General features: G+C 38.5%; 1 protein-coding gene across 1 annotated transcript; it reads left to right on the top strand.

The window, feature by feature from the left end:
• The first annotated feature begins 13,743 nt into the window (after window positions 1–13,743).
• On the top strand, window positions 13,744–66,033 carry EFEMP1 (EGF-like fibulin extracellular matrix protein 1). Its single transcript, XM_026676722.2, has 11 exons — window positions 13,744–13,952; window positions 25,112–25,199; window positions 26,332–26,380; window positions 28,563–28,811; window positions 48,094–48,216; window positions 51,295–51,414; window positions 58,673–58,792; window positions 59,679–59,798; window positions 60,773–60,896; window positions 61,850–62,045; window positions 62,958–66,033. The coding sequence occupies exons 2-11, from the start codon at window positions 25,119–25,121 to the stop codon at window positions 63,114–63,116; spliced, it is 1,341 nt and encodes a 446-aa protein (XP_026532507.1). The 5' UTR covers window positions 13,744–13,952; window positions 25,112–25,118; the 3' UTR covers window positions 63,117–66,033.
• The last annotated feature ends 6,056 nt before the right edge of the window (window positions 66,034–72,089 follow it).

The following is a 72,089-nucleotide window of genomic DNA, read 5'->3' as shown; positions in this document are numbered from 1 at the left end:
TTGATTCTGTCATTTGCACCTTTATAAACTGTCTGGTTTGGCATTGCAACCAAACAAGATAGACACACTTCAACAGATAGCTAGAACTGCAGAAAAAACAGTTGCTACCAGCCTGCCTTCCATTGAGGACCTGTATACTGCACGAGCCAGGAAGAGGGTTGTGAAAATATCTACAGACCCCTCACATCCTGGACATAAACTGTTTCAACTTCTATCCTTACAGAGCATTGCACGCCAGAACAAATTAGACACAAGGGCAGTGTTTTCCCCCTCCATGCCATCACTCTGCTAAACAACTAATTGTTTTATTTAGTATCCTACTATGATTTATGTTGATTGTGTTGGAAGAATTATCCTTCTGGGTTCAGTTCCAAGTGGGCAAAAAGACACTGGAAACATGGAGGCTATTTGGAAAAATGGTTTAATGGTCCACATGGCTCGAAGTTCCAAAGAAGGATGATCACATGCTCCAAGGTGAAGAAAAAGTAAAAAAAGGGGCCGGCCAAGATGCTGAGAGACTCTGTTGGGCCCTACCTTAGTGTTTCCTGTTCCTGTGCAAGAAATGTATCCCATTGGCTGTCAGACTCCCGGGGGGGAGGGTCTTAGCTAACTTTGTAGGGTTTCCTGAGTTCCAGGCTTGGTTGAGCCTTGCTGGATGATGATGCACTGAAAGGGCTCTTGGGCAATTGCTATACATTTACCTGGAGATTTTAGTTATGTAAAGTATTCTGGCCCAGGCCTTAATGGCTTACCCATTAACAAAGTTGGGGCGGCTGAGTTTCTGCCTCTCTGAGTTTCTACTTCACTCTTTTACTGCCTTTTTAATATTTCCCAGGATATTTCAATTTTCTAGGAGAGGGATGGGTGCTACCTTCCTACAATTGTTTATTTAGTGTCCTATGACTATCATTAAGTGATATGATTTATGATGAATGTATTTTATGATGATTACGAACATGATTTATCCCTTGTTACTTGCATGTACACTGAGAGCTTATGTGCACTTAGCCATTAAAGAATTCTATTTTATTCCATTCCATCCCATCCCATCATATCCTATCCTATCTTATTAATTTTAAAGGCTGTGGTTCACTCAGCTTTTATGACCAAGTGCACAGAGACACATTTGTACCCACTAAGGAGATATGACAAGAGAAAAGGAAAAGTTATCAATACCCCTTCACACTGCAGAAAAAAATAGATTGAATTAAGACTACAAATTTTAATCCATTTTCCTATAATTCAATCTGATAGAGTTGAATGGCCCTTATGTATGAACATAAGATTGTTCCATTAACCTTTAAATTGTAAAATAACCTTTGGAATTGATTTCAGTGAAACCTAATTTCAGGTAAATATTTGAAATACATTTGACTTCAGACAAGTCAGGTATTCTAAAACTGATGGTTCCTATCTCCTATTTCAATTTGATTCAATCTTCCATTTTTTAATTTATTTCTTTGTTTCGTTGCTTATTTAAGTGTGCTTTTTTTTTCTCCTAAGGATTCTCTTTGTTGATTTTGAGCCGTTTCAACCAGCCCCACCCCCTCAACTTGTCATCATAAAGCCCCACCAACAATTCTGCTCCTCCCAAACAAAATTCCCTTTTGCTTTGCTCTGAGGGATCCTGAAATATTTGTTATTCCCAGAACCTGAAACTTAAGACAAATTGCTGAACTCAACAACTCTTTGCCTTGCCAGTTTGGGAAGGATCCAGATTCATCTTTCCCCGAATCACTTAGCATACCAAACCTCCTGCTTAAATAAACTCAGCAGGAAAAAAAGCATTTAACTCAATACACACATGCCCCGGCATAGCTTCAGGCAACATAAATATAAAAGATATTTCAAGGTATGAATTACTGAGTTAAAACGTTTAGGGCTTTCACGAACCCCTAAAGACATGTCGTTGTGCTTGGGGACCTGAATATGTGACATAGCCTATGAAATGGTTATGATGATTTCTCAGTTGTTTGTCGAGGAGTTTTTTAAACCTTGGTTACCAATTATATGTGTTTTTATTGTTATATGTTATTTTATGCTGTTTTTACTTTTACCTTTTTATGTGCTGAAGCTGAAGTGGGTGGCCATATAAATTAAAAATAAAGAAAGAAAGGAGTAGAGTTTCCTGCTGCCTACTTTAAAAGAACTAACTTCAGGTAGTTTGCAAGAATTGCAACTTCTACAGGTAGCCTGGTTCAAAACTACAGGCATGCTTAATCAATCAATAATAAAAATAATGTTATAACCTCACCTGTACCTACCAAAATGAAATCCTGATTTTATTTACAAATCTAGACACTGTGATGGATTTCTTATATAAATGGTACAACATCTGCAGTCATATCCAGGCCACCAAAAGGACTGGAAACCGTGGAGCAACAATTACTTCTGTATCAAGTTTGGGTTTAAATGATCTTTGATGTTAACTTAAATGATCCTTGGTGATAACTTGCTGTAGTCTCCCACCATGTCAACTGCAACTTCTTATATCTGTAGAGCAGCTGATCAATGTATTAGCTCTAAATGTTCTGAGAATCAATCCCTCCAATTTAATAAAGAATTTAATTCTTTTTTTTAATCTTGTCCTCTTACACTCCCCTCTAGTCTCTTGTTAGAATAGACTGCTTGACTAAAAAATGTTATACGAATTTTAATGTGAGAAGATTGCTCACATTAAAATACGGGTCCACCTGTTGGTCCTGAGCATCTTGTCCACCTGTTGGTCCACCTGTTGGTTCTGAACATCTCTTCACAAATTACTGTAGATCTGAAAAGGGCCAATCATGAACCTAAAGTACAAGTTAAGAACAACATTGTTGACATTTGATCTGGAGACAGTACTGGGTCTTTCTCAGCTTCTCTGACAATTATCTCAACCATGTAGAGCAAAGGAGAGATGACCTTCACAGAAATGAGGAAGACTCATTACATAAGCAAATAGGACTGAAATATTACTTAAATCCTAAGATGCAAAACAATATTCACACGCAAAACTTAGGCAGGCCCTTCCTGATTCACTAGAGCATAAAAAAGAAGAGAGGTGAAGCACAATCATGCTTGCAAGATTCTGTTATTATAGCCAAACTATTTCAATAAAAATATATTCCTAGTCTTCCTATGGATTTTTTTTTTTGCCTAGTCTGCGCAGTAGGGCTGACAGCTGTGGTGGAAAGTTTCTCCATCTCTGTGAGAAAAAAAACCATTAAAATCCAACCAAATGACATGGTTGGAGACTACAGCAATTCCTAGGTTATCCCACCAAGTAGCATTTAAATCCAAAGTTGATATAGATGTTTCCAATGGTTTTATCCTGTATTCAAAATATTCTGTTCACATTTATGTTGTTGTGTACTTTTGAATTCTATTTAGTAACTGTGCCCTTCAAAAAACAAGGCTTAATGAGGAGTTGTTCTAAGTCGGGGGGTGTCAAACTCGATTTCATTGAGGGCCGCTTCAGGGTTGTGTGTGACCTCGAGGGGGGGTTGGGGGGGCATGGGCAGGGTGGGTGTGGGCAGCTTGACATCACTTGTGTTGGGGGTGCCTGTGGAGGCCCGAGTGCTCTGCCAGCAAAAATGGGCTCCCAAGCTCCGTTTTCGGCTGGGACAGCCTCCTGCAACCCTCTGCCAGTGAAAACAGAGCTCAGGAGGATCTCGCGCTGCCCTCACGAGCTCCATTTTTTCTGGCAGAGGTACTGAGGGACGGTCTTTTGCTGTTTCCAGGGTAGCCCTGCAGGCCAGATCTAACCACCCAGCTTGCAGGCCTTGAGTTTGACACCCCTGTTCTAAGTAGAATCTCCTTTTGTTTACTAAAGATTGACAGTATATGGTTAACAATTAGAGATATACTGATAGAAGAGAGTATTTGTAGCTCAAGGTTGAACTGTGGTGTCTTTGATGCTCTCTGAATCTGTTAACATGATGTCACCTCGTTTGATAATGAAACATCTGCAACATAACCTCCAAGCTCAGAGAGCACCCAGGACCGCAAAGTCAGAGATGTGGTTAACAATTAGAGATGAAGGTTAAAAGTTTTATGCCCAAAAGCAAGCATGGTGATTCCCTATCTGTTTAAGTGTGATTCTTCTCTGCAGTTGTGAAATAACACAATGAAAAATTTATAATAGATTCACTGCCACTTTTCATGGTGATTGAGATAACTATGGAATACCTTGTTACGAGGCATCATAGCCCCACTTAGTTCATAATCCCACAAATATAGCCATCCTATGTGTTATCCTCTATTGCCATAAAAACTATAGTAAATGGAAGAAAAAGAAGAGATGACATATTTATTTTTAAAAACAAAAGCTGAGGGTTTTTTAATATAAACATTGACCATGCAAAATAGTATTTCCATTACTTTGATAAAAGAATAGCTCATAAGCAGAGAGTGATTACTTTTTATCCATTCAAGGCAGTAAATCTTGGTGAGGTGCTAGTGCTTTCGTTGTAAAGAGAAATCTTTTTTCTTTTACCTCAGTGCTCAATTAATTCTTCATATACAGAATAATAGAGTTGGAAGGGACTTTGGAGATCTTCTAGTCCAACTCCCTGCTCAAACAGAAAACCCTATACTATTCCAGACAAATGATTGTCCAATCTGTTCTTTAAAATCTCCAGTATTGAAACACCTACAACTTCTGGAGGCAAGTTGTTCCACTGATTATTCGTTCTGTCAAGAAATTTCTCCTTAATTCTAGGTTGGTTCTCTCCTTGATTAATTTCCATCTATTGCTTCTTGTCCTGTCTTCAGATGCTTTGGAGAATAGCTTTCCCCTCTCTTCTAAAAATAGAAAAATCCTGTTGCCTATTCTTTGTTTTGATCATTTTAATAGTAGAAATACTACTGTTATTACTTGCTTGTTGTTTCAGTCAGGAGGCCAATAAATGAATGGATTTTAGCAGGCCCAAAGTAGATAATGAATACAATATAATTATTCAAACAGTGAATCACCATTTTAACAGATCGTGTCTTTCTTTTACCACTACAAATTTTGAAGACATATTAATCAGTTACTATACCTTGAGGTGTGTGTGTGAATGCCCACACCTGTGTACACCTTGGAGGGAGGAAAAGAAACACTGAAGAATTGTGCCTCCTGTTCCCAACCCCTTCAGCTGGCCCTTCATACTGTTTATGAATCCTCGGGACTAATACAGCCAGTGTAGTATAGTTATATTTCACAACTGAGAAGAGGCAGAAGTATAAAAGCATTCCTATCAACAATTCCTCTACATAACACATAAGTCCAGGGGTGGGATTCAAATTTCTTAACAACCGGTTCTGTGGATGTGGCCTAATTTGTGGGTATGGTTTGATGTGACTGGGTGAGCATAGCTTGCTGACTGGGCATGGCTTGGTGGTCATGTGACTGGGTGGGCATGGCTTGTATGTAAATATTATAAATATTTATGTAAATATTGATATATTTTTTATAAAAAAAAGAACAACTTTTATTCAAAAACAGGCAGAGCAGGCAGGCAGATTGAATTGCTCACAGAATCACAGATTAACTTAGAGATCTATCTATCTGCAATTATCTACCTGAGTCTGCACTGAAAAGCTTCCGTCCTAAGCAAGGTTCGGCTCTGCTTTTAGATTAGCTAGAAAGCAAGAAATCCAAGGATTTCCTGCTTTCTAGCTAATCTAAATCTCCTGGCAGAGCAGAACAGCTAATGGTCGAGGGAAATAAAAGGAAAAATAGCAACTTACCAAACCAGGCAAGTTGGATGGCTCGCATGCCAGGTAAGGAGTGAGGGGAGGGACCAGCCAGTGGAGTGATTTGCCAGTTCTCCGAACTGGTGACAATTATGTGTGAAAAGTTTGCAAGAAATCATCAGCTGTGCTGCCTGGACAGCTGACAAGCGCTGCGCTCGGGTGCGCAGGGTTTGAAAATCCTCTTGTTTCCTGCTTTTTCAACCTCAGCTATGCCATGCAAAACAGCTGAGGAGGGAAAAACAGGGAATAAAGGACAGCCTAGAGCCCGGGCAGGTGGGTGGGCTAAACACCGAACCGGATCGGTGTCAGCTGCTCTTTGCAGCCATAGGTTCTATAGAACCAGGCCAAACTGGTACCATCCCATCCCTGTATAAGTCTGTCAGGAAGAAACCCAGCCCAGCCTGGGGCTTCCTACTTTACCTGTTCACAATAATCTATATTGTAACTGACTAAAAAAATCCGCAATAATTTTGGTTCATTGCAAAGGAATAGGCACTACAAAGCGACTGCCTTGTTCTTCTGAGCTTAAATATATACGTTACAGATCCTTGATGGGTCACCATTACACCAACTCACTGTGTGTGTCTGTGTTTGTCTGTCTGTCACCTGAAACAGTCACCTCACCTAGGTCTTACATAGGTCTTACATAGCAGCTTAATATGCACCCATTAAGATGACTTCAGGGTATAAATCAGACCCTTAATAGGCAGAGGAACAGAGCAGACCTATTTCTAATCATTGGCATCCCTAAACAAGTTTTGAAGTCGAGATTATAATTTATATTTGCTTCCTTTCTTTCAGGGTGATTGAGAATGACACTAGAATGTTTGCATACTAGCTAGATATAAAACAATTTGTGCATAATATTTTAACACTGAAGAAAATTTAGAGTTCAGGATAAGTTTTGCCCTTGATCTTTTATGCAAGTTATAAGTAGTGATTAATAATATTACATCTTTTCATTTGAAAAGACTTACATCCTAATACATGGTATTTTTAATAGGCTGAATGTTTTGGCAAATTTCATGTTGCACTCTTCTTGATATCTTCATAATTCCAAAGCTTGCTATGCTGCCAGTGCAGCTTGTTCAATAAAAGATAATGCACCATGGTGTTTTTCACAGCTTTTGATTCAATCAATTTCAATATGACAAATTTCACTCTGGATATGAGAAATTATCCCTTTGTATCTGTATAGAATTAACTCCCATGCAGAACATGACTAATGTTCTTGAAGAGATCTGTACATTAAATTCCTTTCACAAAACATCAGAATTTTATCTCAGATCATTAATAAACAGAAATGCAACTTGCTAGCAGCATTCCGAATTAAATTTTAAACCTTAAGCCAATCTCAGATATATGAGTTATGTTCTGACATTCGCTCACAGAAGTAGATTTATAGGGTGAGGCCTCCCCACATGCTCATATATCTCACTCTTACATATGTGAGCAAAGTTTGATAAATATGTACTTGAATAGTTGAGGCCCAGATTTTGAGAAGCTGGGAGAATCGCTTCTAACACTGAATATTCTTGCCAGATCACTCACTGGTTCATAGCCCTGCCAAGCACTATAGATAACAGATGCTGACGAAGCCTACATTTGCACAAAACTTACACAACTTTGGTTTCTTTAGCTGGTTCAGGCTTCCGTGTTTTGCAACATTTTCAAAAATGTGGATGCTACATGTATGCAGGCTGCATGTAACCACATGCTCCTTATTTATACATTTGACCATAAATTTTGTTGCACAGTAATATCACCAGTATCAGCAAAAGTCCAATTTTGGGGGGGACTTTTAGTTGGGATCATATTCAAGCTGATTATCCAGCTTCCTGCTTCCACCCAGAGCATCACTAATCATTAAGACAGAAAATAATGTTGAATTATTGTACTTTCTTCCAAGGATATTTGTTGCATTGCCTTCCATCAACCATAGAATTAGAATAGTAGTCAGACTCTACAGCTGAATTCCAGTTTGAATCAGAAGATTCACAGCAGCCATGGAGTGGAGTTATATATCAGGAGTATGTTGTTCTAGAACAGGGGTGTCAAACTCGATTTCATTGAAGGCCGCATCAGGATTGTATTTTACCTCGGAAGGCCAGAGTGGGCGTGGCCAGAGTGGGTGTGGTCGGCTCGACATCACTCGTGTCAGGGGTACCTGTGGTGGCCCAAGCCCTCTGCCAGAGAAAACAGGCTCCTGAGCTCTGTTTTCGGCTGCAACGGCCTCCTGTAAGTAACCCTCTGCCAATGAAAACAGAGCTCAAGAGGGCTGTGTGCAGCCCACCCGAGTTCTGTTTTTGCTGGCAGAGGCACCTCAGGTCAGTCTTTCGACGTTTCCAGGGTGGCCCTGTGGGCCAGATCTAATCACCCCGCGGGCCAGATCTGGCCCCCGGCCCTTGAGTTTGACACCCTTGTTCTAGAATATGTTGGAAATAAGCCATGTAGCAAGAGTGATTTTTGTTGCAAACTAAGCTTATGCATACTCTATCTATTGTGTGGCCTTTTATGCTGTACAAGAACAAAGGTATCTGCTCCAATAAGTTTATAATCCAAAATAGGGTTCATTAACCTGATTTGAACTTTGAGTAGCCAAAGAATCTGTGTTTGTATTATTTGCTACAGAATTAGAGTAAAATTTGTTTAAGTTTTGAAAGCAGACATACCAAAACACAACCAAATTGATAGGGTAGTTACTAGCTGCTATGGCCAGTTGACTAAAATGTTAAGCAAGTATTACCTAAAAATATGCATATTAATATGCAAACTTGTCTTCTTTTTTGAATATGAGATCCAGGAGCCCTGTACAGTTCAAGTCCTCTACGGTCCTCCAGTGAAAAACTGTCCAGTCCAAATGTGATTGGAAGATAAAGAATCATAAAATGGTAAGCAAGGAGCTGAAGTATTCCATTAGCAGGCAGTACTTGGAACAGCAGATAAAGCAATCATATAAGGCTCATCCCATATCCCTCTAACTTCAGCACAAAGATGCCTATGTCACCTCATTGTGGATGGTTGATGATGCAGTCAAGCTGGCATCTGCCTAGCTGTCATTGGCCACTTCAAACTATATGGGTATATCCACCCCCTCCACTTGCTCAGCAATACCTTCCATGGTCATTTTGATTTGGGCATAAAGACAGGATACCAGTTGTGAGGAGAGTAGTGTGTGGATGAGAAGTTTTGAAATAATTCCTTTAGGAAACGGCAAGTTCACTGGAAGCTCCTCCCCATCTTCTTTCATTGCAACTCAACCGATCTTTTCTTGAATCCAGGTTCCAACCTCTGGCCACAGTGTCTTTCCTTTTCTAGCAAAGAACTTTCTTCCATGGACACTGTCTCCTTCAGCACCTATTACCATCAGGACCTGCTGATGAACTTCAATAATTCCTGCCAAAATTAATATTTTTTTCTTTATTTCTGTTGCTTGTCTTCCCAGAGATTTATTTTAAACATTGGTTTATAGCTATTTCAGAATAGAATGAATGGCTAAATCAGCCATTCCAGCCTCCATCAAAACCAACCTAGGAGTGGTTGGTTAGTCGATGTTTTCCTTGCTTGTTGATGATAACTAATGAAAGAGCAAATGACCCCAGGAGTGCCAATCAATAGCTTTCTTTAACTTGTTCAGGTCATTAAAAGACACACCCCGCTCTCTAGATTCATTCAGTAATGTGGGCAATACAAAGTATGCTGGCTTAATGTTCTGCTGAACAAGGCATAGAAAAAAGCATTTTAACATAGGTATGGGGAAAATGGAGTTCAGCAGATCACAAACACCTACTATGTTCTAATGTGTTTCTATTTAAATGACATAATGCAATATATCTATTTGTCAATCAATAATTTGGCACATGGAAATATAAATCATGTCTTGCTGGTGCATTTTTTAAATCCTTTAGCAATTGTTAGGTTGTAGGATTCTCTGGGGAATTGCTGCAAGATTAAAATCAGATCTCCAATATATATTCACATTCATTCATATTTTTGTACATTGAACAGAATTTATCAATGTATGCTGGCTAAGATGTGGAGTCCAATTCCCATCAAAGTTTTTGCCCATTGCTTATCTCCACACCAGGAAAAGCTTACGCTGGTACATTTAAGCTACTTAATATATGACATAAAGAAACATATCCTACCAAATATGGTAATAATAAGACATCTTGTGAAAGTGTCTTGAACCTTTTATGTTGCAGAGAAGATGAAATTCCAGCCTGAGGACTTTCTTATATTATAAGAAGGCCATGAAGACTGATATACAATATATATAATTGGAAAATGAAGTTTTAAGAACATCTTATATTCAGTGCCAAGTACATGCTAAATAAGTAGGTACTATTAGAATAAATCTGTGCCACAGTAAATACAGTGTGTAAAAATATTTCATTTTTTCTTACTTAAATGATTCAGTCAAATGCACGTTTATTCAATAATACATTAATGGAATTTATTTCCAAGCATGTGTGCTCCATTGAACTCTCTGCTCTGCTGCATCTTAAAAAAAAAACCTGTACATCCTGACACTAGAAGACATGAGATCCATTCTGCCACAGTTAAAGTCTACTATTTTCAAAGCTAGAAATGTAGCCTTATGTTTAAAGCTCTTATTAAGGACCACTCAAGACAGAAGCACTAAAATTGTCTCCTTTTACCCATCCCATTTTCTGTAGTTACTTGCTATAGCCTTTGTTTCATGTTACTTCTATTGCATTTTACATTATATTTTAAAGTATACTCAATGATTTTCCAACAGTAAGGTTGATGACACAGCAGAGCAAAGGTGGAAATATTTTTTTGTACATTGACTCAGTGTAATCATAAACGAAGCAATTCTTGTACAAAAGTTTAAGACAGGCACAAACAACATTTGGACTCAAAAGCTGCACTTTCCTTTTTTTTAATGGTCTCTGAAAACTACGTTGCTGATGATACAATGATGTCATTAGGCTGAACTGACATTTTGAAGACTGGGGATTCTGAAGAGGTTTCATTACAGGTATTTTTAACCATATACAGGAGGCAAAAGGACACTATGGAAAACTGGTATTTTACTCCAGGATTTTGGCAGAACACAAGACAGGATGCAGATTTCTCAGAAGGAGGTTGAGGCTGGAGGCAGCTTACAGATCATGGGTTGGCCTTCCTGCTTTAAAAATGACATATCAATTTGTGAATGTCTCATGTTTTGAGTTTTAATTCTGTTTTTCTAAAAGTCTTAGAAAAGAAATAAACTTAAAAATGAATGCTCCTCAGACTATCAGATTTAAAAGCAGAATTAACAACCCTGTTGGGTTTAACAAAATTAATTTAGGCCTTTCTACGTGTTCTCCATTCTCATCATTGAAGAGGAATATCTGCAGAAAAGAGGCAAAGAATGAAAAATCAAAACGACAGCCTTGATGGTGGCTGCCATCTAGTCTTTTTTTAAATCCCTCTTGCAGACATTCCTGCTCCCAAGCCCTCAGGACTGCCCATGTGACACACCATCCTCATCATTATTGCCCACAAGAAAGCAAAGCTACTCCCTGTCCCAATGTTTCTCAACCTTGACAACTTTAAGTTGTGTGGACTTTCATTCCCAGAATTCTCCAGCCAGCATGCTGTGAATTGAAGTGCACACAACTCAGCCACAATTCTTGCTTCACCCCACTTGTTTGGCAGGGAGGAAAAGCAATCATGATCCAGGACAGCAGCAAAACTACTTCTACTAAGCGATCATGGAGACAGAACAGCAAAATCCCACCACCCTTTGACTTCAGGGGGGAACCCAAAAAGAAGGAAAGTGGGAAATAGGGAATTCTTGCCTTCCAAAGTCAACAGGTTGGCCAGATGTTCATGCTGGCTCCCAAATGCCAACCAGTAGGAAGGCAAAGGAACTCCGGATTTCTCAATCCATCATCCAGTATCTGAATTTGCAAGACTGAGTCCTGATTAATGGCTCTTAACAAGGGGGACAGGCCTTGATGTGCTGTTCCAGGTGCCGATCAGCCTTTCTTATTCAGTTTTGTTCTTACAGCACTTTTTCTGATCCCATTTGCAATTTATTTTTACTGTTTTTTCATTCTTTCAAAGCCCACCCACTGTTTTGCTTTGCTTTGCAGATATTTGAGCAAAAGAGTACCTGAGTTTTTCTCCAAACTCTGGAATTTTAGAGGAAAATAAACTCATATTCTATTAATTGCTGGTGGATTGCATCAACAGTAATTAAGATGGTGGTGCGGATAGAATTCCTCTGCAAATAAGTAAAATATAGATAGTTCTCAACTTACAACAGTTCGCTTAGTGACCGCTCAAAGTTACGGCACTGAAAAAAATGACTCCTAACCATTTTTCACACTTATGACTGTTGCAGCATCCCCATGGTCATGTGATTTATATATGGATGCTTGACAACTGATTCATGTTTATAACTTACAGTGTCCTGGGGGGGGGGTCATGTGATCATCTTTTGCAACAAGCAAAGTCAATGGGGAAACTAGATTCACTTGCAATGAATGAATGAGCTGGAAGGGACCTTGGAGGTCTCTAGTCAAGCAAGAGAACCTATACCATTTCAGACAAGTGACTAGACTCTCCTTAAAAACCTCCAGTGATGGAGTGCCCATGATATCTGGAGGCAACGCCCCATCTCTCTATAGCATGCTCAACCAGATAACAGATAATCAGAGTTGGAAGGGACCTTGTAGGTCATCTAGTCCAACCCCCCGCCCAAGCGGGAGACCCTACACCATTTCTGACAAATGGCAGTCCAATTTCTTCTTGAAAGTCTCAAGTGATGACGCTCCCACAACTTCCAAGGACAAGCTGTTCCATTGGTTGATTGTTCTCACTGTCAGAAAGTTTCTCCTTATTTCCAGGTTAAATCTCTCCTTGTTCAGTTTCCATCCATTATTCCTTGTCTGGCCTTTGGGTGCTTTAGAAAATAGCTTGACCCCTTCCTCTCTGTGGCAGCCTCTCAAATATTGGAAGACTGCTATCATGTCTCTCCTGGTCCTTCTCTTTACTAGACTAGCCATGCCCAATTCCTGTAACCGTTCTTCATATGCTTTAGTCTCCAGTCCTCTAATCATCCTGGTTGCTCTTCTCTGTACTTTTTCTAGAGTCTCAACATCTTTTTTATAATGTGGTGACCAAAACTGGATGCGGTACTCCAGGTGTGGTCTTACTAAGACTTTATAGAGTGGTATTAGTATCTCCCTTGATCTCGATTGTATCCCTCTGTTAATGCAACTTAGGATTGCATTAGCTTTTTTGGCAGCTGCTGCACACTGCTGGCTCATGTTTAGCTGGTTGTCCACTAAGACTCCAAGATCCCTCTCACAATTATTGCTATTGAGCCTGGTTTCATTTAACAACCATTTTATTAATTTAACAACTGCAGCGTTTCACTTAACAAATGTGGTCACGAAAGTCATAAAATGGGGCAAAACTCATTTAAGAGCTGTGGTGGTACAGTCGTTAAGAGTGCAGTATTGCAGGCTGACTTCCAGCAGTTTGGCAGTTTGATTCTCACTGGTTCAAGGTTGAACTCAGCTTTCCATCCTTCTGAGGTCGGTAAAATGAGGACACAGATTGTTGGGGAAAATTTGCTCACTCTGTAAACCACTTAGAGAGGGCTGCAGAGCACTGTGAAGCGGTATATAAGTCTCAGTGCTACTGCTATTGCTATTAACTAATTTCTCCCTTGGCAATATAAAATTTTGGGCACAATGGTGAGGACTAGCTGTACTTTCCTTATGTGAACGTCTGATTGAGAGAGATTAAAGATCAGGAATGCCATTTCCTCTCTTTGTTTTAAAACAAAAGTCAAAAAAAAAAAAACCTTGCAGGTAGCAAGCATGCAAATATTAAAATATGATTTCGTTCCTTTGCAAAGCCCAGGATATCATTCCACCTCTAACCCGTTACCAAATTCTCGACAGAAAGGGTTAACTCCGAATAAGATCGGTAGGGGGCGTTAAACGGATGCTGACGGTAGCTGAAACTTTTAAAGTCGGTCCAAAACATCGAGAAGGGAGGGAAAGCGGGGGCGGCGGGGGGGGGGAGAGCCCGCCGTGACTCGAGGAGCCGGGCGAAGGCGTGGGGTTAACCTGCAACTGCGCCTCTTCGGGAGGGAGTTGCTGCCGCTCGCTCTCCCCAGCCGCCTCCCTTGGCAGCTCTGTCTGCACGGGAAGGGAATCCCTTCGCCACCTTGCCGCACGCCCGTTGTTGGAGCGACGCAGGTAAGACGCTCCAGATTCTCCTTTTCTCACCAGCCCTTGCGGTAACGCGGTGGGAGAAGAAAGCAAAGCAACGCGGCGCGGTGCAACGCAATGCAACGCAATGCAACGCAGTGCAATGTTTTACAGGTTGCACGGGCTGCTTCCCGCTCGTGCGAACGCATGGGATGATCTTTCAGGAGGTCGCGTCACGGGAGTGGTTTGCACGCGTGCGGTTTTCATTTTTTTATTTTTATTTTCGGGTGTGCGTGGAATGGCTTGGAGGAATTGTATTGATGGCTTGCCGATCTTCGTGCAGGGAGAATAAAAGAAATGTAGGACCATCCAAGGAAGAGTAAATGCAGAGGATGCAGATTTAGAGGGGGAAATGTGCATTTTTAATAGCGTTGGGCAACTCTGCCGATGCGCCCTTCAACCGGGAACTTAACCAAGTTACCGGTTGCAAAACTAACCAAGTCCATTGAAGTGAATCCCTTTGAAATTAGCAAATCTTCCTTTCTGACCCAGTGTGGGCAGCCTAGGAACAGGTTTCTGGGATACAGAAGATGGGACAGGAAGGATGCAGAAAATTGGTTGTTTATATGCCAATTCGGTGGGGTTTCTTGCCCCTACATACAAAATAGGTAAAATCATTACTCGCGTTTTGGGAGTTGAAGGCAACTCTGCCACCTTTATTCTGAGCTCATCCATTTCTGCTGCCAGAGAGAAGTGGTCCAGTTGAGCCAAGTATTGGCTATTTTGAGCCTGGCAGCAGTTCTCCAGTTCTTGGGAGAATTCTTGCCCAATTTTGTTATTTGAGATCCTCTTAAAGGGAGATTTAGTCAAGGAGGTTGCCTTAGATCAAGCTGCTTGGAGTATCTCCTCTGATGGCATACAGGAGATTTGCACATTACTTAGTGCTTTTAACTGAAGAGGTCACAACTTGAACATACATGGCCAGCCTGCAGATATTTCTAGGACAGTCCTGCTTACACAGTCTAGTCTGCTCTGGCCAATGGTCAGATAAGAAGACTATTAAGGAACACAATTTCTGCTATCCTGAATTTCTTCACAAGAAAAAAAGTGGGAAGCAAACAAAAATAAAAAATAAACACAAACAGGATTAAAATCTCAAGACACCAGTAGTAATTGGGACCTCCCAGTCATCCAATAGGCAAGCAAGAAGGAACTGGGAAGAGGCAGTTGGATATTTTTAAATATAAAACTGGTTGGTTGGTTGGTTGGTTGGTTGGTTGGTTGGTTGACTTCAAGACAGCCATGATTCCTGGTGACTGCTTGAGCAAGTCCCTGCAGTTTTCTTGGCAAGATTTCAGAAGTAGTTTGCCATTGCCTCCTTCCTCGAGCTGAAAGCGGGAGAGACTGGCCCAAGGTGACTGGCTCCTTGCCTGGGATATAACTAGAACTTAGACTGCCAATTTCTATCCTGGTTCTTTAACTACTTAGCTACTTCATATAGCCAAAACTCATCAGAAGGAAACTCAGCCCTGTGACACAAGCCCAAAATTTATTTGCAATTCATTGGTGAAATTTCTGATAGAAGGGAAAAACACTCCTATAGCAGCTGTTAGGAAATATTACTTCCAAAAATCCGTGAAGGGTCCAACTGATCAAAATGGGAGATACCATGATTCCTCACATTAGTTTTCATTCCCCCCTCCCCAAATGATTTTTCTTTTATTCTTGTAATTTAAAATTAGACAAGAGTCCCAGTAATCTTTTTCAAGTGCCAATATGCAAAAAAAAAAAAAAAAACCTGGTCAGTTTCTGTGGCCTATATAGATTTCTGTTCAGATAATAGTCTATATAGATACTTTAAGAGTTTACCTGCAAGGCTGTCTTTGGGCTATTTCACTCTTAGATTCTTGGGAGTGAATAAAAGTTTGGCTTCTCCATGCAGATAAGAACAGAAGCTACACAGGCTTTCCCCATATAGGACGCAAAGAGGCCTAAGTAAGACATTATGTTAGAAATGGGAAATGCCTGAGCTGACACATGTGATACAGTAAATTGTTCTGAGAGATTCTAGAATTGAATTGAGTTTGAAATAAAAAGCATAGCCAGTAAGCTGTACTTTATATGCAACTTGATTTTGCTGGACTTTTGTAGGTCCTTCTGATCCATCAAAACTGTTTTCATTTGCTAATATTTTGTAAATCACACAAATAATATAATAACAGAGTTGGAAAGGACCTTGAAGATCTTCTAGTCTTTTTGCTCAGCAAGGAAATCTTATACCATTTAAAACAAATGGTTGTCCAATCTCTTTTTAAAAACCTCCAGTGTTGGAGCATCCACAACTTCTGGAAGCAAGCAGTTCCACTGACCAGTTGTTCTAAGTGTCAGAAAATTTCTCCTTCATTCTAGGTTGTTTCTCTCCTTGATTAGTTTCCATCCATTGCTTGTCCTGCCTTCAGATGCTTTGGAGAATAGATTGACCCCCTGTTCTTTGGGGCAGCCCCTTAGATATTGGAACACTATCATGTCACCCCTAGTCTTTCTTTACATTAAACTAGACATATCTAACTCCAGCAACCGTTCTTTATCTGTTTTAGCCTCCAGTTTCCTAGATAAAGTAAGTGACCTCTCTGAAGTGCTCCCATGTCTCTAGTAGAGGTGCTGCTAATCAGAGCAGATACTTTAGCTAGATCATTTTTATATCCAGGGGTACCCTTCCCTTTTCCTACCCCTACCCGGGGCAGCAAGATCCTACAGAAAGGGCAAGGGAATTTTGGAGGGGAGAGGATTTTCAGGATTTGGGCTTCTGGACTTAGTTTAATTGAAGTCCAAACACATTTGTTTCTTTGAGGGAACCTACAGGAACAGGCAGTACATAACATTTCTGGATTAATAAGGCAGATCTGGAGAACTCCAAGGAGGGAAAAACTAGGGACTATATGAATATATATAGTATGATCTTCCTTGCTTTTTGATAGTGTAGCAGACTGTAGTGAGATTTGATGCTGAATTTCCTGTCCGTTTTTTCCTATTTAATATGTAGCTGTTCATCAATGAAGGCTGCATTTGTGAAATAGACATTGACACCCAAAATATTTGAATCATCATCTCTAACTCAACAATTTTCAAAGGGAGTTTGTTTATATCATCGTTGAGGTCCCTTCATCAATGAAACAATAATAAAACTGGCTGAGATTCAGCCTTCCCTCAATGGTCACAAGTGACGTTAGATAGAATTGTAAATGTCATCGTATTGTACATTGTACAGTTATTACCATGTTGCAGTTAAGTTGACAAGAGGGAAAGATGTAGCCTTCTTCAGTCTAACTCCTTTTCCTCAGATTCCCATCTCACATAACTAATCTTTCTGCTGAGTAGCTATTATGGGTGTTTGTAGTCCTAATAAATGTACAAGGGAAATATTGCCTTATTAGCAATGATGATTTAAAGAAATGTCCAGATTCTGGTTTTCTCTTGTCCATTAGAGCCATTTCACACATTGCATAAGGTTTTATTTGTTATCCAATGAACTTAGGTGTCAGTGTCTGTCAGCTCTTTGAGGTAGACAAGGTCAAAGCAAGAGTTTCAGGAATGTTCTTCATTGTATAGGATAGAATAATAGCTTCTGGAAAGCTTGTCCAAGTCTCTCTGCATCCTATTTTATACTAAACAAAATGAGGGTGAGATTATTTTGAATTTCATTTCTTATTGCCAAGGTAAGAACTACATTCCCTCACAACCCCATTGTCAAGCGTAAGGCAACTAAAATTGGTTCTATGCCTCCAATGCCAGGGGGATTAAAATGTAGCTGGGACTAGTAGCTGCCATTTTAATTTCCTGCAATTCCTCCATATAGATGCTTTGGTGGGGGCCTTAAGGCAGTGATCCCCAACCTTTTTTATGCCGCGGCCCGGTACCAGCATCAGCTGGGCGCCGCGGCCCGGTACTGGCATCAGCTGGGCGCCGCCATCTTTTTGATGAAAAAGTGCTTCCGCTGACCTCACCGGAAGCACTTTTCATCAAAAGATAAGCGGCGCTCAGCTTTCGTGAGCTTTTCCGGGTAGAAATGGCTTTCTCCGGAAAAGCTCACCGAAGCGCTCGCCCCATCTTTTTGATGAAAAAGTGCTTCCGGTGAGCTTTCTACCCAGAAAAGCTCACCGGAAGCACTTTTTCATCAAAAAGATGGCGGCACCCAGCAAACCAGCGGCCCGGTAGGACTTGTTCCACGGACCGGTACCGGTCCGCGGACCGGTGGTTGGGGACCCCTGCCTTAAGGGATATTCAGAGTATTACTGGTTCCTTCTCCCCCCCTCCCCCCCCTATCAGCTGGTATATCAAACATGAAAAATAAGGGAAGTAAAAGTTCTCCTTCAGAATTCTCAAGTAGTGGTAGGCAACCTTATTGGGTGTTCTGGCTGCACCAACAGAAAAAGCTAGTTGGCCTCCAGCAAGCTTTCTAGGTCAGAAGTTTTAAGAGGGAAGTTTATAAAGAGCTTCCAAATCCACTGCAGTTTGGAGAAACCTGAACAAGAGAGGGACAGTTGCAGTTAAAGAAATAAATGCCCCTCTCTTCTCACAAATCAGAATGTAACAAAGAAATATTGTAAGGGAAAGGAGAAGAATGAATAGAATAAAGAACCCATCTGAGGTTTGGGCAACTCCTGCTCTTTAGAAGCTGTTGCTGTCTTGTGTACATCCAGTAGTGGGAGGTATATACCATCCCAAGTCTAGGAGATGTTCGTCAATCTCTGGAGAATCTGAAGGTAGCTTTACCTGCCACATGGCAAGAAATATAAACAGTGATTCTTAATCAACAGTCCCTTCTTGATTATACAGCGGCAATATGCCAAAATGACAGTTCTTCTGTTAGCGTATTGTTTGGTACAATTAGGCAGTTTCTCCTTTCTTTTCTGGTGAGAAAAATTCTTTGTGGTCATGTTTAACCATGTTAAGATTATATGATAGTTTCCTCTACTCTCTATTGAATCTGTAAGCAGAAAACAAAATATATTTGTTCTTCCCCTTTCCTTAAATTTGCCTCCAATAGGCTCAGTAGAGACTTTTAATCAAGACCTTGGATTAATGTGCTTCAGGACCAGGGGAAACAATGTATATTATTGTTGTTGTTGTTGTTCATTAACAATCAGCCAGGTGTTTAGAACATTTTTATCCATCAAGTTCTTCCCTTGGACCTGGGATAGGCAAACGTTGTTGTGTGGTGGAGTTAAAAGTATAATTGCAGGAGGTAAGCTATTCCAAATAAAGTTGCCTTTTGTAATTGACTGGGGATGATTTTGTCAATGCTGATGATGTTCAAGTGGCACTCCAAATATTTTAGGAATACACCCAAGGCACCTATTACTATTGATACTATCTTTGTTTTCTTTTGCCACAGTCATTCTACTTCTGGTTTTATGACATTGCATTTTATGATTTTCTCCGGTTCTCTCTCCTGTTGTTCTATCCAGGTACTGCATCATCACAATCCAGATTTTTTTGTCTTTCTTATCAACAGATATTAAGTCTGGAGTGTTCTATGGCAGGTGACTGTCTGTTGCAATTCTAAATTCCCAGCGCTTTCTAGCTTCTTCATTTTCTGTTACTTTCTCTATTTTGTAGTCCCACTAATTCTTGCTTGCCTGCAAATGATATTTCTTGCAGATCTTCTGATGCACCATTGTTGCTATTTTGTCATGTCATCATTATTTGTGGTCAATCTGTGCAGTTTTCTTGCAGCAGCTAACTAGGTGGTCTACACTATAGTTCCTTCAGCTTCATTGGAGAGGTGGCATTTGTTGTCTGTGCTGTGTTCTCAAGTCTGGCTTTATATGCACTTAAGGCTTTTTCTAGGCAGCTAGAATTAGCCCCTCTGTCTCTTTCTTCAACTTTACTGCTCTTTAGTTATTGCCAGGTCTTATTGCTATCTGTTTTGCCTGCTATTGCTTTCTTCATGGTATACTAGTTTCAGTGCATCTTCTTCACTTTCCTGGAGTGGAAGATGTTCTTCTAATTTTCTTTTTGCTTTTTACCAACTGCCTGGTGTACTTGCAACATTCTAGCCCACCTATTTTCCTTGGTAAGTAGTGTCTGTTAACATGATGAAGGATATGATTTATTGTCATTATTTTTCTGTTTTAGTTCTGTTTGTATCCAATCCACTATTCCAGCTGCGTATTTACTGACTGGAATTACCTAACTATTAATTGCCCTAATAATATTTTCTCCACCATCCAATCACTGAGTGACCACAGAAAGACACTAGAAAAACAAAACTTTTTGCAGCCTTTATATAGTAAGTAGCTCTAGTCCATCACACACACACACACACACACACACACACACACTCTCTCTCAAATCTCATTCGTGTATGTTTTGTTTTACATATCTTTCATTATAATGATCCCTACATTGTCTATATCTTTAAGCAACTCTTTCATAATTATAAGTATCAACTTTTCAGTTTATTGAGTAATTAAGTAATTGAAGGCCATAAGTTTATCCTTCCAACATTGAAGAACAAGTCTCAGAGCAGTAAGGGGCTGAAGCTTTGCACTATCGTGTGCCAGTTTCCTATTTCTAGTGCTGTCTTTGGCTCCTGACATAATTTCCTTTATTGGATCTCCTCCTGCAAATGATATTTCTTGCTTCAGTTAAAATTAAGAGCAATGGGGATCAATGTTTTCTAAGTGTTTTTAAAGTAGATGACTTTCCCCATTTGTGAATGTTTTAGTTGCCAATCATTTGTGTGATGTTCAGTAGTGTTCAGGGAGATGGTAAAAATATCAAGATGTTGCCTGTGGAATTGAAACCCCTTTTTATGTGCAGGAAGAGCTTCAACTCCATCTTGTTTTCATTCCACCCTGCAAAATGATGCCCCTGAGTTATGCCAACACTGTTTCTACCCATCAACCCCAGAAGAACCATAAAAGAAATATGTTTTTTTAGCCTCTTCTTCTTCTTGATTCTCACTTCCCACTTCTCATCAATTAAAGGTCTCCACTTAAAATTTTCCTACAGTTTTGCTTGCATATGGGAGTCAATAAGCAAGAAACACAACAGAATTTTGCCAGAGGGCCTGTTGCTATTTACAAACAATTATTTGGCAGTGGCTCAACTTGGATGGTAGAAAGTGGCTGAAGTCAATGAGAAATGACCTTCGGATGAATAAACTGTTTCATGAAATCCCAAAGTAAATCCCTAAGGCCTGAAATGACACCACTTTGCAATCCTGGGCTGTTGCCTGTTCCTGTAACAGGACCAAAACATCTGTATATAGCAAACAGTTAATATTTGAGTCATTTAGAAACAGGCTTTTTCCAACATCTGCCTGAATGATCAATGATATATAAATGGGGGGAAAGCAAGAGGGTGGATCCCCCCTTAGTTTTACACATCCTTCTTTTTAAAAACCCTTAGTTTTGCTTCCAATTCTATGTTACATCTGAAAAGTTGGTATGGAGATGTGATGGTGAGATCATATGTTTTTTAATCCAATTCCATAGCAATTCAGAAGTTCAGGCTTTAATTCCAGATGGTGTCAAATACTTTGAAGCTCATGAACAGAAAAAATATTTTTTCACAAAGTTTTATTTATATGTGTTGCTTGAAATCTCTCTCCCTACTTCTTTTTTTCCAGAGAGGAAAGCAGTTTGGTGCACTTCATATCGTTCATTCAAACCACTGCACACATTGAAGGAATGCGTTCATACAGAGTAGCTCTGCCATCACTGCTACTATGCACTCTGCTAACCATTTTTTTAGAAACTAAAGGAAGGGAAGACTTGTTTTTATTGCTTTATCTTTTCATCAATGTTTCTCAATCTAAACAACTTGAAAATCCATGGACTATAATTCCCAGAATTTCCCAGCCAGCACGTTTTCTGAAGAATTCTGGGAGTTGAAGTCCACACATCTTCAAATTCCTATGATTGAGAAACACAACTTTACATGTAATAGTCTCTGTGTTTTTATTTATCTCATGTACAGTTATAGTAGACACTTGGGCAAATAAATATTTTTCATCAAGGGATATTCACAGTGGAGTAGTACCTTCCTACTAAGAAGTCAGTTTTGCTTGATTAGTTTTGCTCAGTTCAATGGCTTTTACTCTCAGAAAATCAAGTATGAAATCACTGCCTATCATTTTAATCCACACCTTCATTTCAAAATGATACAGTCAGTACAGAGTAAGAACCAAATGTAGAAACTGCTATTGTTGTTAGTGCATATCCACATCACTTTCCTAATATTTTAATCAGCTTTTCTGTGAGTCAAGGCCATTTTAAGTAATTACAACTAGATTAATTGTGGAAAAAGCAGTCAGTACTGTACTATATATTGGTAGAGTTGTGTGAAATGGTATTTGTTGATCCCAAAAGCAATCCCTGCCGCTGTGGGAAAGCACTGGGATAGGAAGAAGAAAACTGGATATTGGTAAAGATGATTTTTTTTTAAATCCCATAAAGTCTTGCTATGTTCTGAGAATGAAAGAAAGTGAGATTGATGGCAGGAAAGCAAGCATTGTATCTGCCCACCAAGGCAAGCATGTGGTCTTTTTTTAACTGTGCTGGAAGGGTGGATTGTCAGTGGAAAAGAAGCTCCAAAGAGCAAAAGCAGCCTAATGGCTCAGTACAGTATGCACAACATGCTGAAATTGACTCAGAGGGCAAAGTTAGTGTGTCCTGTAAAAGTGGCAGAGCCAGGGAGATGGGGGATACAAGGTGTTATTAATTATACATTTATTTGAAAACATTAAGGTACAATTGAAAACTTGCAATTGAAACCCTTTTATTGTGCCTCTTGATTTTTTTTTTTCATCCCTGCCATGCACATATCATGGCACTTCGGTCTTCTTTGGCAATGCCAGTAAGGAGTGGAGAGCTTTTGCTTAGTTCTGTTATGTGCTAAAGCCCCAGTGCCAGCTGGGTGTTGTTGATTTAAAATGTGTGTTTCCTGTGCCTTTCTTATGTAAGCCGTTTTACTTATTTTTGACTCTCAACTTTCAATTGCCAGGGAAGACAAATTCTATAAACAGAATTCAAAGGTGGGATTTGAATAAATGCAGATCTTGAGTTCTCAAAGCCATTTTTCCCCACAAAGAACTAATTTTCTCTCTGATTATATCTTTTTTTAAGCACTTCCGCACTCCAATCCTATTTATATTTCTTGAGAAGTAAATCCCAATGTGATCAGTGGAAAGGCATTTTATTTTATTTTATTTTATTTTATACCCTACTTTACATTTAGGTATTTATGATGTTCCCTTTTCCTAATTTTTCTGCAACCACAATCCTATGAGGTACTTTGGAGTGGCCGAAAATCACCAATTGAGCTACCGTGGCTTAAATTAAAACCAGAGAGTTTTCTTAATAGTACTGAAAGCTTTTGGCCAACAAAAGATTAAATGATTGATTTCATTTTTGTTCTTTGGATTGTTATTCTGTGTTTGTTTATATTTGTGGTAACATTTATACTACCACATTTAGAATGATTCCAGGTGTTTAATTTGTTTCCATAATTTAAAAAAAAATAACTGTTTAAAATGTCTGGATTTCACAAAAGTGCTTTGTGGTTACATAAATAATGTTGCTTTAAATAAGATTAAATAATAATAATAATAATATATTGGCCACAATCTGTTTTGTTTTATTATAATGCTCATGTTTTTATTTCTAGTTCTGGAAAAATACTAGTGCCAACCTGCTTTAGGTCTACATACTTTGGGACCCTTCCGCTTAATTTATCCAAGCAGCTCTGCTCTGTCCTCTGTCTTGGGGGAAGTTTCATAAAATCTCCCAATATTTGAGCAACAGAATAATAGAGTTGGAAAGGACCTTGGAGGTTTCTAGTCCAACCCCCTGCTCAAACAGGAGACTATACCAGTGGTCGCCAACCAGTGGGCCAGGGACCACTGGTGGTCCGTGAGCAAATTTTGGTGGTCCCCAGAGAAATGTCACCCCCAAAGCAATTAATCCAGGCTATGCGGGAACACAAGGCTGTGCCACCCACATGTCCCGTGGGAACACAAGGCTTGTGTTGCTTGCATTGTGAACCACACGAGGTAATGAGGGGAGGGGGGAAAGGACAGTGGGGAAACTTGCCCCACATGCCTGGCCTGGCCACCGGGCTGCTTCTTTCCGCTTCTTCTTTTGGCTGGACTCAAGGAAAGCAGCAACAGTCTTTCTTTCTTTCCTCCAAACTCTGCTAGAAATGAGTCTTTGGGACCCTGCAAGGCATCCTGCTCCAAGAGGTTGCATCCGTTCTGGTGGAGTTTGTGAGAGACAAGAAAGACTTCTGCTGCTTTCCTTGCATGAAGTCAAAAGTCTCTCTCTCCCCCCCTCTCCTCTCCGAAAACGGAGCTGGAGACAGTATCCTGCGATCCCAAATAAAGAATGATCAATCGGTAGGAAAATGGGGTGGGGAATTTTCCTGCAGTTTTTTTGGGATTTTCCCAGGGTTTCTGGTCCGCAGGATTTAAAATTATCAGTTTGGTGGTCCCTGAGGTCCAAAAGATTGGTGACCCCTACTCTATACCATTTCAGTCAAATAGCTGTCCAATCTCTTCTTAAAAACCTCCAGTGATGGAGCATGTCATATCTGATGGAGCACATCAGTGATGGAGCAGGTCATTTGAACATTATATCTGTGTGTGTATTTCTGTAATGTTAACAAAGTGGAACAGTCACCTTTTAATTTATTTAGCAAATAGATACTATTTTGCAGCAGCATTGTTAATATTGTGCACTTAAATATAATTAGTAGGCAGGTTGGGAGTTCTTTTGCCTATGACTGGACATCCAATAATCTAGCTTTTCTTTTTTTCTTTACAAAACCTGAATTCAGAAGGGTGCTTTTAGCCATACTCTTCTTCTTGTGACATAATTCTTAGTGGTAAAATCCAATTTGGGGAAATTGCACAGTTAAGTGGATTTTTGTTCTGATAATTAGCTGCATGTAGAAACCTAGAACCTTTCTCCTTGAACCTTGTTTTTCATGTAGGTAGAGGGGAATCATTTTACACAGAGACTGTTCAATCCTAAAACATCCTCTTCCCTTTAATCTGAAATGCTGCAGCCTAACTAATTGTTTTATTGAATAGTAGGGTACTTGTAGCCAAACACAACAGGGAAAGTGTAGAGATGTCTTCAGATATATGTTTGTATGATATATATCTCATATTTTTTAAAATAGATTTTATTTCTTTTTAGATTCATCATGATCATCTTTGCTGTCCTTGCTGCTCTGCTCCTTGCTAAAGGACAATCACAAGAAGCAGACGAAACTATCACATACACGGTAAAGATGATATTCTAAAGGGAGGGAGGAAAAGAGAGAAAAACATAGTGTGTTGGAGAGTTTTCAAAAATATTGTTTTTTATTCATTCAGAAAATCTGCAGTTTTCAAGGAGATGATGTGGAAAGCCTTGCCAACAAATAACTCTGTATCTAAATCTCACTTTTACTAGACAGTTATTATTTCAGTTGCTAGTTAGTTCTAGACATAATTCAGAATGCTGGTTTCAACTTTAAGTGCCCTAGATCCAATGTATCTTAGAGCAGATTCCTGTGTCCTCCAGAAATTTGGGCTGCAGCTCCAATGTATCAAAGGATAACAAGGACTACAATCTAGTTTAGTAAATGGCACAGATATGTAGAAAGCTGCTTTAGGGCAATACTCTTTTAAAACATTTGTTTATAGAGCACAAAGCAAATTTTATATACATCCTGGGATGAAATATAAATCAAATGATAACACCAAACCCACCCAAGGTAGTCCAAGGAAAGTTAATTGGAAGTTCTAACAGGGACAGTTTTTCCAATCTGCTGCCATCTTAGTATATGGATTATAATTCTCATTAGTTTTACTATTTAATAATTATGAGATACTTCTCAAAGTTACAAGATTCCCTACTAAAATGGCAATTTGGAAAGTTGTCATCCAACACTTCAGGAGGATGCCAGATGGGAGAAGTCTGTTCTAATGTAATATACTATAGTCTCTGTGGCACATTTAAAATGGAGAAAGCAGAAATTGAAACCTTGGGCTTTTTCTAAGTAAAAATACCTTTTCCCATTCAAATCTAGGAGGCTGGTCTAGGCTAAGTGCTGGCACTAAACTGACATGGTTCTGATTGAGATGGGAGGTTTAAGAAATAAAATATTGTAAAAAATGATTAAAATACTGAACTCCCTAGGAAATAATTATGGGACGCATTAATGATAGATGAATCTTTGATTCTTCAAATAAATTAATTAAAGAGTATTATCAACAAAATTTCAGCAAGATCATGCAGCAGCCTAGATGTTATAGAGATTCGTGGAATATAAAAAGATTGAATGCAGAATTCCGCAGTGATAATGTTTTGTTAATTGCTATGAAAGACTGCATTTAATCTATTTTTCTTTATTTTGTTTATTTTCTATTCAGCAATGCACAGATGGTTATGAATGGGACCCCATCATGCAGCGATGCAAAGGTACATTTGGGTGTGCATTAATATTTTCATATCTATCAGAAGTACTTAGAAGCCAGACCTTGCAGATAGTAAAATTTCCTCCATAGTTTCCCCAGTGGAAGCTTTTTATAGAGAAGACAATGAGGAAAATGTAGAGGTTTTATGCAAATTTGGAGTTATATCTTTAATAACAGTAGTTGTCCCAATTGTCTGTTTTGGGTCATCTCCTGATATATGTTTTTTTAAATTTTTTGATCCAATGAGAATGATCCATATAGGTTGTTCTGTTTGGATCGTACAAGTGTAAAATTTGATAAAATACATACACATGGCTGAACAGTTCATCAGTCCTGTCATGAATGATGTATTTAAATAATTTATACAGCTGCCCAACTCGTGACTTGTTAGCTAAGGGAGGATTAAGAACATTAAAAGAAAATATAATAGAACAAAAACAGAACCACATTACATACAACAAAACCAAGACCACATTTCAAATATATTCCAAATCATTACAAAACACACACATGGTGGAATTCAGGTTTTCAAGGTCTTACGAAAGACTGACAGGGTCAGGACCATCTTAATCTCAGCATATGCTGTTCCAAAGGGAAAACACTTGATAGAGATGATCTGCTTCTTGGATCCCACAAGGTGACTTGTCTCATAGAAGGGATCCAAAACATATCCATCTTGCCAGATCTAGTGGGACAAAGACAAATGGAGACGAGGGGGTGGGGAGTTCTGTAGATAACCAGACCTGTACCATAAATAGCTTTAGAGAGAGTAGCAAGCATCTGAATTGAGTCCAAAAGCTTATAAGGAGCCAGTGGAGCTTGAAAAATTAGAAGTGTTACATGAGCCACCTCTGGCCCATGCCAAGGCAGATTAAAGTCACTCAACACTATCAGTCTTGGACTCCATTGCTTCGACAAGGAAGCTACTATATGGCAGGAAAGCTGGTACAGTAGCAGCATCCCATCTGATCCTTCCGGGTGACAGCTGATTAGAAAATGTGTTCCAGGATTCTACCTCTCCTTCCTTCTTTCATTCTAAAAAATAATTAGAAATGTTGTAATAATTAAGTACATCTACTCCTCTTTTTCAGAGTAGTGTTCATCTTCCTATATACTGTAGTTAGGGCACGGGTATCCAACTCAAGGCCCGTGGGCCGAATCTGGCCCATGACATTGGATCTGGCCCGCACGGCCATCCTGGAAATTGTAGGGGGCCGGCCCGCTTCACTTCAGCCTGGCCCATGCTCTTCCAGCAGGTGCATGTGCATACAGGAGGCAGTGGGCACACGCACACACAGGCCCAGCCCACCCCATCCTGGCATGCACACGTGTGCATAGGAGGCAACAGGCCAGCATTGCCTCATCCATATCTCGCCCATCAGCCACCACCGTCACCTCCTCCTCATGGATCAGGAGACACAGCCGCCACTGTTGTCAACAGCCCGCTCCCCCTCTCTGGCCACTGCCCTGCGATTCTTGTCCTCCCCAGCTTGCTCTGCACCCAGTAGCAGAGGCCACTACAGCCGTAGCCTCATGGCTATCCAGCGGCCTCCCCCTCTTTGCCGCCCCCACCACACCAGCCTTCACCTGGGTGGCCAGCCTGAAGTTCCATTCTCCAGTCACTGCCCCACGATTCTCGCACTCCCCAGCCTGCTCTGCATGGAGGCTGCTTCAGCCACTGCCTAGGGGCTACCCAGCAGCCACAGTGCATCCCACCTCACCCTCTCCTCGAGCAGGGGGCTGCTGCCACTGCCAGTATATGCGCCTGCGAACTCCTCCTCCCTCCTGCTACCGGCCCACAGAGGACAAATAAAACACTAGTCCAGCCTACGGAAAAATCAAGTTTGACACCCCTGAGTTAGGGGGACACTTATTTACAAAATCAAATATCTAGTTTAAGAGTGTACTCAAAATCAGAATGCATTGCCTGTCTACTGTATTACAGTATATGCAGGGTTTGTTATATTACCTGTTTAAAACCATAGACACATCTCTAAATAGGGAATGTGAACTTGTCATCTGATGCTGGCTTAATTTTATACTTTTCATTCATCACTCCACTTTTTATACTAACTATTGATAATTTCTTGAACACTACTGTTTATTTGAGATTATTATTCATGACAAATAACACAGAGCTCACTCTGATTAATAACTCCTTTTCTTTTTGTCATTAATAATCACAGATATCGATGAATGTGAAATTGTGCACGAAGCGTGTAAAGGCGGAATGAAATGTGTTAATCACTTTGGAGGATATCTCTGTCTGCCCAGAACAGCCCAGATCATTGTCAATAATGGCCAAGAAGAAACAGCATCAGACACTGGTAGCAGAAATGGTAATCCCATCATCCGTCGGACACCTCCAGATCGGGTACCATCTCAGATACAATGTGCAGCTGGGTACGAGGCAAACGATCATAATGTGTGCCAAGGTAAGGAAGCTGTTTCATAGCTCGGTGAAAGAAAACTGGAGCAATAATAAACGTGGCCATAGTGTATAATGAATTTAGGTGATAAAAATGAATGTAGGGTAACAATCAGAAATGGTACAAAGAAAAATGATATAATTAGTATTGCAGCATGTGGTTGAATCATATCCCCACATTTTAATACTGCAGGTCAAGACACTATATACAAAGGTATTCCAAAATCTAGAACCCAGATAAACATCCTCACTGATGAATAGTCTGCCACCTAAACGATAGATGGTACTGATCCAAGGAACTCATCTGTGTTACAGAAAAAGAAAAGTAGTATGGGAAAAGTGGGAGATTTCAAATACTAAAAGAGCCGTAGTTCAGATTCTAAAAGAACTGTGGTGGTACAATGTTTAGAATGCAGTATTGCAGCTGACTCTGCCCACTGCTGGGCGTTCAGTCCTGACGGGCTTGAGGTTGACTCATTCTTTCATCCTTTCAAGATTATAAAATGAGAATTGCTGGGAGAAATATGCTGACTCTGTATTCATAGGTCACACAAGCCTATCATGTATCATGTTCTCATATAACTATGGGTTATAATTACACCAGTTTTAAGATGAGTTAATGCACTCAGTTTGGGCCTGTTAAATCATATTTAAAGGCAAAAGCTTGAGATTTGTGAAAATTATTCAGGTGTTAAATGCAACTTATTTTAGTATAAGGAATCTCTCTAAAAATGTTTAATTTCTGCTGTTAATTTAGAAAAGTGTAAATTAATTTGAAAATAACTTTTTGCTAAATAAGATTTGCACTGTAAAGAAGGGTACAAGAAAACAAACTACAGCAATATGAGATTTTTTTATATTGCACTAGATAACCTCTGCCCATTATAATTAGATGTGGAGATATTGAATTTTGAGTTTTGTTTTTCTCAAGCCAAAGAATGAAAACGAATAGCCTGAGATTTGGATGGGCTTGCTGACGTTTGCTTGGATCCCCATTGGCTTTTCTTCAGCAAGTGTTTATGAATCAAAAATGGAATTTGGCTCCAAGTCTTTTCTTTCACAAAACGACACACACTGTGGGAACAGATGTTGCACTATTTATACTATCAATTAAATGGGAAACAGCCTCCAGAGTTTCCAACAATGTTGCAACCCTTATTCCTAATTGTGCAACCCAAAAAAATTGCTAACGTCCTGGGAATTTTGGAAAGAAAAGTGATAAAAATAGATTTATGTACTATATATGCTAACGAATGTTGGTTACCTTTTTTAAATGATGGCAGGCTTTAACCTGGATCCAAATGCACAGATATGAACAAAAGATTAGTGCCGAAGCATAGTAGCAGAATAGGATTGCTAATACCAAAGGTCAGAGTACATGGTCCAAATCAGTAATAGAACCTCTGCTTAAAAGTTTAGGTAATGGGAATGATTATTCTCTGAGCTTCTAGCATTGCTTGTCACTAGACTAGATAAATGGATCGATAATGGATAAATTGTCTGACTTGGTAAAAAGCAGCATTCATGTTCCACCTACCAATACTTAAAAAAGGTCCAGAGGATATCAGAAAGTAGGTCTGAAAGAGTCTACCTTCAGCCAGTAAAGACAGTCCTATGCCATATAGTTCAATATATTAAAAGGTACCTCCACATGTCATAATGTCAGAATCATTAAAAAAAAAACTAGCTCTGAAGATTAAAAAACAATGTTTCCTTTCCTTTCCTTTCCTGTCCTGTCCATTGCATTCCATACCATCCCATTCCAAAACTTGTGAGGTGTACCTCCTATCTACATTGTACACTTTTATTGATTTTCAATTAATTGAACAGTAATGTGTCCCACCCACCCCTCAAATATACTCTCCTCAAAAAAATATCCTGTGGAATTTATCTTGGCGGGGATCAGGAGACAGGCCCATCAATCACCATCAGAATAGAAGGAATAATTGCTAAAATAGTTGAAATGTATGACATTATCATTGCTGTAATTGCTGTTTTTCTTAATTGCTTCGCAATGTGAACATGAAACTTCAGCATTATCTGTTTTATCAGCTACAACTCTACACCATAGCACCCATACTTAAATAACTTCCAGTGAAGTCATATAATTATGAGCCGTGGTGGCGCAGTGGTTACCATGCAGTATTGCAGGCTAATTCTGCTGACTGCCAGGGGTTTGATCCTCACTGGCTCAAGGTTGACTCAGCCTCCCATCCTTCCGAGGTTGGTAAAATGAGAACCCGGGGCTGTAATGCACTGTTAAGCGGTATATAAGTCTAAGTGCTATTGCTATATAATGCTCTTCACACGTGGGCTGGTCTTGACACTCTTTCGAAAGCTTCACTTAGCCAAAATCCAGCTGCAAGATTTCTGACTGATTGCTTCAGGTGAAGTATTACATCTGTTGAGACTTGAGTTGACTGCCTATTTTTTAACAAAATATGATCAAACTTTTGATGTTTATATTTCAGGCCAATCATAGGGAGATTGGAGTGGGGACAAGAAGGGTGAAATATATTGGGAGATTGTGAACTGCCCTAAGGAAATGGGATCTTTGGCATATTTATTTATTTAGTAAATCTATAGGTGACCCCATTTCATATACATGACTCTGAATAGCTCACAATTAAAACAAAATAAAAACAAAAAGAAGCATAATTTAAAACAACAAAAATTACATTAAAATAGTAACACTCTTAATCACTCATAATGGGCTCACCTGTGCTATCAGGGCTATTAAATGAATTTGGGGACACATAGATTGTTGATAAATATAGGGAAATTTATGGTAAAAATAAAAAGGGGCAAATATTAGAAGAAAAGTAATGTTAGGTGAATGTATGTTGAAAGAAGCAAAAATGCCTGTGTATCACTTTTTTTTAGATAAGCGAGAATTGAATATTTCAGAGAAAAATCAGTTAGAGTACTTAAATCCATGTGGTAAAAGAAGAAACAGTCAAGAATGAATGGGTACTAAATGTAGGTCAAATATAAAAGGGAGCGAATATTGTGACTCAAGTGCATTGAAGTAGATTTGGTTATATAGAAAGAATAAATCAAGATCAAAGCTGTTTTTCCTGAAAGTTAAGAGCATGATGAGCTCTTAACAGTTGTTAAAAACTCTTAATGTTAACAACATAAAATGTATGGACAAGATGTAAATAACAGGCTAACAGCTGTTAATAACCCATTCACATACAAGAAGCAAAATAGTAGAAAATCTTGAAGTTACACAAGTCCTTGAAAGCTTCACTAATTGTTCATATAACAAAATTACCGCTACAAACACATGATTTTTTTCAATTACGAAAGATCAGACTTCAGTAGAAAATACTAGTAACATAGAAAGCACTGAAATCATTGTATAAGAAATGAAATAATAAATATCAACACTTATGGAATCAACTCATAAAATTAAGTTTTTAACCAATGGTTGGAAATCCTTTTTGATGGCCAGCTGCAGACAATATATCTCAAAATTCAAATGTTACAATCCTAAAATCCTTTCAAAGACTCACTTGCAACTGATGTACAGTATGTTCTAATAATTAGAATGGATAAACAAAAATATTGTGTACATATTTGAGAAAGGTATATTTTCTATACTGTGAAGAGTTACATTTTACCTTATCCAGTATAGACTTGTATGAACTAAAAATACAAAAGGGATTTGCAAATTATAGAGTGATTGGGCAGCTTCATCTACACGTGGTAATTATGAAATAGCTTCTGTACTAATTAACATTTTTGTGTTTCATTTGTCATCTTGTTGCTCTCAAACTGTAGTAAAAGCATTATCTTATTGTAAGTTTAGTGGGGCTATTTCCATTTTTTGTTATGTATAATTAGATAATATTGTGCATAATACTGAAACTCAAAAAAGATGCCATGGAAAACAAATGGAAAGAAAGAAACAAATTGAGCTAGTCGCTTATTTTTATAAATTACAGTGATCCAATAATACAGTATCTTTGAGCAATTGGAAGGCTTTTCTCCTCATAACAAAAGCTCTAATGAAGTAGTGAATTGAGCAGTGCTAAAAGGACATCATAATGAAATTAAGGTGTTGTCAGTCCATAATATTCCATTTGGTTTTTCACTACTATGATCAAGCTATATTGAACTGCCCCGAGTACTGTATTTGGGTCATGAGTTTTTTTGTTTTTGTACTTTGGCACAGCATATTGATTCCCCAAGCCTGCCCATCTTTCTGTAAGAAGGGCATTTTTTTGGACACATGAAATGTGAAAAAATGATATGGTAATAAATCATACTTACTTTACTTTACATAATATGCTTGCTTTGTTTTTGATATCAGGGCTCCTGCTGTTTTACTGTTTTGTGCCCAGAATTGCTATTACAATATGGACAGCTATATCAATCTTTTAAATATAAATAAATAAAACTAAAGAATCGCCTGAATGCTGCAATCCAGCCACATGGTGTGTGAATTATTGTGGTGAAGTTCACACAATCTGGTGACCTTTCGAATCTAAAAGGTCTATTTTAAATCTTCAAATTCTAAATTCAAATTGGATGCCTACTCCAAGATATTCTCATTGTGGCAGGGTAGTGTTCCTGGGAGGGATGATCTTTACCTCAGCTTTTATCTGAAATAAAATAATTTGGCAGCTTAATATATTCCATTTCTGAAAACATCAAACCAAACAGAGCAAAACTATTGTAAAAATAGTTTTTAAATAGACACAATAAAGCAAACTATGTTTAAAAACAATTTATAAAAGAATTAAAAACAGTTCAGTAAAAATACCAAGGAAAACAATAGTCAAACTTAAAAGCAAATCAGCGGTGGCAGTGAGGTATGTCTTCGTATATGCGTCCAGTTGTTTTCTAGAAGCTAATATAGAGACCACTTGAAAGGAAGTTCCATAACTGGAACACTATAATAAAGAAGGGTGTACTTTGGCCACCTTTCTGTAAATCCACTTTCTGGCTAATTATTCATAAATTGCATGGTATTGGGAAAAGCAAGTTTTTAAGTACTTAGCTTTCAAGACCGTATGTGTTCGTGTGTATGCTTTTGAGTCAAGTATAAATCCCTTGTCACTCCTTGGACTGGTCCCTGCAGTCTTCTTGGCAAGATTTTCAGAAACGGTTTGTCCTTGCCTTCTTCTTCATTAGGGGTGAGAGAGAAGGCTAAGAACACACAGCTGACTTCATGCCTAAGGTAAGACTAGAACCCACACAATCTCCTGATTTCTAGCTGGTGCCTTAACCGCTATCCTAACGTGGCCCTTTTTCAAGACTAAGAGAAGCATACTAAAGAAAAGAGGTCCTAGTCTTACCTTTGGGACATTAAGCAATAAAGCTGGAAGATCTCTTGTGAACTGCATTGTGCAGCACACAATTGGAGAGTGTGAGGTACTGGTGAACTGCCAGTCCCAATCAGTTCACATGAATAGGAATTGAAGCTGGAGAAAATTGAAGATGCTGAAAAATAATGGGGTTTCTTCAAGTAAAGATGCCTATTGTGTGGAGAATACATCTGACTCTGTGTATGTAGCATGATTATTAAGTTATTTTCCACAGTGTAAATCTCTTGTATACTAAATCAGACAGTACCAAGTCGGATGCTTATAAACTTCAGGTGATACACAGTTTCTTCCCCATATTAGTATTTAAGATTTGGTAAATGCAGATATTAGGAACTCAACCTGGAACACTTTGTATGCAATGTATGCATAGAGGTCTCTTATTGAGCTATTCCTCTTATGCTCACTTTGATGTAGATTTTAATAATAACAGCAGTAGTTCTACAAGCATCCATATTAATTATTTTGTTGCAAAAATATTGAACCACAACTCTTTGGTTATGGCATGAACCTATTTATTTAAATAATTCTTGCAAGACTCTTCTAGGATTGACTTATAGTGGCTCTATTTTTCTGCTGATCAAAGCTGTCCTTTCATAAGACTTTGGAGCTGCATTGCACAATTGTGGTGAATTTCTCTTTGCTTTTGTTGGCAACCAGTTTACTTTACCATTGCACCCAGTTAATAAAATTACAGAACATCTAAACTCTAAAGTACATGTTAGCCTCTGTTGTTTGAACCAAAGCTTCTTAGTAGGTTTCACTTAGAAGTAATATCAGACACAAAGTCAACTGTGCAATGGTTTTATTTATTTAAGTATTCTGACTGAAATACTCACTTATAGATCCATCTTTGGAGACTTTTTGTGAGGCTGCAATACCATGCTTATTTTATTCAGGAATAAGTCCCTTTAAAACTTTACCTGAAAGACAGTTCTGTTAAATTCAGAGGAGCTACCTTTTAGGTAAATGAGCATAGAGTTACAACCAAATCCTATGCATGATTTTACTTTCAAAAAATGTCACTGAAGTGTTTGTGGTAAATATTTAATTTAGTAGAATTGTCTTCTAAGTAAACATCTAAGTGAAAGCAGTGGTCATTTCTACATCTTTTGGGAGAAAAACACATTTAACTGCATGTTGCCTGAATAAATACTTACTTGTCCTGTGTTTAAATTACTGCCAATTTGTTTTCACTGGATCATCCTGAGTTCACTTATTAAAGAAAACAGAAAAAAGATCTAACCCAACCAAAAAATCCTTAAGCGTTAAACTTTTTTTGACATTTATCTCTACATTTACCAAGTAAAAATATAGTATCATTGCCTTATAAATAGCTTCCCAGTTCTTTGAACTTTAACTTAATAATGCCAACCAGCATGATTGGTGATGTTTTGAGGAATGGGGTTATTTCCCATTAAGGAGTCTTTTCCAGTCTTCTAATCTTATTCATTTGAGTTGAAGTTCATACATTGATCATGTCTTTTTCAGCTTTTTGGGTTATGCAAAATATTTATCCTTTAAATCAGGGGTGTCAAATTCACATCATCATGGCGGCCTCACATGACATATTGGGACTTTTTTTCCCTTCACTAAATAGGGCATGGGCGTGGCCAGCATGTGATGCATCCGGCCCGCGGGCTGCAAGTTTGACAACCATGCTTCAAATAATTATTATTGTCTACTTTTATATAAGCTTTTCCAACAAAAATGCCCCCCTCCAATGCCCCTGAAGAAACCAAACATCACTGTGGTGAATGAATCAAGTAAACATATAAGTACTATAGGCAGGGGTGGGATTCTACCAGTTCACATCTATTCGCTAGAACTGGTTGTTAACATTCTAAGCAGTTCGGAGAACCAGTTGTTAGAAGAAATTACTGGCCTAATCCTGTAAGGAAGGCAGGAAGGAAACATTCTGGTGTTGCTTACAGAAACTGCCTCTCCGTTAACCCTTATTACATTCTTGGCAGGACTAGACTTGCTGTCTCAAGTAGTTTCCCCTACTTTGCTGGTACTTTGCTAGTGTGGAGTGACCATTCAAAGTTACAAGAGCACTGAAAAAAGTGACTTATGACCATTTTTCACACATACAACTGTTGCAGCATCCCCACAGTCATGAGAGGCCAGGCGAGGAGATGTGTGCCTTGATGTGAGTGATATTGAGTTGGCCATGCCCAGCCAATAACATGACCACCAAGCCATGTCCACCCAGTCACATGACCACCAAGCCATGCCCACCAACTAAGCCACGCCCACAGAACCGGTTGTTAAAAAATTTGAATCCCACCCCTGACTATAGGTAAGTAAGCTCTCAGTTGTAACCTGGACTACTTATGGCAGAAGGCTGGTAAAGCATAAGTATTTTACAGAATTGTTTTAAGAATTGATATGCTAATGTAGTGCAGTGGCCCCTATCTCCTTTTTGTGAACCTTAGAACCGCATCAGGCCACCACTGCCAAAAATCAGTGTTGTCATTTTGGGAGAGAAACAAACCTGCAATAAATATGGGCTAAATTTAGTTACAATAAATAAAGAAAATTTCACAGGAGAAGACTATTATTGAGGCATAATGTAGGAAGTTCACACTAGTTCTAAATTCCTTTAATACATCTCATGCTAAACCTACTTAGTAAATATCCTGACATGTTCTGAAATGCTCCCTGTTTTTGCACACTATTCAGATTGTTAACTTGGGACATGAATAAATCTCGACTACGTTCCTTATCTAACTAAGGACATACCTACCTCTGTGCTAGAAGTGTGCTAGAGAATCACATGGACATCTTTGATTGGGGAAAATCACCCTGGCTTGTTCCTGGCTGAGCCCTTCAAAGGCATATTTTATAGCTGGAACAGCATCAGGAATCTACTTATTTACTCAGGGAGTTGTAGAGAAAGGAACCTGCTGCCAAGAGATAGCATGATTACAGATGGAAAACAACATCCTGGTTCAGATAAGTCTTCCTCTTTTGATAGCTGTCACTGAACTCAGCTTGAACTGCATTTGCAGCCTGTAAACCACAAGCCTCAAAAGAGCCAGAGGACTTATTCAGAGGGAAAGTTGGGGGCTTGAGGATAAAATTAACTTGAGTGGGTAGACAAACTATTGGTTCAGTGTGGTAGGACCTATGCCAGAGCTCCAGGTAAAAAGGACCTTTTAGATGGCAATGAGAAGAAAGACCTAGGTCCCTGGAAAATTGCTGCCAGATTTGGGAACATGGGCTAGAGGGACAGAGTAAGGGCTAAAAGGAAAGTAGCTTCCTATATAAAACAGTTTACTCAGCTAACACAGTAAGTTTTAATCACAGCTATATCACTCAGTAGTAAATTCTCCTCTTTTCTCTCTATCCCACCATGAATCACCAGTCACTAATGCAGACAGCTCTGAGTCATGGCTCTTAACATTAGTACTTTTGGCACATTCATATTACAGGTTTAAACAAGCACAGCTTTATTACCTCTTCTCGGGGAATTCTAAGAATTTTATTTCATGGGATAAGAAAACAAAGATTTCTGAGGGCAAATTATCTGCACCAATTCTCTGAATTCTTTGGGGAAAGCTGGAGCAACAAAGGAAATCAAAAGATAACTGTGAAATATGCTTGCATTGCAGAAGGAGATATAAATGGCCTTAGCCATGTTGTACCTGCAGCCTGTAGCCAAGCAGAGACAAGTTTGTCCATCATTTCAGTTCTTGATCTAGAAAAGTTTTGCTGGCTTAGCACTGAGTGGAAAGATGGTATCTGTAATGGGCAGTAGGAATAACCTTGAGAAGCAAGACAAAGAGCTGCAACCAAGACGATAGTTGGATAAAAAAGAGTTGAGTCCCGGGCAAAAATGTAATTTGAGAAAAATGTCTCAGGTTTGATCTCCCTAGTTCTCTTTAAGTTAAAGGGCGGGCGGAGAGGCCCATTCAGAATTATGATATTCTGTTACTGTAACCATATAATAAAAATAATATTAGCATTCATAGCTTTAGTTTCCTAGTCTGTTCTACCTCAAAGGGCTGACAGTGTCAGAGGTACAAGAAAGAAGCAAACCAACTTTAAGAAAAGTGAATGTAGGGTTGTCATTCCTGGGCTGCAGAAACCTAGCAGTGATCGTTGGATGAAAATAACAGATAAATAAAAATCCACTTCTTTGTTGCTAGCTATTTGTTACCTGAACTTTTTCTTGCTCAAATGTTCTTGCTGGTCTAGCAATAAGTCAAAGGGATAAAAATAATTGGAATGTCCTTACTTAACTGATAAATGTAATAATTCAGAATACTTTGTGGCTGTAATGGGGAAAATACAACCTGCCGTTCCCAAAGCTTTGAATAGTTCTCTCTGAGCCTTTCAAGAAGCATTTATTTAATATAAGGTGTGAATATTAAATGTAGCAAAATTAAATCAAAGTTATTTTTCCCCCAAATCCACCCATTTTAGGGTGAACTATTTTTCAGGATTGTGGCCTGACCTATCCATGTATCAAATAAGATAATAGAAAATCTAAGATGTTATCATCTACAGATAGAATATCACATTTTTAATGTTAATAGAGGAAAAAAATCTCCTTGCAATTAGAAATTAGTACTGCAGTTTATACATAATATTATGTAACTAGCATACATAATAACTATGTCATTAACATTCTCCTTTTTATTCACTTCTTATGGCAAATCACCATCCATACTGTTGCCAAGGAAAAGACATAGACGTAGTCAGCAAGAATCAACTTCTTACTATTATTGCTTATAGGAAAGATACATTTACTCATTCAGAAGCACTCATCTATTAATGGAAATGTTGTAGAGTATCTTTGGTGCATAGCTCTCCCTATCAAAATAATTGGGTCACAGCCACTCACAAGATGCCTTACCAAACCACAATAAAGGAATCATTGCAGTCTACTATGAAAGACTGCAAGCTCTTCTCCATGTTTTGATTAGAGTGGGCATAAATGATATTTTGAAACTCTACTTCAAATTTGTAGACAATGAAATTAGGTGAACATTTTTTTCAAAATTCTCCAATTTCTTATCATAACACTTTGTTATGATGACAGTTAGGTCAAAGTCCAGTGGTAGACTTTTCATTTCTTTCTACTTCATGACTAATTTATGGAAAACAGGGTTCACAGAGAATTTTCCTGGATTACAAAGGATATTGGGAAAATAAATATATGTGAAAATGTCAATACCAAACTGTAGGAATGTTTGGTAATTTACATGGAGGACACTGAGACTTTCATTGTTGCTGTTTTTGGTTGGAATAAAAGGAAACGGTTTTCAGTGCTTTGAAGACCTTCAGGTAGAACATTTTAGTGATTCTTCTAGCCTTGAAGAGGAACATTTGATTTTCCTGGATACTCAGTGCAAACTTGAAATGGCAGTAAAGAGTGCTCTTGTGGTCTTGGCAAATGTTTAATCTTGCTACCCTTCAGTTTGATTGTCAAGTACTTGATAGGTCAAAATCCATAACTTAAATTTGTCACAATTTGTGCAAGCTCTACTTCCTAGATTTCCTAGAAGTGAAATAAGCAAAACAAAAATGGTTTGCAACCTGGAAATATTTTCAAAAATCAGCATTTTAGATTTCAAAAATGCAGATAATTAGAGATCCAGTTTGGTGTAACGGTTAAGAGCAAAAAGCAGGAGACCATGACTACTACTCATTCTCTCTCAACCCAACCCACCTCTCAGGGTTATTGTGGGGAAAATAGGAAAAGGGAAATGTGTTGAATATACTGTATTTGCTGCCTTTAGTTATTTGTAAAAATAATAAAGATAGGATAAAAATAAATAAAAATTCTAGACATGAGATTTTTTTATTCCTTTTCGGGAAAGAAAGCAGCTTCATATCCAATACATACTTACTTGATTTATGTTTCCCTTATCTCTTGATTTCTTTTTACAATTGTTGAGGTGATGAACCTGAAGGTTAATTTAGTTATTTTATTTTATTTGACTGTCCTTTTGCTTCTTCATTTCAAAAACATTTTTAAAACTGCAGAAAATGGTAATGAAGAGAATACATGGAACAGTTCCATAATAATTCTGAAAAATGATGTGCCAGAAAAGGAAAAACACTTTTTATCTGTAATTATATTTTTGAATATCCTCCAAAATTCATTGGTCATCATGGGTGGGTTATTGCTGTCCATGCATTGTATTAGTTTGATGTTTGCTTGATATGGAACAGGAACATAAAGAAGTAACTTGGAAAAGATCACCACAGTTGGTACAATCTGTTACAATCCCATTACTACCTTGGTAACTAATGTCAAAATACTGATTAGAACACTTGGTAAATATATCAGATTCATTTCTTTTATTAAATGCAGGCCATACTTTATAATTTCCAATATTTTATCTTATGAAGTAATGGTAACGGTCTTTCCAAATATGCTTTCCTGCAAATGTGTTGTGATTACAATTCCCAGAATTCACAATATCATGTAGAAAGATAACCAAAAACTTTAAATAGTTGTATCCCGTTAAGTGTAATAAAAAGACTTTGAAGTTGTGTTAAAACAGTAGAAATACTCCTTTATACTGTTGTAGTATGACTTAAGCCAGTCTCACTCATGGAATGGGAATGAAATAATGCAGAGGTGTCAAACTCAAGGCCCAGGGGCCAGATCCGGTCTGCGGGATGCTTAGATCTAGCCTGTGGGGCCACCCTGGAAACAGTGAAGGATCAGCCTGCGGTACCTCTGCCAGCAAAAACAGAGCTCAGGAGAGCTACATGTGCCCCCCCCTCAGCTCCATTTTCATTGGCAGAGGGCTGCAGGAGGCCATTGCAGCTGAAAACAGTACCCGGTGGGCACGTGTGCCCCTTCTGAGCTCTGTTTTTGCTGGCAGAGGGCTAGCAAAACAAACTACAAGCAAAAGAGCATTTGATCACAAGACAAGGAAGCATCAAGAAGTTCCTCTGCTAGAGACAGTGGAATCCCCACAGCCCTGCCCGGGCCACCACAGGTACCCCTGACACGAGTGACATCGAGCTGGCCACATCCATTCTGGCCATGCCCTCCCCAGCCTCCTAAGGTCAAACACAACTTTGAGGCAGCCTTCAATGAAATCGAGTTTGACACCCCTGAAATAAGGGAAATCATGGGGACAAGATGGAAAATTATGTTGTCAGAGCATAATTATACCATGATTCATGTTGGTGACCTGTGATTTAATCAAGCATGCTTTGAATGCTGTTGTTAAAACATTAGATCCTGGGCAACAAGGTCTTGGATTTTCCCAATCCTACAACCAGCAACCAAGAGTAACAAGTTCCTAGCACAACATGCTTGGATAGCTAGGACATAATGCTCTGTAACCACGGACTGCAGATTGTCAAAAATTTAACAGGACATCAAGACAGCTTGTGGCTTGTTACATAAAAGGGGCTGTTTTAAAGGAACAATTGCACTGAAGTGTAAAGGGCTGGTGGGAACCACGCTGAAATGCCAAGCATGGCTATGATTATCTAGTTGTAGGAAGTGCAGTGCTGAGATTAGAAGGTTACATAAGAAAACAAGTGAGCTGAATGAGTCAGGGGTTTGGGGAAGAATGAGTCACAGTCAGATGGAACCAAGCTAGGCATGCAAGTGGAGAATAGAAGGATCAAGGGGAAAAGAGAGATCTTAAGCCCCTGACTTGAAGCCACTTCCAATGAAATCTGTGAGGCTGGAATGCACAAGTCAGTCAGGTTTGTTTTTAGGTTTCAGAGGGAATCAAGTGGTCACGAGCAAGGAGGGGAAGCTGCAGCAGATGCCTTAAAAGAACAGTTTGCTTCAAGAAAGGGTCGTTTGGGACCTCAAAGCAGCTCACCCAGCATTCTAGCATAGAACAACAAGCATTCTGCCAAAGTCAGCATCAGAAGGGACAAAACAGTATAAATAACTTCTCAAAGAATCACTGGGTACATTTTTTGGCAAATGCAGCGAAATCACTGGCAATTAATGAACCTGACGGGAATGAGGACAATGAAATGCAAATTGATCTGTATTCAGCAGGGGGGAAAGCAATATGCTCCCTTCCCCCCATAGCCACATACCTTTTATATTCCTTTTGGCTATCTCATAAATCTTAGCACATAACCAAGCAATTTCAAGAGTACTTTTGAAACCTGTTCTTCATGATTATTTTTTAAAAAAACGTTTGTGGGGTGGATGCATCTTAAGTCTTGCATTGTTACAATAAAGCATTCATCTTGCACTGCATTATGGGGTTTTGCAGTGCGTGGTGAAACCTATAATAGCACTAAATGACCCTAAAGTTATAGAGAACGAAGCAGTTAAATATCTCTGGCTTGCGTTAGCTGAGCTGTTAAAATTTTTAAAAAGGTATTAAGAATTTTGCAAAGATACAAGGAAAGAATTAGAAAATGTAGAGCTATAAAGAAGGAAAAATAAAAGGGAGACACATGCTGAGAAAATAGAAGTTAGGAAAAGAAGATACAGAGTTGCTCTACTAGGCAGCATTAAAATGTAATAAAAGATGCAAGATGGAAAGAAAAGACAGAAGAATTAGAGATGTTGAGGGGGTGGACTTGTCTGAGCTCATGATATTGTCTCTTTGATTATTGAGACCATTTATTTTTATTCTGTTCCAGAATACATATTGAAAATAGTAGCAGATCTGATATTTCCAATCTGTATAAATGGCTACATGGCTGCATAATTAGTTGATGGTTTATTTTCCCACTAGGAAGAATTCTTCCTTGTCCGTGCTCAAGCCAGCCATTATTTTTCACTCCCTCCTCTCAATCCTCAGTTTATTTATCTCTCTCTTCAATCCATAGCATCCAACAATCAAGGTTAAAACCACTGGAAAAAATATATGGCTGACCCCCCCACACATACTATTTTTCATCTTTAGGATCTTTTAAATGGAAGAGAGGAATAAGCACCCTGTGTGGAAGAATTTTCTCTTGATAGCAACCGATTGAGGAGGAAAAATATCACCAAACAAATGTATATAATATATACTGGAAAATGTCAAACAGAAATTAGCAATCATTTATTTTCATTTGAGGATCTTGTTTGTTTGTTTCTCCAGATATAATGGCATCTCACTTCCTGTATCCGATTTTGATCTACTTACCATGGATTCTGGTTCCTACCATTTTTACTTTTAGTCCCAGTTAATTTTTCTATGAGATATTTAGCCCGTGTGGAAAAAATATTGCTTAGCTGTCACTAAAATTCTAGTCTAGGAATTTTGAATCAATTTTACCTTGGTGACATCACTTGATTAAATAATTAGAAATCAACTCTTAGATAAGCAAGCGGATAAACATGTATTTGTCATACAAACATATTATAAGAATTCTTGATACAATGGATGTTGAGTTATAACTTATCTTTACACTTAGTTAACAGTAATAAGAGTAAAATAAAATAAGAAAATTAACAAATGGATTCAGCAACCTGCAGACTTATCAGCCTGACATCAATAACTGGAAAGATTCTGGAAAATATAATCAAGCAACGAATCTGCGAACACCTAGAGACAAACAAAGTCATAACCAGTAACCAACATGTGTTTGTCAAAAACAGATCATGCCAGACAAATCTTATTGCATTCTTTTATAAAGTAGCAAAATTAGTGGACCAGCGAAATGCTGTGGATATAATTTACTTGGACTTCAGTAAAGCATTTGATAAAGTAGACCACAATGTATTTTATAAGATAGAAAATAAAAAAATTATTAAAAGTACTATTAAATGCACATTAAAAACTTATAGACACCAGCCATAAAATTGAATAATTAAATCATTTTTTATGAATTAAAACCTGCCTGAATTAAAACAAGTTTGCCTGACAGGAGAAAGAAAAACGGTAGCCTAGCCCAGGGGTGGGATTCAAATTTTTTAACAACCAGTTCTGTGGGCGTGGCTAGGTGGGTGTAGCTAGGTGGGCATGGCCATGTGACTGAGTGGGCGTGGCTTTTTTCTTTTTCTTTTCTTTTTCTTTTTTGCAGCAACTCCCCTTCTTTTTTTGCCTTCTGGAAGCCTTGGGGGGGCATTTTTGCTCTCAGAAGGCTTTCTTGGGGCCCAGGAAGGCAAAAAATGGAGCCGGGGGGGGGGGGTGCCAGTATTATCCCACCCCTGGCCTAGCCTCCCTTTCCAAAGAATTCCACATCATTTGTTTCTCTTTTATTTCTGAACATTGAGATTTTCTATGCAGCAGTACTGCCATAATATCTTCTTTAATAAAGACTTCTAATGTTGTAATATGTGACCTCCCTCAAAGACTCTCATAATACATGAAATGAATGGTTTCATCTGAACGATGATTAGGCAAGAGATAAATATTCCATATTAGTTTTTAATCCATAAGTCAAATAAAACAGTTGCAGAACCTTGTGACTTTATCAAATATTTCATTGAAAATGAGCAACAACCAAAACTCATAATTTTATATCATAGTTTCAATAGGAGAGATGAGCTTGCTTACTTGTACCCAAATCCTAAAAACTGGATTTTGCTTTGGGGACAGTCAAGGTCTTGTCATTCACTTAAATCAAAAAAGGGAAGACTTTTCCTTGGTCTGAAATCAGCTTAACTTAAACTGTTGCAACTTGTAAAACACTTAACAGTGCTCCTGGTGCTCTTTTGCTCCCTCTTAGTGTCTTTTCTTTTCATTATAGCTTACTGCTTATAACATTGGCACTTCATTCCTCATAAGACTGCTCCCTTTATGTGTGTGTGTTTTCAAAGTCAGTGTTGACCCCTGGACAAAATTTGGGAAGTTGTCTGCCATTGCCTTCCTGGCTCATGGATCTAGACTGATGCCTTAACCCAAGGGTCTTCAAACTTGGCAAGTTTAAGACTTGTGGACTTCAACTCCCAGAATTCCTGAGCTAACATGACTGGAGGAGGAATTCTGGGAGTTGAAGTCCACAAGTCTTAAAGCTCTCAAGTTTGAAGACCCCTGCCTTAACCACTACACCAAACTGATTCTCAGTTGAAATCTATCTTCCTGGAAACCATCCAAGTTAGGAAACACACAACTCCTTCAGTTAGTTTCTTTTATTTCATTTAGGAACACCATCTGGGAGTTAATATTATTCCTACTGCTCCGAATGGTGTTGATTTATTTTTTACTGTCAAATTGTTTTTTCTGAATGTATGAGTTTTGAAAGTGTTTTGACTGAACAGTACAGCAAATGCTTCATAAGACAATGCAATTCAATTAATGTCATCTGTCTTGAGAAATTGTTTTGAGATGTGATTTATGGAAAATAGAAATATTCATGGTTATCAATGAATGCTTTCAAGGGGTTGGAGGAAAGGAGGGCCAAGCCTTACCCTGCTATAAACTGCTGGCAGGCATCATCTTCTCTCTTTCTCATGTTGTTTCTCCGTCCTTCTAGTTCTTCTTTCTCTCTTTTGTAGTGTTTGTCCATTTGGATCTCTCTGCCAAAGCTGAGATGGGGAGAGAACAAAGAGCACATGCAGCTGTTGCTTAGGAACAAATGCAATGTGTGAAGTTTTATTTTTTTATGTTTACAAAAACAGATGATTCCGAAGGACAGGGTGGTGTGAAGGCAGAAATAAATTTGTGTGTGAGAAAGGGGGAGGGTGACAGAAAGAGGAAGACTCTTCACTAACCTTTCTCCTTTTCTCATGTTAACTTGCTGGTGATTCTTATCTGTTTTACTCTCTCATGCACACACACAGATACTATTATCTTTACATGTAGTGGAACAAGATACTAGATTTCTGTGAATTACAAAAAATTAGTATGGGCTGCATATGAGAAATCACTACTATGTTGTTATTAATATTCTCCTACATAAGAAAACATTCATGTTGCTTGAAAACAAGCATAATAGCAGGAAACAGGCTAAGCTAAAACTTGAATATGAGCCAATTTGGTATAGTGGTTAAGGCATCAGGATAGAAACCAGGAGATTGTGAGTTCTAATCCCACTTTAGACATGAAGTCAGTTTGGTACTCTTGATTCAATCACTTGATGTGAGTCCTAGGAGGAAGTCAATAGCATACCATTTCCAAAAATATGCCAGAGAAACTGCAGGAAGCACAGCCACTCCAGGAAGCCTCAGATGCCTCATCCAAGCCCAGCAGCACAGTACAAAAGGTTGGCATACCATGGCTCTGGAGCTGCATGAAGCCCCTGAGTACAGTGCAAATCCCTTTGCAGTCCAAAGCTCAGCCCAGGAACGCAGCACAAAGGGGTGTCTTGATGCACTGCAGTTCTGGGATTGCAAGAAGAGCACTGATGACATGAATTCCAGCACAACATGAATTCCTTTGTAATATAAAGTCCAGCTCAGCCCAACTCAGCAGTGTGGTGCAAAACTGCAGTTGCCACACGAAGCTGCAGCCACTCTAACCTAGTTCCCAGACACTCACCCTCACAACCCTGCACTCCGAGATTCCTACCATCCTGTGCTTTGCTGCCCCAGCTGACCTTTGCCATCTTTGCCATAAGTCCCTTCATTTAGCACTGCCATAAATTTGAATGGTTGCTGAACAAATGTTCATAAGTTGAGGACTACCTGTACATGCATGTGCAGATGCACCAATATGTACTATGTGCGGGGGGGTGGGGGGATTTCAAAATGCAAGCCTTTATCTTCCCCAACCCTATTCATACATGCAAACATACTAACTATATAGTGCTTGCTTGCAAGATACATTCTCTCTCACTGTTTATCTCACGCTCAACCCACCTGAGATATGACAGGCATTTTGCAAGTTAATAGAAATTCTGCATTCCCCCATCTGTCATCTTTGAATTTTTTTTTTAAGCAGTACACCAGCTTTTAAGAACTGATAACAGCTATCAGTTCAAAGACCAAGGCAGGTCGGAAGAAAATTTATATCAAGCTGTCAGTTAGAAAGGAAGCATGTTGGAAAATATTTGGGTATTTGAAGTGAGAACTGGAGGGGAGAACAAGTTTGTGGTCAACATTGTTTTCATTTTGCATGAGAAAGAATCCATTTTTTCTTTTCCATGGCTCCACCCGGAATCTGCCACTGGTTCCCAGTTCCTGAACAAATACAAAAAGTTCAACTGGGATTTGTAAACTAGTTTTAAGGAATTTGTTTATTCAGCTTAGAAACTTCCAGTTGGTGCTGAATGTCAGAAGGAAGTCATGTCAGAGTACTGTATTAGATTATAGGAGGCATAAAACTGGAAAATCACCTACAACCCACTACAGAGATACAGTCTGCTATAAAGGGAAAAGAGGAGAACAACATTTTAATCCATTAAAGTGATACTATTCCAAAGGGAGGATGAACCTCCAAAATGCTTCAGTAATCCAACAAACCTGTGCCTGCACTTTCAGGGAATAGTTATATTTTGTCCATTCCCATAACAATCTTCAAACATCGATCTGCCTTGGAGAAGAATAAAAGCAAAGATGCCACTATACCTTCTTTCCCTCACATCTGAACACACTAGACTATAAACATAGCCAGCATTGTGTTTCTGTGTTCAGGTATGACTGCAGACAAAGTCAGCCACATCTATCAAATGAGATCCAGAATCCTACTTTCCTTGATCAGTGTGATCTGAATAAAATTGCTTGGACTGTTTCATTGACACAGATAGTTATTTTTTCAGGTAGATTTTATATACACCATTTTGTTTTTTGTGGACCTTCTTAACTACTTTGAATCACCAATAATTGACAGGTAAGTTGGCAAGTTATTACCCCAAGAAATCTTGGTAGAAATCTCTGCCTACATCATCATTTTATGAAAAATGATTTAAAAAGTGAAATTGAGAAAGTCTACAAAAGAACTGGCAATGTCATAGAAGGACACAGAAATAGGCTGAGGAATGATTTATTCGGGATGACAATTATTATTTTTTCCCACTAACATTGGAATCAGACCTTGATAGTAACGTCTTTGTATTTTGAAGAGAAATACAAAAGTTATGATGACCTTTCCAAAGTTCATAACATATCTTTTTTCCCCTTTTTATTAAAAGATATTGATGAATGTACCACCAGTGCCCATACGTGTAGATCAGATCAGGTCTGTGTCAATTTAAGGGGATCATTTACCTGCCAATGTCGAACTGGGTATCAAAAACGAGGAGACCAGTGCTTTGGTAAGTACCACACCGCAAAATGTATTTTGTGGAGTTTATATGTTTTCTTGTTATGGAATGTTACTGTTAGCTGCCTAGATTATCATGTACTAGACAACCCATGCTCCATTGGTTCATTCTTCCGGATATATTTCCTTACTTAAGCAGAAATAGAATGACTATAGATTAGCAAAACAGCAGTGAGAATGGGAGCAACCTCTGACTTTCTGATGGCTTTCACATTGAATTTCCTTGTGGGAAACTGGTAAAAGCATTGGAAATCCTTTCTTCCTCTCTTCTTCCCTCCCTCCTTCCCCCACTCCCTCAAATTTCTGATGGCCTCCCTGTTTACTTTGCCTCTGGAAGGCTGCAGGGGATAAAGCAGCAGGAAGTTGCAAGTTCAAGGCCAACATGAATATAAGTGGCTGCTGTTGGGTGGGGGGAATAGTGAGGGGAATAGTGAGGGGGCTCAGAAGAGGTACAAGAAGTACCATGCAGTTTGGGATGGTACATGGCTTCTGCAAGAGATGTTGCATAGATCAGGGACAGTAGGTGGGTGGGCAATGTGGGTCAGGAAGAGAGCATGAGAGGTGTCACATGGGTCAGGTAGGGCACTGAGAGGCAGGGTGGGTTGAGAAGGGTGCCTGAGCGTCATGGGGATATGTAAGAAGGGCCACATGGGTTAGGAAGGGTATGTAGGGGGTGGCACAAGTCAGGATGGGTGCCTGGGAGAGCTTAGGAGTATGAAAATGTTGCTGCACAGGTTAGGCATGTCACAGAGAGACTGCACGAGTTGGGGAGGCTGTGCAGGGCAGGTATTGCAAGTCAGGGAGGTTGTATGGATCAGGAAGGGTTCAAGAGGTGTCACACAAGTCAGGGAGAGTTCATTGAGGTGCAACATGGGATGAGATGAGCACTCAGGGGTGCCACATGAGTTGGCGAAAGCATGCAGAAGATGTAGCATGGATCAAGAAGGGTGCATGGAGGTGCATGAGTCAGGGAAGACTTGCAGGGGCAGCATAGGTCTGAGAGAGTGTATGGAGCTACGGAAGAGGTGCTGCACAGTTGGAGAGGGCTTGCAAGGGCAGCTGGGGCTGGGAAGGGTACACAAAGATTCTTTCCTTCCATTCTTCTTTCCTTCTTTTCCTTCCTCCCTATTCCTCCCTCCTTTGCTTCCCTCACAAACTGGTAGGTAAGTGGTTGTTGCTGGGAGAGTGAGGGAGTGCATGAGTGGCCAGGAAAATGTCACAGAATGTTGAAAATGAGGATCATGTGACTGCAACAGTCTGGCTGGGCTGAAGTAGCAGCAGCAGCCCAGCAACACAGAAGCATCCACAATTCCCTGGAGAGTAACAGGTCCCAATATTCTGTGAGTTATCCCATTTGTTAACAAAGTTTTTCCCCATGATGCTGCATTTCACCCAGCGAAAAGTTACAGGCATGGGGAGTTTTAGTAATATATAGTAGAGGTGGCCATGTATAAGTTTTTGCAATGAAATAAATAAATAAACAGACACACATGTGGAAATAACAATGTCTGCTGTTACTCATCCTCCATAGCCAGCAGTGTGGTTGCATTCATGAGGACGATGAAAGTTGCAGCTATCACACGAGAAGCATAGGTAACTGTGAAAAGCTATTACAAGGTTTAAGATGGAAAGCTTGTAAGAAGACTGCACTGAAACATTTGAAAAAAATAAGTTCAAAATGTAGAAGCCCCGATTTTCAAATAATTAAAGCAGTCATGTGGTCTCTCTACATGTTTATGCCTGCACATAAGAGGGTAGCTGCCAAACCAGCACATGGACTTTGCAAATGACAGACCCAGATGTGTTACCAGTTCAAAAATAGGTGCTTTATATGCTGTCTCATGAATTATGAAATACATATGTCAAATATTTTGCCTTGCATCTCTCTGATCTTTTTGATGTTTGGGGATAATTTTAATTTTGGGGTTTTAAATCCTATGATTTTTTTCCATTCAATGTCTGAACTTGATGCATTTCAAGAGAAACCCAGAGCTCAAACAGTGACTTGACTGACATTTACAGAATGATCCCAGATCTAGCCCTTTAGGGAAACCCTCCTAGTGGGAAATTCCTCGTTACCCTCTCTGACCAGCACTACCACTCTGCTGTTCCCCATCAGTCTTTGGGTTTCTTTTTTAAGGATTATAGGTAGTCCTCGACTTACGATCACAGTTGAGCCCAAGATTTCTGTTGCTAAGTGAGACATCTGCTAAGTGAGTTTTGCCCCATTTTACACCCTTTCTTCCTGCAGTTGTTAAATGAATCCCTGCAGTTAAGTTAGTAACACGGTTGTTAAATAAATCTGGCTTCCCCGTTGACTTTGCTTGGCAAAAGGTCACAAGAGGTGATCACATGACACTGCAACCATCATACATGTGAGTCAGTTGCCAAGCATCTGAATTTGGATCATGGGACCATGGGGATGCTGCAGTGGTCTTAAGGATGACAAACAGTCATAAGTAACTTTTTTTAGTGCCCCTGTAATTTTGAACAATCACTAAATAGCAATAGCACTTAGACTTATATACCATTTCATAGTGGTTTACAGCCCTCTCTAAGCCATTTAGAGGGTCAGCATATTGCCCCCAACAATCTGGGTCCTAATTTTACCAACCTTGGAAGTGTGGAAGGCTGAGTCAACTTGAGAATCAGCGAGCCGGTGAGAATTGAACTGCTGGCAGTTGGCAGAATTAGTCTGTAATACTGCATTCTAACCACTGCACCAGCATGGCTCCTCTGTTCTAAATTGTAAGTCAAGGACTACCTGTATATAGAAATTAGTCTCCACTAAGAATGCCAAATGTATGCTTAAAATTAAAGTTGGTGTTGCACATTGATATTTTTCTTTGCAATATGTTACTTTTCTATTAAATTTTGATTTAATGAAAAATACATAAAAGAATATCAAAACGGAAAGTGAGAGGCACCAAAGGGGGTGTTTGCAGATATTGCTGCTCATCAGCTCCATGTATACAATTCCTATCATATTAAGATCATATGTGGCAGTTCATGTTTGTAACTTTATTTTTGGAATTATTTTTAAAATACTTCTGTTCTAATGGCAACATAGACATTGATGAATGCACGTTCCCTTCCTTTTGCCACCATCGGTGTGTGAACAGTCCTGGTTCCTACCACTGCCATTGCAATGCTGGCTTTCAGTTAACACCTGACAACCGCACATGCGCCGGTAAGCACATTTCAGAACATTTCTGTAGAAACTGTCATACTTATCTTTTTTACTGTCATATTTTCTAATTATATAAATGTAAGTTGCATGGAATCCAATGAAAATAGACATTTATGTGATATGTAAAATGGCCAGTCACTTCAAGAAATACAAAAAAATACTTTATGTATTAGATTTTATGTTTGTTCTTTTATAGAAGAAGAATAAAAAAGAAAAGGGGCTCGATATTAATAATAGTGATTTAACTTAGCATTTTCATTAGTGTGGACTGTTAAATTTATATTTGTTTTAAAGTATTGCTCTAATCCTGCCTTTGTGTGTGTGTGATGCATTTCTTAATTCAGTATCAAATATCTTTCAGTTAATGATATTTTAATTGATTTTGTTACAAACTTTTAGGGAACTAATTCAAGAGTAGTTATAGAATTATAAAAGTAATTGCTAAAATCTGCCCCCTGCAATATCTTCACCCAAAGTAGTGTTGTAATATTAATTTTTCCAGAGTTCATAGAATTATTTCTGAAAAAGCTAACCAAAGGTCTCCAGTATTGGGAGAGCCAATGGATATGTTTGAAATATTGAAAGTCTGTTGTGGGACATTTAAAGAAATGAAGCTTTCCTATTCCAAAAAAGGCAAACACAGAGGCTAGAGGGTTGCTCAGCACAAAACACCCAGACAGACTTTGTATACCTTCTGTATTTTGGTCTAGCTGTTCTCTCAGCTCATCCTAGTCTTAAACTTCCCCTTTTCCTATCAATGGGTAACTTTAGAGAATAAATATAGGTGTTCCCATAACTTATGAGTAAATTCAAGATGCTTAGGAAGCTCCGTGTCACATCGTATGAGAGTCAAACATTGGGAATGTTTGAGATTGGGTATAATGTATATATAGAGCCAGTTTGTTGTAGTGGTTAAGGCATCAGGCTAGAAACCAGGTGATTCTGAGTTCTACTCCTACCTTAGACACAAAACCAGCTAAGTGACCTTGAGCCAGTCACTTTCTTTGAACCCCATGGAAGGCAATAGCAAACCACTTCTGAAAAACCTTCCCAAGAAAACTGTAGGGACTTGTCCAGGCAGTCTGCAAGAGTTGGCTGTGATTGAATGGAAGAATAAATGGATATAATCACATATAACATGGATGTAATGCAGTTTGCATATGAATACAAACAACATTTCTGTAGAAAGGAGTCTGCTTTCTTTATATCTGAATAAGGTATGTTGTTTTAGAAAATCTTTTTTCCATCGCAGTTCCATTCAGATGCTCGGATTTCAAGTCCGAACCTGTTATAAATGCAATTATTGGAATTTAAATAGTAGGGAATGACTCGAGACTTTTATAGAAATATAGTGCTCTTCTAAATCTTTATAAGCACTAATGTTAAAACTTATAGATTTTGAAAAAAAAATCTTCTGTTCATTTAAGAAGTTATTTTCTAGTCTACAAACTAAAACTAAAATATTTAATGAAAATGCCAACACTTAAAATTATTAATGTTTTCAAATACAGAGATAAAAAAACTAACAAAAATATAAAAATAAATAAAAATAAAATAAAAAGAAGTGCAAAGAAACAGATATATTAAAAGGTTACTCCCTTTTCCTCCATACAAGTATAAATAATTTCAGTAACTTAACACTTAACAAATTATAAAGTTAAGTTATATGTTACCTTATAACATGTATTTATCACTAATAAATTATTTAATTCTTATGCCTGACTTGTTGCATGGTTCATCATCTCAGGAAGAAATTTTATACTAATAATAAAATCTATACTTGCTTTTTTAAAAGTTAAGTTTAATCCTGAAAAAAAACTTTATTTAAGGATGTTCTATGTTCTCCAATAAAATAGCAGTGAAATACCAGAAACAATATATAATCCTCCCTCAACAACAAAATATCATGTCTTGCAGCTCTTCTTTACTATCTACCTATTATTAAGAAGTATGAAACAGACCTGGTGAAGAAATTACATGGACTTCATTTTCTTAATTCTCTTTATGAAATTGTCTATAACCTGTATGTGGACATTAACTTTATTATATATACCAAGTTTGGGGAACTTACAAAAAATTGTACACAGAAAATTGTTCATGAGTCGGCTTGGTTTCTAAAATGTACATATGTAAGTTTAAAATATATGTAGATCAAGGTTCATGCAAATCTAATGAATATACATAAATTACAAAACAAATTTATTACTGCATTCTTATGGTTTGGAAATTATATGGTTATTTGGCAAAAACCCAGACAGCAGGTGCTTAATTTTTATTATATTCTTCTTCACTATCCAATAATATGTTTAGGCTAAAATCCAAATGTCTTAAACACTTAAAACTACATTACAGCTTAGTCACCACTCTTAAAATAGCAATTAAATTAATTAGTTTGATTAACATTTTTATTTGACTTTATTGAGATGACAAATAATTACAAAAACCAAATCACAACTTAAAGTAAAAAAAAAAGTGATCATGACCAATTTGTAACTCTCAGAGTTCATAATAATCTTAGTAAAGCTCAGGAAATGAGAATTAGTAAAGCTCAGGAAATTATATGGATTTTTGAGTTCCCAATTTTGTAGTTATACCATATCTCATAGAGAAATTTGGGTGAAATTGGGGAAGATGACACCTAGTATACCTGAGGTTTCCCTTTAGCAGAAGACTGCCATTTTATTTTTCATGAAAATATTTAGAATGCTATATTCCAACAAATTCTCATTTCAAAACATTTCTGGAAGTAGCAACTATAGTATTTGCACTTCTAATTCTCAAAATCTGCCTTATCTTAGCTCAAATAGAGAAGTAGAATAGAATAATAAAATTGGAAGGGACCTTGGAGTCCCTTCTAGTCCAAACCCCTGCTCAAGCATTATACCATTCAGTCATCAGACAAATGGCTGTCCAATTTGGCTTTGGTTATGTTTTTGTCATAAACTTAGGGTTCTCCTTGGCAAGCTGGACTGAAACAGATAAATAGATATAAGGATACAAAAACTTAACTGTAGAAAAACTAAGAAGCCACCACAAATGAATACCAAGGATTGATGTGTTGTATGCACAAATCCATAGTATAACAAATAATATGCAAAATTCAATTTAAAATAAAAGCAAAAACATGTTTGTGGTTGTGTAGGTATATGTAAAATAGCCATAGTAAATAATGAAGAGTAAAAATACCCATTCCTAGCAATTAAAGCAATTAAAATGCACAATAACATTCAGATTAATTACCTACCTAATTGATGTTATTAAATTAATATGATGTTCCATTGATATTAGTATAATACCAGTAACACTTCAGCAGCACTTCAATAGCTACATATAAAATGCCACTAGGCTCTCATAGACTCCCTGGAACAGCTCCTTAACCACTTTCTGGAGGCACCACATTTGAAGCTAACCTATTATTTTAAGAAGATTGATCCATAATGAATGAGTGAAAAGCATAGTTAAGTAGCTTCATGAAAATGTGAGTATGTTAAGACATTTTCAATGCATTAAGATTGCACTGAAAAGGTTGATTCTGGTTGGAGAAGGCAACCTTGAAGGTATTTTGCTAAGGCCTAATAGGTTAAAACCAGCACTTTGAATTGCACTTAAAAGTCTGTTGGCGACCAATGCAGAACAATCAATATCTTCCATTAAGCATGCTTTTCCATTTGAATCAATTGTAGCTTCTCGTGGTCTTCAAGTTTATATTGCAGTAATCTAAGCCTGTGATGATGAGGGCTTGAATTACTGTTAGTCTTCATGCTTCAGAAAAGGGAATAACCAGTGCCCAGCCAGAGCTTAGCAAACACTTTCCAGACTACAGCTTCCAACTGGCAGTAATTGCAAATCCAGAGAAAACCCCAAGTCACGGACCTCATCCTCGTGTTAATGCCTCTCCCGCAAGAGACATCACTAAACTAGTTAGAAACTTGGTTAGACTTCATTTTGCTTGGGTTCAACTTTGGTTGTTTCATTCCATCTAGTTCCTGCCAACCTCCTGACACTGGGACAGATCACCAGGTCAGACAAAGGGTTTTGTGTTTTTGTGCTTTCAGTGACGACTCCTGGTAGCTGCCTAGAAGGTTTCCTGCAGTTTTCTTGGCAATATTTTAGAAGTGATTGGTCATTGTCTTCTATCTGAGGCTGAAATAATGACTGGCCCAAGGTCACTCGGATTTGTGCTTAGGGCAAGGGTAGAACTCATGGCATCCTAGTTTCTAGCCTTTCACCTTAATCATTACACCAATATCAAATCCAACTTATGACCTCCCACAGTAACTTCATGTAGATATTAAACAATAAAGAAATGACAAAATCCTGCTATATCACACAAGAGAGAAGCCATGTGGCTGTCCTTTCTTCCTCTTATCACCACTGAGTGAAAGCATCCACTAAAGAAAGAACAGAGCCATTGCAAATCATTGCCTCCAATCCCCACTGCTGGCAGGTGGTAAAAAAATGATACAGTGGTCAGTAATATCAATGCCATTGATAATCTAGAATGAATAGAACAAGAACACTACTTGCATCTAAATCCCAACAAAGATTGATCCTTAGGGTACCCAATGCCATTTCCACTCCGTGGTGAATCCTAACTAAAAAGCATCTAGCTAATCCTCTTGTAGCATGGTGCTTTGTGGACCAGGGGGTCTCCAACCTTGGCAAATTTAAGCCTGGCGGACTCGCAGAATTCTGGGAATTGAAGTCCGCCAGGCTTAAAGTTGCCAAGGTTGGAGACCCCTGTTGTAGACTACATTCCTATCTTTCAATAACTTTTCCCCAAAAGGTAAAGTTGGAAACTGGTTTTTAATTACTGTATATACTCGAGTATAAGCCTAGTTTTTCAGCCCATTTTTTGTGCTGAAAAAATCCCCTCGGCTTATACTCGAGTCAGATTCCCTCTGAAAAAAAAAATGGTGTGGAGTCGCGGCCTCTGGCGGCAGCGACTCCCAACAGCCCAGCCGGGAAGGGAAAGGCAAAAAGCGCTTTGCCTTTCCCTTCCCGAGGCGGCGGGACTGGGGCCGCTCCGGCGGCAGCGATTCCCAACAGCCCCAGCCGGGAAGGGAAAGGCAAAAGCGCTTTGCCTTTCCCTTCCCGAGGCGGCGGGACTGGGGCCGCGCCGGCGGTAGTGACTCCTGACTCAGGGGGCCTCCGAGGGAGGGGAAGAGAGTGACTCCTGCCTCCCGCTGTCGTCATCATCTTCTTCTTTTGGGTTAGTGAATCAATTAAACCTTTCATGATAGTGAGATCGTTTCCCAAATTAATTATTTTTATTTTTGAAATTTACCAGTAGCTGCTGCATTTCCCACCCTCGGCTTATACTCGAGTCAATAAGTTTTCCCAGTTTTTTTGTGTAAAATTAGGTGCCTCGGCTTATATTCGGGTCGACTTATACTCGAGTATATACGGTATCCAGATTGGCTGCATCCAGTGAGGGCCCCTAAAGGGAGGGGACACGTCATAACTTTTTCCTCAGGCTACAAGCACCATCATGTTCCCTCTGTCCCCTATAGGATCCAAATTAGGCACAGATATAGCCATGAATGGCAGAGTGTATACTACATAGTGTCTTGGCCATTTTATCAGAACCTACTAGGTCAAAAGGAGTCCCAACCAATGCCACAAATGATATCTCAGCCTTTATAGAGAATAAGGAAGAAGTCTGACAAAAATATTAAGGTATCATTACCGAGGCAAAAGAAGCTGAAACTTTTTTTTAAGCCTAAACAACAACATAACATTTGGAAGCAGCTCAGGAACATGCCTCTTTAATTCAGTAATGTATAAGAAGGAGGATGAGGTAAAGAACAATCAGACTTTATAAGGTTCTGTTATTCAATCTGCTATCCAAGTCTTCCTGTGGTGTTCATTTCCTGGCATGGTCTACTTAGTGGGAATGTCAATTTCCATATACAGTAGAACCTCTGGTCACAACCCTAATTCATTCCATAACTTTGATCGCAACCCAATTTGGTCGTCACCTGAACCTAATTTTGGAAACTCGGCGTTTACCAAAAAAACCGGCATGGAAGGGGAAATAGGCTGCGGGGGAATGTGAATTTTTTTTTTGGAACCCGATTTGGTCACGGTCAGAAGCGTTCATGACTAGAGGTTCTACTGTAGACCCTGCCCAAGAAGAATCAAAATAGAGCAAATCTAAGTGATTATTTCAGCTAAATATTGGGCAAACTGGTGATAGACTAGGGAGACAGAGAAAAAAACTTTGTTCACTTTTCCTAAGAAAGGAGCTCAAAATCATAACAAAACTGCTGATCAACAGCCCACTACCACACTAAAGGAAGAAAATGAAAAGCTTTTGGCTCTCCTCCAACCACAGAGTTTGACTTGAATATGGGCTTGTGTCAATTTCGGGCTTGACAGGTACCCATGCTCAGTCAGGTTTGGGTTTTGTGTTCCTCCATCATTGCTTTAGGTATCATATTTGGTGTTTCATCTCCAATAAACCAAAGAAAATTGGGGTGCAGTGAAAAACCACTGAGGTACACTCATCAGCCCTGGTTATTTTCTGTTGCCAGTAGTTCGCTACGCAATGAAAATGTCAGCTTTAGAAGCCATATTTTACTTAGAAGCTTCCAACCTGCCACATCTTTGTACTTGGGCATTTGGGAGGGGGGATTTCATGAGAGGAGGAAATTTAGACATAACAACATTCTTCTCATAAAGTCAAGGACAAGTTACCCTGCACCTGGAAAGGAGTGGTTGGAGGAATGTCTTCAGTTGGAACGATGGGTGATTGGACCATGTGATGTACTGGTGGGTGCAGGGGATGGGTTTTGATTTTCAATTATGGAGGGAAAACCCGGAACTCTCAGATTCGGGTTTTCCCAGGTGTACCAGTGTGACTTCTTTAATAATTTCTTACTTGGATGAACTTTGTTTCTGAGTGCTAAATGAAATGGGAAGTTTCATTGGAACATTGACATTAACTATCAAACTGCAGGGAAACCTCCTCGATGCTATGCTTGAAGCTATTCAGATCCATAAAGCACCAACTTTACTTCTAATTATATAAGCCACTGTTTGTATGAATAAAATAGCTAGCCATTTTTATTTGTGGTACGGAGCAAAACTAAGCAGAAAAAATAGTCCAAACTTGAGAGGCTGGAGTTTCATTCCCCATCCATATAAATTGATTCGAAGTGAACAAGCATGGATAGTATACAAAGAATATGGTGAATATGCTCTAAAATGGTTCAAGAAAAGATAAAAATGCCACATTTTCTTGTTTTCTTCTCAGACATAAATGAGTGTGAGACCGGCAACCCCTGTGCCCAACTGTGCTATAATATAGTTGGTTCTTTCTTATGCCAGTGCAATCAAGGCTTTGAGTTAAGCCCAGATAGAATCAGCTGTGATGGTGAGTAGCTGTTTAGCTTGAAGAAGTTATCAAACAACAGGGATGGGAAGGAACCTTTTGAATAGAATATGTTCACTGTTAGTAATGTGTAAAGAAAGCATCTTGCAGCTTTATGTCTTCTTCCTAATCAGAAGCTTTAATGCCTTCTTTAGACAATAGTAATATCTCTTACCACATACAAGCAAAGGTAAGTACACTGGAGTCTTATAACCTAATTTGTTCATGCTATGATTTCAATGGCCATGGAAGATAGACACTAATCTGGAAAGAACTCTACACATGTTGAAATTACAGTTTCCAGAATTCCCAGGAATCACCACTTGAGAATTCTCAGAAATATAATTTTGGTGCATCTTGGAGTTTTCCCACGTGTTATCTCCTAGGGAAGAATAATTCTTCCATGGCAAAGAAATTACAGCATGAGCAAAATGGGTTAGAAGCAAATAGAAAAAAGACCACTTCTGCACATTGATTTTCCCGTTAACATTGTGCTGAGCTCCCACAATACTATATGTCAAAAAATAGACAATCCATATCATGGCTTAAAATATTGTGTCAACCAGATTAATACATTAGGCTCACATTCTCTGGCAAACTTTCACAATTTAAAAAAAAAGATTTTAGAAGGCTGATTCTTTCACTAAAATCTTGCTCTTTGAAAGCTCTTTTTGCTTTCTACTTGGTAGTAGTGATTCTATTTCTGTTCGTACACCTCATTCTTGCAGGCAGATGCAATTTCCCTCCAAAAACTGTCAGAAAGCAGGAAGGAAGAACCATTTGTATTTTGCAGCCCAAGTAACGAAGATAATAGCCAAGGAACAATTTCAGTGTAAAAGCAGATGCTGAACCTTCAATAACTGGCTTAGAAAATGCCTCTGTTTTGCAGATGTTGATGAATGTAGAGCTTCTAACTTCCTGTGCCAATATCAGTGTGTCAATGAGCCAGGAAGATTCTCCTGCGCGTGTCCAGATGGATACCAGCTGGTCAGAGGAAGAAACTGTCAAGGTAAGTTCACATATCTGCAAAAATAATGATAATATTAACACTATTTTTTTATAAAAAATCAAATCATACAAATGATAAATCTTTGCTTAACACAAAACTTTCTGTAATATAAAAGGGCTGTCAAACTTGCAGCCCGTGGGAGGGATGCGTCACGCGCTGGCCATGCCCCGCCCGGTTTAGCAAAGTGGGGGGAAGTTGTGATATGTCATGTGACATAATGATGCAAGCTTGACATCCCTGTATAAAATAAAATTCACCTAAGAAATGCCTGATTTAAACCAGCCCTGGCAAAAATGTGCAATCAACATAGACCACTGCTCTCCTACAGCATATTGAAAACCTTAGTTGTTTATTTGTCTAAGACTGCAAAAATCTGGGATGGGAAGGAGCAAGGAGAAAGTACAGTCTGACCATTTAGTTGGGGAACTCCTCTTAAAAATAGATAAAATATAGACGATATAGATGTAAATAAAAATAACTATAAGAAGCCTTGCATTTCTGAGATAGACTATAGTAGGTGAACAATGGGCAACCCTTAGATCTCTGAGATCTGCTTTCTTTTTATATGTACTTCATGATCCACATACAGGAGCTACAATATGTGCAAAAGAGGGGCTACGAAGATAGTTTGCAGACTACAAAAAATAATTAAGCTCTAACTACTAAGATATTTTACAGATTCAAAGATGCTTTTCAACTGGACTTTCCTGTTGTTGTTTTTTCCTTGGAAACATTTAGCTTCTCATCCAAGAAGCTTCTTTAATTCTGACTAAATGGTGGGGGATCAAAAGAAAAGGGGAAAAAAACCCAAGAAAGTTCAGTTGCCTTTTGAAAAGCAACTTTGAGACAACTGTGACCTAGATGTTTCAGAATTTCCATAGACAATTGTAGATTCAAATGTTTGAACAACTCCAGACTCAAAGATTGCAAATAGCAGAATTGTAGAACATTTTTCCTTTTTTTTCCTAATATAGATATAAATGAATGTGAAACACGCAATGAATGTCGAGAAGATGAGTTGTGTTCTAATTATCATGGTGGCTATCGTTGTTACCCAAGAAATCCTTGTCAGGACCCTTATGTGCTTGCATCTGAAAAGTAAGGGAAGTTTATTTATTTTATTTTAGTTTATTTATTTATTTGATTTGTCAATTGCTTACAAGATAATAGGTATAAGTATATACATAGTTATGAATACATGAAATGGGTACATATAAGAAAAATAAAAGAAACAACAACAATAGAAACAGGGAGGGTAGGCACGTTGGTGCGCTTATGCACGCCCCCTACAGACCTCTTAGGAAAGGGGTGAGGTCAATAGTAGACAGTCTAAGAATTAAAGTTTTTGGGGTTTGGGGAAGAAACTACAGAGTCAGGTAGAGTATTCCAGACAATGACTACTCTGTTGCTGAAGTCGTATTTTCTGCAATCAAGTTTGGTGCGGTTAACCTTGAGTTTGTATCTATTGTGTGTTCTTGTGTTGTTATGGTTGAAGCTGAAGTATTCATTGACAGGTAGGACATTGCAATGTATGATTTTATATACCATACTTAGATCAGACCGAAGACGGCGTAATTCAAGGTTTTCTAGGTCTAGAATTTCAAGTCTGGTGGCATAAGGTATTCTACAACGAGTAGAGGAGTGGAGAACTCTTCTTGCGAAATATTTCTGGACTTTCTCAACTGTGCTAATATCAGATACATAATGTGTGTTCCAGACTGATGAGCTGTATTTGAGTATTGGTCTAGCAAATATTTTGTATGCTCTAGTTAGTGTAATATTACCAGAGAAAAAGCTACGTAAGATTAGGTTAACAACTCTTAATGTCTTTTTGGCTATGTAGTTACAGTGGGCTCTAGCACTTAGATCATTAGAGATGAGTATTCCAAGGTCCTTTACAGAGCTTGGATCATCAACAAGATCTTGACTATTCAGCTTGTATTTTATTTTCTGATTTTTTTTTATCAATAAGTTATCATTAGAGTTCCAAACCGAACACCAGTTTGTAATGGAACAAGGATGTTTTTCAATCATTGTGCTTTCTTTTACAGTCGCTGTATTTGTACAGTGTCTAATCCTCTTTGTCGGGACTTGCCATATTCCATTGTTCACAAATATATGAGCATCCATTCAGAGAGGACTGTGCCATCTGATATCTTCCAAATTCAGGCAACCACAATTATCCCCAATACAATTAACACCTTCCGGATTAAATCTGGAAATGACAATGGAGACTTCTTTCTTAGAGTAAGTATTCTGTATGTTCTTCTGAAATTTCTTTGATGCTGAAAATGGAATTCAGCAAATATAATACATGCCAAATTAAAGGGGATAGAATCAACAGCTTCATTGTGAAGAACTCTTTTGTCCCATTGTGTCATCTGATCACTGCTAAAGACATAATACATGTTTTATCTTCTTACTATGTTTTTAACACAAAATAACTCTGTTGTCAGATCTCAGAAATGAAAACACACAATGATTCTTTAAAGCAGATTTCTTTATTGCCCCACACCTATAGACAAATCTTGCAAAACTGAAACAGACTGCTACCTACATCAAGCATATACTCCGGGAGGTATTAGGGAGGGGCTGTTTTCACCTTTTTTCTCTTACATAAACCACCTGAACTGAATTGCCTCTTACTCCTCTAGAATGCTTTCCCTCCCTCCTGGGAATCCAGACTACATTTCATCACATCTATGTTGGGCTGACCCAGAGATTCTCAGTAAACTTCCATGGCCGAGGGAGAATTTGAACCTGCCCTTGGTGGTCCTAAGTTTAACCCCCTTAACCATTACAATATACAGATTATATCTCTGTGTGTGAATATCTATATAGGAGTATATACACTCTGACAATGATTTGGAAGAAATGCTTCCAATCTCATGCTAGCGTAACAAATCTGTTATTAATTAAGGAAGCCATATTTTAGAGTCATTAAAATGACCTAAAGCAGTGGTGTCTTTTTATGGGATCACATTAAAGCCTGAAAAAGGATGTGATTGCTTTAATTAGTAGAAGAAAGAAAGTTGCACTCACACTTGTGTGAGCTCTAAAATATATTTTCTAAATCATTTTCACATAAGTACGTATCCTGGGAAATTATTTGTGGGTGCATTGGCTGTACATTAACATTTTTTCCTTTCTTTCTTTCAGCAAACAAGCTCAGTGAGTGCAATGCTTGTGTTGGTCAAGCCACTAACAGGTCCACGAGAACATATCATTGACCTGGAGCTGTTGACGGTCAACAACATGAACTATCGGTCAAGTTCAGTACTAAGGTTAACACTTATTGTGGGACCTTACTCTTTTTAGTTACTGAAATTAAGTAATTTTGAAAGCACCCACAGCAACCAAAGAAGCTTTCTTTTGAATGAAGCACTTACGATTTTATTTATAGATTTTACATGGTGTTTTTTAAAAGAAAAAACTTTATTAAAGAAATTAGTAGTTGTAACCATGCTATTACATAATATAACCTGGATATTGTCACCTTCTGTTGAGAAACTGCACCTCTATCATACTTACAATAACTTGTAATTATTGTCATCCTATAGCATAGCAGCTCTTTTCTGGAAAAAATGCATGGAGGCAGTGAGTCAAATTACATTCTTACTCAGCTCCTGCTTCTCTGTGATCACTAGAAGTTGTAATCAGAACATGAATAAGCTGTGTGCCTATTTGGGGGTCTAAGCAAACAGAATTTCCAATTTCATAGAAACATCTTATTTTTGACACATACATACTTGTTCATACAGTGATCATAGCTGAGTTGTGGGGTTAGACCATAAATATAGTTTGTGTAATTTCAAAAGAAGCCTTCATACATTTTCAAAATAACTTGGAAACTAACCTTGTTTTCAGTTGTGATTTTTCAGGGCATATGTGCAAGTATTTAACCCAATATTACAATAGTACCACTTTTATCTACTGAAATAATGGGCATCGTAATCCAGTATGCCAATCCTTTGCTTGCAAAGCTCCATTTATTTCAACAGAAAATCAATCCATATGTGTATTTTTCTCTTTAAGAGGATGGAATAAGCCAGCTGTTAAGAAAAAGAGCTTCACATGGTCTTCATGATGTGGTCTAGACCAAAAAGGGTCATTTTATTATTTATTGACAGTAAACTCAATAGGACCCTGATAGGAACTACATCCACCTGGAAGGAAGTAAACAGTGGGATACCCCAAGATTTTAGGTCCAATGCTCTTCAATATCTTCATAAATGATCTAGACAAGGGAAATGAAGGGGAACTCATCAAATATGCAGAGGACAGTAGGCTGGCAGGAGTAGTTGACACGCCAGAAGACAAGCTCAGACTTGAATACTGGGCCCTATCCAACAAAATGAAATTCAACATAGACAAAAGTAAGGTTTTGCACTTAGGTAAGAAAAAAAGTGTAAGGTTTTACACCTAGGTATAGACTAGGTGAAACTTGGCTTACTGCCAATAACTGCAAGAGGGATCTTGGACTCCTAATGGACAACTACTTAAATATGTGCCAACCTGGCGTGGTAGCAGCCAAAAAAGCCAATGCAGTCCTAAGCTGCAGTAATAGAGGGATAGAATCAAGATCACATGAAGTTCTAGTACTGCTTTACAAAGCCTTTTTAGATGACACTTGGACCATGCTTACATCCAGTGCTGTCACCACAATACAAAGAAGAATATAGAGAAGATCAAAAATGATTAAGGGGCTGGAGGCTAAAATGTACAAAAACCAGTTACAGGAATTGGGTATGTCTAGTCTAATGAAAAGAAGGACTAGGGGGACATGATAGCACTATTCCAATATTTGAGGGGCTCCTACAAAAATGAGGGGGTCAAACTATTTTCCAAAGCACCAAAAGGCAAGGCAAGAAACAATGGTTGGAAATTAACCAAGTAGAGAAGCAACTTAGAGCTAAGGAGAAATTTCCTAATAATGGGAGCAATTAACTGCTGGAATAACTTGCCTTCAGAAGTTCTGGGTGTTCTGTCACTGAAGGCTTTCAAAAAAGAGACTGAACAAGCATTTATTTGAAATGATATAGGGTCTCGAGCAGGGGGTTGGACTAGAAGAACTCTGAGGTCCCTTCCAATCCTATGTTCAAAGTTACTAAATTGCTACTGAATTAACTACAAGTGTCAGTAGTACATACATATAAATAGATATACACAGACAGCCACCCAGTGCTCAAGGTTCTATGCCTTTCCATTCTCTCACATAGCAAAACTAGGAAATAAACCCTGCCAGTGACATTCAAAATACATATTGGGTTACATGGACAAATTCCTGCTTCATATGTGAAGGAATCACATATTTTTCTAACATAAGTGAAAGGCAGCAAATCATGCCAATAGGGGAAAGTAAAGTGCTTCTAGAGAGGAATTATTGAAGTACTGTATTCCTTTGGGGCCCTATAGTGGAATATATAGACTCTTCTCTAAATATTAACCTGCATATTAAGGACATTTGAGTAATGTACATCCCTTGCTATTGTTCTTTTAAAGTGCCTTACGATTAAAGAAAAGCAAGAATTCTGTAGAGAGTTATTTGTTTTCATAGTGGAGGGTTTTTTTAAAAACCCATAAAGATTAATTGGAATGATAAAAAGGAAATAGTTAGCACTTGGTGTTTCCTGAGCAAAAGATACTAGACAAATCTTTTCTACTTAAACATACCACTCGTTGATATTTTAACTTTTCCAAAAAAAATAGGACATAAGGAGAGAGGTATTTGCCAAACATTAATAAGCCTCTGAACCAAAATAATAACAAAAAATCATTTGGAGAAATCATTTTGTATAAGTATTATGGTTTGTACAGGTAGCAACCGTTCAAATCTCCAACATAAAAATGGGGAGAAGTAGATATGTGTTTGTAAACTAAGATCCTCCAATCTAAAAAACAGCTGTTTCTATATTATTTCTTTTTTAAAATCATGTTTGGCTCTGGTTTTTCTGTTTTTAAATTTGAGGTCCAAGAGTTAGCTTCTCTTGATAAAGCTTTCTACAATATGACATTAAACTTAGTCAACCAATATATCTGTTTTATAACTCAGAATTGTGATTCTGAATGTAAGGTGTTTAGCAAAAGAAAACTGTAATAGGACCTCGAGTTAAAAGCATTCTTTTGTATTATGTAAAGACTTCTCTTGCTTCTTATCTAAAAATCATAACAAAGAACTCTTTGATGTACATTTTTCTAAAAAATAAATAAATAAAAGAACATATCTTTTAGTGGATTCATTTTGTCTTGCAAGTTATTTTAAGCTAAAGGACAGCTCAAAGAAACCAGATCAGTGACTGGTGTATGTCATTAATTTTACAGGGATGCACAAGTTCACACCGGCTATTGTCTGTCATTTAGTAGCAGAACACATATTCTCATAGAAAGTAGGGAAAAAAGTTAAAGGGAGCATGGTTAGAAAAGTATCTATTGAAGTATATGCTATCTAAACATTTTAGTTCAAAGAATCATTAATACTTTCTAATAAATATTGTTTCCACTAACCTATCTGAATCAGTTCAGATTGTTGCTCTAATTCAGCAATAGGCAGCATGATGCCCATCACTTTAATGGGCAGAAAGCAATTCCAAATGAAGTGCTGGCTTCTGGCAACTATAACTTTTGTTCGTTGTGTGAATTGCAAAAAAATAAATAGGAAGGCCTGCACATTATTATTATGCAATTACATAACATGAGAAAAAAGCAGGCTGAAGTGGGGGGGAAGGGAATAAGAAATGGATGGATCCAAATACCAGATCCTAGTGAAGGGAGAAGCATGGGAATGGCAGAATGGAAGTCAAGAGAACACCAGACACATCTGAGAGGAGAATCAGAGGTTGCTAAGAAAAGGAGGAGCACTAGACTGGGGGAGAACTGCAGAAAACCAATAGCATCCAGCAAAGAAAGTGGGCATTTGAGGGTCAGCCTGACATGGAGAGAACCTGGGAAAGTCAACACTGATTGAAGATAGCTGCAGAGATGGAAGGATGGAGGAAGAAAGCATTGAAGGTATATGATTGTGTAATATGGCAACTGATACACGAAGGATGAACATTTGATAGTGGAGTGCAGCCTTTATTTCAGCAAATGTTTGGATGCCTTTTGGTGTTTTGATAGCAATTTTCTTTTTAGGGTTTATTTTGATTTTAAAAAGTAGGTTACACCCATTTTTGCTTGTCCATATCCCACCTCCCCAATATTCTATGAGACTTAGCCGCAATTGTCAATTTTAAAAAGACCATTCCCTTAGGCCATGGGTATCAAACTCACGTCATCGCAGCTGCGTCACGTGACATATCAGGACTTTTCTCCTCTTCACTAAGCCGGGATAAGAATTCTTGCCCCTTGTGTTATGCTTGCTTGGGGGGAGTTGCCACTCAAAAATCTGGGTGAGCCTTTTGGGCTTCCATCATGCCCCAAATCCATCTTTTAAAGGCAGTTTGAAGATTATTTGCAAAAGAAATCAATTCCATAAATTTTATGGGATCCAATTCAGAGTAGTTTTAGATTAGCACAGGGTCCTCACTTGAGGGTGTCCTTGTGGCTCAAACTTCTAGGCTGGAAGGGTAGAATGTGTATCTTCAAGTACCAGATAAAATCTGGCTCTGTGCTACTTACTCCTTTAAGTGACTTAAGGAGTATGTGCAATTGACCTGAAATCTGCTCTGTGCTTGCAACTGTTTCGAAATAACATAAAATTGTCCCTGAAGTACAGCATCTTCCCAGAAACCTGGATCGTGTCAGTAAAAAAAAAACTCTTCAGTAAACAAGCCTGCTGTGGGCATAGTAACCAAGTTCGTTCACTCTTCAGGACCACCTGAACATGAGTCCAGTGGGATTATTATGTTTGGACATCTTTAAAAACAGGAGTTTACTGTTGAAATCCATCACCATAGTAGCAGGCAGTTGCTTATGTTTTGAAAAGGCCAACCACTTATAGCTCTTCAACTCAAATACAGAACAGCTGCTTGACTGATCATATGCTATGCGTATGGGGGCCCACTAGGGATAAAGGCAACTCTTCATCAAATAACATTTAACGCCCTCGCATTTCCATCAAAAACTATAAACTCTGCTAGATGGCAAATCTCCACATTTCCCAGGTGGGGGAACACCTGCCTGGTACAAAATTAAAGCACACAGCATCTGGTTGCTGTGGAGGAGGAGGCAAATCGTATTTCATCTGGCCCACAGAACAAATTATGGTTGCTAGTGAAAGGAGAGGGGGTAAAAAGTCAAATGCTTTTTATAGTTAGGCAAAAACAGATGTTAAATGGAGCTGTTTATCTTGTATATACTTTATGTATATGTTAAAAGAGACAGACCCTTTTAATAAAATATGAGTTCAAATTGTCCAGTTCAGAATAGTATTCTGAGCATTGCACAGTTAATAATTTCGGTAATATATTTCCACCTACCATCGCTCCTGTCCCAATCATTACTAGTGGACACAAGCTGAACAGGTTGCAATAGAGGACTTTTCCCAGCCCTTTCTGTTCCCTTACTCTCAACTATCATAATTTCCAACCAGAAATACTGAGAATGTTGATAAGTGTGAATCCATATAAACCCATATAAAGTGTGAACACATATAAAAAGCATCTGAATGGAGGAAGTAACCCTAAGTCATATACTGATTGATCTTCTATTTTGCATTATGAAATACAAAACAAAAAACAAATCCCCAGCCTCTACTGCAACTTTTATAGAACGAGCCTTCAAGAAGCCTTCTGGGTAGAGCCCCTGAACACCCCTTGTCCAATAGGTCTAGAACTTGAAAGGTCTTGTCAGGATTGGCACTACTGTTGTGCCCCAGCAGTGCCAATCCTGGTATCTTGCAGGGGTTTTCAAACTTGAGAGCTTTAAGACTTGTGGACTTCAACTCCCAGAATTCCACCTCCAGTCATGTTAGCTCAGGAATTCTGGGAGTTGAAGTCCACAAGTCTTAAACTTGCCAAGTTTGAAGACCCTTGAAAACAGTAGAGTACATTGGTCACCAATTCCACTTGAAGAATGGAATCTTAATGTAATAGTTGCATGCTCCACACACACATCCAGGACCTTGCCCATGCAAAAAGATTTATCAGTTTGCTTAGTAAAATGTCAGCATTTCTCTGAGAGTATGTTTCATTTTTAATTTCCTTCTGGAGGACAACTGGCAAATAATTCATATTTTCCATATGGCAATGGCATACCTAGCATATTTGGGCCCTAAAACTGATGGGGTGGGGGTGAGTGCTAAGCAACAGCTGCAGGAACAGTAACAGAATGCAGGCTGGTCCAATCACATTACTGCCAGCCTGCCCTTCTCCATCTCAGTTGCCTTTGTCCTTGCAACTGTTTGATGTGCCGGCAGCAGTGATCCAGCTTCCCACCCATGACCACCATGTTCTGGATAGGATACCATCTTCGGATAATGTAGCTCATTGTCGGTACCTAGAGTAGGCCACTCCCACTGCCTTGCCTTGATATGCCACTGCAGTAAATCTATATTGTAAAACAGCAGTTCAACACTGCTGGTCATTCTGTGCACTATACAGATCGTCCTTATTTAGTGACCACAACTGAGAGCAGCAACTTGGTCATTAAACAAAGCAATTGCTAAATGAATTCGTGCTTATAATCTCACTTCAGTTTTCCTTTGCTTTACTAACCTGCAAGGACTGTACATGTGAGGATTGGTGGTAAAGTTGCTTTTTCATCACTGCTGTAAATGCAAATGATGATTAAACAAACCAATCGCTAAATGATGGCTACTTGCACTGCCAAATTGTTGGATTGCATTCTATCACCCAAAGGAGGCAATTGTGTTGCTTTGCAATTAAGAACCAGGATTGAAAATCTTCCACTTAGAGGTATAGAGATTTTTGCTTTTAAAACATGAAAGGTTAGGTCAGGTTAAAATAAAAAAGTCTATTGAGTACTGTGAAGATATCAGCAATGAGGTTAGTCACATAGCAGTGCAAAAATGCTTCTGAGATTGTGGAGGGAATGAAGCCAGCAAGTATGTGGAAGTACTCTGTGTCAGAATAAGAAATACAGTTATGTATGGTGGGCTAATTAAATGGAAAAAATGGATAAATGTGAGCCTAGAAAACAGATAACAATGTTGTGCAAACATTGCAATTTACATATGAGCTTCTGGAGAACCCTAAGGAATAACTGTACTAAATTACAAAACACACCCACATACAAAGACACATTTTAAATGTTTTCCAAATATATTAATGGATATTGTTAAAAACAAAGGACGTAGGAAAATGGGTCTTGATTTGTGTTTGAATGAAAACCAACTAGGTAGACCAATCTGATCTATTCTGACTTTTATTAATGGAGAAAGTAAAGTATGGTAAAAAGGCAATTAAGTTCAGAAATAAGTGTTTAACTGCACAATACTACAACTCTTCCACATTTCTGAATATTAACTGCTTTTTCAGTGGCTTGTTGTTGCATCTTGGTTAGGGTATTTAATTGGAATATATTTGAATATATTACTATTATTACTATACAGCCAAAGACATGCTGTCCAGCACCATGGGCACTGTATTAGCTGAATCCATACCATTTTAGAAGTCGCTTAGAGAACTCAAAACATCCAAGGCAGATACATGTTTTAATTGCATCTTGCAGGAACTTCCCAAATTCATTGCAAAGCCAGTACCAACTTGATTAGTGAAACAGAGTTCAGGCTTGTCAAGTGAACATCTGGGCATGACTTCCTGGCCCCAGATAATTGTGACTGTATGTATGTGTATGTGTGCATCTATAATCCTTCCAAAATTCAATAGGGATATTTTTTTATTTTTTTTTTTTTACTTCAAATGATTTCTATGAAAGACTGCAACCAGCCATTTCATTCCTGTCTAATCAAGAACTGAGCTTTATATCTTAGAGTCCTTATCTTTTAATCCTAATGTTTAATGAGGCTATTTTGTCTTTTGAGAGCTTAAAAAAACCCACAAACAACCATAAAGATCTGGCAAAGGGACAGAGTGGGTAAACATGAAGAAACATGTTGAGGACTTTACTGAGAGGCCCGACTGTTTTATTCTTTCCCAAGTCATGAAACTCAAAAATAGAAACATGAAACTTTAATGGGAAAGAAGAATTCTGTCTTTGCTCTGGAATGCTTAAAAGGGGGAAGCCCTAAATTATCCAGTGCAATCTTCAACCAAGCACTAAATTTCATGGAATTTAGAAAAGTCTGTTATAGAGCCAGAGATCTATTTATTGTTTTTCCCTCTGGATTTTTTTTTTATAACCATCCATAAAGTTTTCTTTTGAACCATGTTCACATAGTTCTGTCAGCAGGGCAGTTCTAGAGGTAACCCAGGAAACTCCCTTGAGTGTTCACAATGAAGGAATGCCTGATGAAAATACACAGATGTCTTGGAGAAGACAATCCTGGACTTTGAAGAGGTGCAGAATGGCCTCATAGCAGCTTATTGGCTGGGAGATGACCTATACCTTCCAAGGGACCAGCTAAGAATCTCCAGTGCTTGTTCAGAACACCATCACTATTTATGACATTAGATGCAAATCATAGGCATCTTCAGCCAACCATGTTAACACCAAATGATGAAATGTATTTCACACCAATCTTTCATAACTGTGTTGCAGTGTTAAATGCAGGAGCATAAGAGGTGGAAATTATGTGCTCCCTTCTCCTGCATGGATTCCTATGTAAGAATGGACATGTAATGCCACTGCTCCATAGAACAACTTTTTTCTATCGAGGGCCACATCTCCTCAGAGGTCAAGATTTTGATGCCAAATCCCAGTGTAATCAAAGCAATGGGGAAGTACAACAGAATGGATGTGAGATACATATCTCCACCAATCCAGTTCTTTCTCCTGTAGCAATCTATGGGGAAAGGAGAGACAGGTTGTCAGGGGTCTGAATCAATTACTTTACGGGGTTCTCCAAAACCCACCCAAACCTGTAAAAGCCACCATATGTTTGAACTGTCATTGAATAAGTAGTTGTTAAATGAAGATCACTAGTAGATGCTTGGCCTGCTTTTCCCTGTTATTCCATATAAATGCAGTAAAGCAATGCCATTTTTATATACCTATATTTTTATATACCCTATATCACCAGGCTTGAGATTTTGGGCTTGGACAACCTTGAACTACACCACCTACGGTTAGACTTAAGCGTAGCACACAAAATTATCTGCTACAATGTCCTACCAGTCAATGACTACTTCAGCTTCAACCACAACAATACAAGAGCACACAACAGATACAAACTCAATGTAAACCACTTCAAACTCGATTGCAGAAAGTACG

This window comes from Notechis scutatus, chromosome 1 (genome assembly GCF_049901735.1).
Source record: "Notechis scutatus isolate UNSWTSFEM ecotype Mainland chromosome 1, rNotScu1.2, whole genome shotgun sequence".
Lineage (NCBI taxonomy): Eukaryota > Metazoa > Chordata > Lepidosauria > Squamata > Elapidae > Notechis > Notechis scutatus.
The sequence above is the reverse complement of the archived record's forward strand: the minus strand, read 5'-3'. Positions and strand labels throughout refer to the sequence as shown.

Bases quoted from the DNA above. Each gene is read 5' to 3' on its own strand.
- EFEMP1 (XM_026676722.2), top strand. From the start codon at position 25,119: ATGATCATCTTTGCTGTCCTTGCTGCTCTGCTCCTTGCTAAAGGACAA. The intron at 28,812-48,093 runs GTAAGGAAGCTG...TTTTATTAAAAG, and splicing joins CGATCATAATGTGTGCCAAG to ATATTGATGAATGTACCACC. The intron at 60,897-61,849 runs GTAAGGGAAGTT...TTTCTTTTACAG, and splicing joins TATGTGCTTGCATCTGAAAA to TCGCTGTATTTGTACAGTGT.